Source organism: Hakea prostrata, chromosome 7 (assembly GCF_041222555.1).
Source record: "Hakea prostrata isolate BN-2017 chromosome 7, UWA_Hpros_2, whole genome shotgun sequence".
Lineage (NCBI taxonomy): Eukaryota > Viridiplantae > Streptophyta > Magnoliopsida > Proteales > Proteaceae > Hakea > Hakea prostrata.
The window spans coordinates 26746570-26818658 of NC_142606.1; the positions used below are offsets into that span (position 1 = coordinate 26746570).

Below are 72089 nucleotides of genomic sequence, written 5' to 3' on the forward strand. Positions count from 1 at the left end.
TATCCTATGGCACCGACCAACTCGGACTACGGACTCATCAACCCTATTGATCATCCACATATGGTAAACGGGAAGCTCTCACGTCCTCTCACGGGTTGGTTACCGGTCTTAAGCGCCCGTGAGCCCAAGTCTAACCATATGCAACCCTACCAATAAATGGCCCCCACAATGTGATTCCTGTCCTCTCACGGGTTGGTTACCGGTCTTGAGCGCCCATGAATCCCCATTGCTACCACGGGTCGTTCGGTCTCAATACCCCTCCGATTAGGGTCTCGACATAACAGGACATCCTAGCCAAACACTACTAGACAATCCTAGATATGTCATCCAACAGTTTAGGAAGGTGTCCAGAGGGCATCTCCGGAAACATCCCATAATATTCCCGTAGTAGTCCAAGGACAGAAGTGTCAAAAGGACACCTCTCCTTTCCAAACCATAAGTAAGCATACACATGCATCAATTCATATCATCACATATATGGTAACTTCATATATGGAAAGAAATTAATAATTACAATCACTTGTATATAATTGGTAAGTAAATCATACATGAATCAATTCAATATGAATAAGTAATGCTACTGTAATCAAAGTTATGCAACAGTAGTATATCATTGTAAGAATCTAATTTAGGAATCATATCTATGATATTCAAATATAGAAACTAGATTCATGCTATCTATGTAATTAAGGAAATAACCATCCTTACCTTTTATAACTCGCAAAGGAATCCTAAGAAATCAAGTAAGATCTCGGCAAACTTGAGAAGAAGGTCCTAAACAAGTATATACAACATATTAGGAAAGATCCCTAACAGAAAAGATACCAAAACATCCAACACGGACCAATTCCGGAGTTGCTTTGTACTCATTGGTCGAGTGGATTGGTCGAGTGGTCCAATCGACCAATCGTCGACCAATGCAGACGATGATAGCCTAAAAAAAACAGAGTTTTAAGATATGAAATCCGAATTTGATGGTTCAAAAGGGTACCAATCAAGGGGTAGACTACATCAGTAGTATTCTAACATATAGGGGACCTCAAAACACTAATCCAATCAAGATATCAAGATCCAAATTAGGAAACAAAAAGTTACCATAATTAAATCAACCATGGATCTTGATGAATTTGAAATAGAAAACAAAGACAAGAACAATAGGAGGATAGATCTTTGCTTCAGGTAATGGTATCATGAAAACATACATAGATCTTCATGGAATAAGGCTTAGAAGCATAAATCTAAATAAGGAAATAAAACCTACCATATATGTAACTATCATGCATCATGAAGAACACATAGTATGGTAGAAGAGAACACTAGAGATCTATAGATTATGGATCATGGAAGGAAAACACAGTAATTAACTACTAACATGATCAACATAGAAGATCCAAAGAGATCAGAATTCAAATTAGAAGTTTAACAAAGATTAGATCATGGTTTGATCATGATTCCTTCAAAAGCTTGCAATGATCATGGTTAAGATCATTGTTCTAGCCTCAAATCCTTAGGATGATCATGAGAACATGTTCGGAGATGTTTGCAACAGAGAATGCAGCATCTCTTCTACTGTCTCAACTCAAAAAGGAAAGAAAAACAAAGATGGAGGAGAAGAAGAGAGAGTAGACATACCTTTTGATGCAAAAAGAAGAGTTTCGACGAAGATCCGTCAAGAAAACACCAAGGATGCAAGAGAGATGACTTGCAGAGGTCTTTGGTTCGTTCCAGAGAGTTTGGAGGCAGCAAATACGAAGTGGACTCGAGATTGGACTTAAATAGAGCAAGAACAACCTAATTGCCAAAGACAAGACTCATTGGTCGAGTGGATTGGTCGATCGCCCATCGACCAATCGATCGACCAATGCTGGCGACAAAGAAGACCAAAACAGGGAATTGAAGGTCCAGATCAAATCCAATCCTAAAGGGGTTTTGCACACAAGTCAAGTGACTTACCTAATAGGTAGAAATGCTTTCAAACCAAGATAGAGAGCACTCCAAGTCCATCAACTAATCAGATCTTCATCAGGATTCAGTTTCCATAAATAGAACCTCATCATCAACTTTCATGGATTCAAAGCCAGACACCAAGTCCTCTACTGGGATGGCCCAAAGCTGACTTCATACTTTACTTCGGGTCATCGGACCTACAAATAACAAGGTTTCCGGGTCAAGGTTAGGGCTGGGTTTTACATACCGGAGCGGCACCAGGGACGAGATCAATAGAAAACTCAACATCCCTGTCTGGAGGCACTCCCGATAGATCATCCGGGAAGACATCAACAAAGTCGCAGACAACTCTGACTTCATCGACTCTTTTCTCCACTTTACCCTTGCCTTCAGATGAAGCATCATCCACTAGGGCATAGACTTGCATCGGTCATGGACAAGACACCTTCTTACAAACCCTTCTCTTTTCTCCCTGAAATTCTAAGACCGGACTTCCACAAATATGGAACTGAATCTTCTTTGAGGAACAAAGGAACACAGCTTTGTGGGCTGTTAACCAATCAATTCCCAAAATAACATCGAAGTCCTTCATGTCAAGAATTACAAAATTGGCTTCCAAGTTCTTCTCACCAAACAACACAGGACATTTAGATAACCCCTTATCTAGTTTCACAACAGGACCGTAGAGGTGTACTAATCAATAAACAACTAGACAACTTCTCGAGGATTAGGTTAGTCTTCTTGATGAATGCGAGATGACATGAACGAATGAGATGCACCCGTATCAAATAAGACAAATGCGGAAATAGAAGCAACTAACAATGTACCCGTAATCACTTCATGGCTTGGATCCCGCTCAAGACCGGAAATACTGAAAACTCTACCGGAGGGAGGAGCAGGAGCACTCTTCACCACAAGGGGGCTCTTTGGGCGAGCCGCTTCTCGGACAGCACGAGCGAAATGACCAGCTTGCTTGCAATAGAAGCAAACAGGATTGTTAGATCCAACAGGGGTGGCTGCAACAGAGGGCTTCTGAACAAAAGGCCTTGCACTTGCACTTGCACTTGCACTTGCACTTGCTGGTGGTCGGTTTCCGCCATACTGTCTAAACTGGCCGGGCTGCTGAAAACCCGTGTTCTGACCTACACTCTTAGCCTGAAAGGTAGGAGTGGGGTAGGGTGTAGGTCTCACAAAACGACAGTCATTACGATCGAGATGGATTCAACATCAACGATCGAGATTTGAAGACGGTTCGAAAGTTTGAACTCATAAATAAAAAACAGGCATTCAGAAACCGTCGTTTCAATTTCGTGAGCGATGATGGTTTCGGCTGCAGGGGATGAGTGGCGTCACCCCCACGAAAAGTGAAAATATTCACAATGCTAGAGGAAAAAGCAATACAGCCGCATTAAATGTGATATGACATTTAATAAGTTGAGGATTATGCAAGACCCTAGTTCGACAGATTACCCAATTCAATACCAAGCCCTCGGAATTGCCCGAACGCTTGGTCTAGGGGGCTTGTGATATGGAGAAAATATAATCGAACTAGGTTCAACCTTGGTTCGACCCTTGACCTCGGTCGGGACAAAAGGAATCGACTTGCTTCCGAGCTAGCCGGGTTCAAAAGGTAGCTTGCTGAGGAAGTAAACTAACTCAGTCACAAGCACGCCCTAATCCTTTATGATTGGAATGGACTCATCGTCAAAGAGGCGGGTAGCAACATTTGCGGAAGATGCTTATTGCTAATTATATGGATAACTACCATATAACAATCGTATTATCAAAGGAGTTATCTAATAGCCCAACCTAGTACGGATCTATTCGTTAAGATCTAACGGCTATCCGAAGAAGGCTCAAATACATCCAACGAAGGAGATTCGAAGACACACTATATAAGACATCACCTGCCCATAACGTAGAAGGACACATATAATCTGAATCATATTCTCATTATTCATTCCTTAGCTCTGTGCTCAAGCAGAGCCGTTTGTGATTAAGTTCATTAACTAACTTAGCCTTCGGAGGTGGACTCCCGATCCCAGCGGTCGGGCCACATCTAACGTTCGTTTTTGCAGGTCATACGCAAGAGATCTAAGGGCTGAGCAGATTTTGGACGCATCAATAACAAACTTACAAATATTACAATTAAAACTTACCTTAGTTCAAGAAAGATTATTAGAATATGATTGGGAACTATATAAAGATATTAATGGTAACATACGAAAAAGACAAATAAAACATGAAATAAAATTTAATAAACAAGAAAATGAATATATAAACTCTAGTCCAAATACTATCACATACTAAATAAATAAAGTATTTAAACGAAGTATTAAATAATATAGATGAATATGAAACAGAATTCATAAATGGATCAAGAGTAGATAGTAATCAACATACTGCAACCTCATCACATACTACACCAATGCAAACAGCAAGTTCTACTACTCTATATATTACAGAATAAGGTACCTCTACAATTTTATCTAGACCAAGAACCACACTAGAAGAGGTATACCCAAAACGAGCCTATGAAAGCGAATCAAGCTATAGATACCAATCTAGAGGAATGAGATACCCCACTGATGCACCAATACAATTTCAGGAAACATCATCAAGAAAAACATTAAACCTAATATATCATAATCCTCAAATGTGGAACTCAGTAATATCTGTATGGAAAAACATAGTAGTCAAAGATGTTTATGAAAATCATAGACCAGATGAACTCACTGCCAAAGAACTATTTGCTAGATTAGAAACATACTTAGGAGATTCAACCAAAGTAGTATGGGAAAGATTTAAAGAAGAATTTCCCACTTCATACCAATACATATTAACTCAGGGAAATAATCCATATAATTTTTTAAATATCATAGGACAATTACTTACAGGACAAGATCCTAATTTTGAAAAAAAATGATGAACAAAGAGAAGCATTAAAAGCTTTAGAACAAATGAGCCTATCAGATTACAGATATGTTAAACAATTTTATAAAGATTATATGTATTATGCCTTGAAATCAACTCAATATTTTGATTTTGGCATAAATCAAAAATTGTTTCTTAAACTCCCTGGAGTTTTAGGCCAACAAATACTAGCTCAATGGGAAGATGAATGGGCTAGTTATCCTGAAGAAAAGAAAAATAGACCACGTGTTAGAGGAGTATGACATAAAATTAGTTTCATAATGCATGAATTAAAATAAAAATGTGCAGACCAACTAGCACAGAAACAACTTAAAGGAGAAAATAGTTATAGTGATACAATGTATATACCATAGCAATATAGTAACAATATACTTTTTTTATAGGACACAAAGAACTAAAACTTATAATAAACCTCAAAGACAATATAGCCAATTACCTAGAAGAAAAAACTATACATTAAGAAAATCGGAAGCTAAGAAACCATTCTTAGATAAGAATAAACATGTTCGAAGGTTTAATCAAAGGAAAAAACTATAAAATACAATTAAAATGTTATACATGTGGAGACTTAGGACATTTTAGCAATATTGTCCTAAACTACAAAATACATATATTAGAAACTCATACTTAGTACAATCTACAAATCAAACACCGATAGAAATAGACCAAGATGTTTCAGATACTGAAAGTATTTATAGTATAATAGAACTAGAAAATAATAAAGAAAATATTGAAGAAACTCTAAAAACTCAAACACCATTACGTATAACTCCTCTCTCTCTCTCTATATATATATATATAATATTAAATGTGTATATAAGCATTTTAGGTTGAATTAAGGCAAGATATATTCGCAGATTTTTGCCCATTTCGGCTCTCTCTCCATCAGAAAACCGGAAGAACCCTAAGGTAGCTATTTTTCAACCTGCAAGTAAGACTCATCTCTGTCTCTATGGCCTTGTCTAGAATCAGAAGATGTTGTTAGAAATCTTGATATTCTATTTTATTTCATTTTCTTATCTGAAATTGGAAATTTTTATTTTGAATTTTAATCTCAAGATGAGTTCTTGCTTGGAGATATCTAAGTTTGAAACCCTGAAAATGATTGCTTTTTGTGATGACTGGAATGCTTTTTTATTGAGGAGTCTCCGATGGCATTTAAGCTTGTGTTTTTAACATCTTAACGATTTCTTAGGTTTTGGTATGGTTCATTGTTTCGCTGATGCTTTGGTCTTTAAGTATTTTAGATGCTTTAGTTCTCCTCATTTGTTCCGATTTTAATTTGTGCGTTCTTAACATTTTATTTATATGGTGGGATTTATTTATTTTCTTCTGGTTTTGTGGCTTTCGTGAATTTTTCAGGTTCTGCTGACAAGCAATGTGGTAGATGGGTGAACTGAAATAGAACGACTAACATATTATATATAGTTATAATGGACGACAATAGCGGTTTGAACATTCTTCGGAATTGGGGTTATTATGAACCCTCCTCAATTAAAGGGCATCTTGGACTACAGCTAAAGCCAACCGTAGCAGACAGAGATACTAAATCTATTATTTCTGGGCGTGAGTCTCCTTTCATGGTTAATGTTAATGGGGCTTTCCATCACAGAGACTGTGGGGTTCCAGAAACACCAGTGTCCATGGATTTTGTGAGAGACGATGGTTGGATGAACCAGAGAGAAAAGTACTTGCATCCATTACCTGGGAACCCCAACTTTGCTCTTATATCTGAGGCGTCTGGAGCTTATCCTATTCAAATGCTACAGCCACCTGAGGCACCGAAGGATGAAAGGTTGGCTCATTCGGGAGAGGTAGCTGGTAAGAAAGAGGGATCTTTGAAGAAAGGGGAAGGAGGCCGTACCCAGAACACCCAAAAATGTCCAAAACCAAAGAAGAGTAAAAAAGTCTCCAGTGTGCCCAAGGATGAATTTAATTCTTCTACCCCAAGGCCAAGAGTGAAGACGGGGAAGAACACTGAATTAGTAATAAATGGGGTTGATATGGATATTTCAGGTATCCCAATCCCAGTTTGCTCATGCACCGGAGTTCCTCAACAATGTTACCGATGGGGATGCGGTGGGTGGCAGTCAGCCTGCTGTACAACTAATGTATCTATGTATCCCTTACCAATGAGTACAAAAAGGCGTGGTGCACGGATAGCCGGGCGGAAAATGAGCCAGGGAGCTTTTAAGAAGGTATTGGAAAAGCTTTCTTCTGAAGGTTTTAACCTTTCTAATCCCATTGATTTGAGGACTCACTGGGCAAAACATGGTACAAACAAATTTGTCACTATCAGGTAGATGTACAATGTGGATTCCATAATAGGCCTCAAATTCGGTCTGTTAGTACTGTACATATACTTGTGGCCTGATGCAGAGGCTTCTCGGATAGTTTGTAGTCAGATGAATTTTTCTCAGTCATGTTACGTGTCTTATAGATCCAGACAATCAGGTTTTCTGAATTTGTTGTTTCCTTTTTTTTCACGTCTGTGGCTTAAGAGCTATCAATTTGATTTGGGTGGTAGGATTTAGGAAATGGTGGATGAGATCTGTTTTCTTGGATTCCTATAGGACAGTTTACATAGGCATTACTATTTCCTGATGTTGTTGAAACTTGAAAGAACAAATTTTGGCTGGTAAATTTTTTCTTTTCTGTTGCTCTTGTAGGAACCTCACTAACTCAAAAGTCTTCTTGATATAATTCAAGCAACAATATTTTTCCGTTTCTGTACTTAAACTGGTAGTTGTTTCAACTAAGGCTAAGGGGCTTCTGAGGATATAATGCTATATGGTTAAATTTACTAGTAATTTCATTTAATTTATTTCAAGCATTTTCTGGGACTATGTTTCTGTTTATTTTTCTTTTTGGTTATATTTAGCTATTAATACCTTCTGCCTTCAGAGTTGGTCTTGCTTAATGTTTGCGTCGTGCTACCAAATAGTATGGAACCATTTTCACTAGCTGTTTTGTACTATAAACATGTCTTAAGTCTCACATAGGCTTTCAAGGCTCAAGAACATGCTTAGGTTGGGATGCATTTTAATTTGTTTTTAAGGTTGTCTCAGCATCTAGGTGAACCAAGGGGTTGGTGGGAGTGTGGATGTATAACAACACCAATGAAGTGACCAAGGTGGCCGAAGAGCTAGCTTAGCTGACCAAGTTAGCACTCGTTGTCAAGGTGCTTCGATGCCAAGACCACCTAATAGCCGCCTTTACAACTTGTTTATATTCACCTCTCCCTGATGAAAGTGCAATATCTGAAGAAGACTTTAGGAAGCATTTGTGTGATATACATCTGAGTCATACTTGCTCTTACATTGATTTCCCCCCCTCCCCCCCACATCCCATCTTTAGCTTGGTTAATGATGGATGTAAACTTTTAGGACTCTGACAGTGTAAACTCAGTTTGCTTTCTTCTTTTTGAATTGAATTAGTTTTGGAACTTAAGAACTTAAACTTCAAAATTTTGATTTTTGTGTGTATGGGATTTTCCTGGGTGGGGTTATTTTGTCAAAGAACTAATTATAGGAGAGATTTGCTTTTATGTGTCGTATGAAAGGCTATTGTGGTCAAGAGATCTCTTAGTGTTTGTTATAGAGACTTCTTGGCGTCTGTTTGTAGTGCTGGCTTCTTTTGTTCATCTCCTGGGTATCATTAGCTAAAAGGATGCTTCAACTCTTAAGTCCGATTCTGTTGAGCATTGGCTCTTGAATGTAATCTTCTCGGTTAGTTCTGAAAGTGGTTTAGTTTTTCAGTTCTTAAGTTGGAATTGGCATATTGTATATATATTGCTGGAGTTGTTTTTCCTGATAATTAGTTTGTGATTATGGCACCTGTCAGTCTATGAACCAGAATATCTAATAGCATTTTGCTAAGCCATAATTTTTCTGCTTGTGAGCAGATCCTTCCTAAGTTGTTCGCTTAAGTTTGAAGAGCACGTTCGATGCATATCCAGTACCAGTTTGGACTTACCCCCCCCCCCCCCCCCCAAAGTGTGATATAGGGGTTGGGGCTCTGATGTTACCCAACTCTAGGGTTAGGGTTTCTTGAAATAATGCCCTAGAGTTTAGGGTTAGCTGAGAATCTTCTAGCAACAATCAACAAAATTCTAATGGGTTGATCTCAGGTAACAAGTAATACTGATGTAAAGGTATATATGGGTTGCTAGGGAAAATTTAGGGTTTTACTAAATTCCCATGGGATGATATTGAAAGAAAAAAGATATCCTAGGAGTGATAGAAAGAGGAATGGAATAATTTGGTAAGGTTTAGGGAAGATTGTGGGGATAATTCTTGGATTAAATAATTGCTAAAGAGAGTTTTTGGGTTTTGGGGAATGGATCTTGGGTGAGTATTGAAGATCTTGAGCAATTCTTTCTTTTCTTTCTTTTTCGAGAAAATTTCTATCACTCCCTTATAATTAGATTCTATTTACTAAACTCCCCTACTCAAACCTTCGCATCTGGTTCCCTCCAAAAAACTAACTGTCAGCTCTCCTTCTCCCTTGATATTTTTAAATACCTAGGTTAACTCTCTATTTTTCAACCCATTTGGTTTTTCTCTTTTGAATTGAATCGTCTCAAAATTATTTGGTTCAAAGTTATTACTTGAACCATCGTCAAAGGCCGGGATCAACTCCCCCCCAAAAAAAAAAAAGAAAAGAAAAAGAAATTGAAATCAATCCAACCATTTACAGAACTCTTCTAATCTTCTCATTGCCTAATCTTTTGCCATTCAGGTGTCGTTTGATCTCATTATTTTCAATTCAATTTATTAATTTTTTTCTTGATATGCCTTCAAGTATTCCTCTTTTGTCACCTATGATTGCCTTGGTTGCTATTCCCCCAACCACGTCTCATCTTCCGGGTAGTGCAACTGTTTCTGCTACTTTGGCTACACCAGTAGATGCTCCAATTAGTTTCTCTCTCTCTCTCTCTCTCTCTCTCTCTCTCTTTTATTTTTATTTTTTAAATAATAATTTTTTTCTATGGTATAGATGCTGATGAAACCCCGAATCTAGGGCTAGGGGTAGTTGGTAACTTCCCTTGATTCTTGCTCAGGATTTCCAGCAATTAGGAAGGCTGAACTAGGTGGTTTAGGGCATGTTAAGGCTCTAAAACCCTGCTGTGATTGGTTATTTCAGGTCTGAAATTTCAAATAGAACCCAAATTAGGGTTTGAAAAAGGGTTTGGCTAGGGTTAGGTCAAGCTCCTTGAGGTTTCTGCAGACTCTGAACTTATTCCTAATGTTTCTGGAGCATGGGCAAGGTCTGAATTAGGCTCAGGCTTCAGAAGGGTTTGATGTTGCAGAAATTCTGAAATTTCTGTTTCTCAGTATTTGGTAATTTGGTCAAACAGGGGACTGAATGGGAAAGGGGAATATTCTGCTATGTGCAGAACAAGGGAGGGGCACGGTGTCATGCGAATGGGGGAGAAGGTGAGGGGAAAGGATGCGATGGGCAGTGGGGCTTCAACTTACTTGTGGCTGCTGTGAATTGCATGAGCACTGCTGTGAATGAGTTGAATTAATGCTGCTACTGCTGTTTGAAGGAGAAGAAGAAGACTAAATCTCAGAAACACTGTCACAGACCCAACTGCAGGTCAACCATCTAGGGATCCCATGATTTCTCTCAAGTCTATTCTCAAATCATGATCTTATTCATCAATCAAAAACTGAAAATTACATCCATCGACTAGGCTTATTTATAGCTTTTAAAACCCAAACTGACTCAACTAAGGATTCCCTGACTAATAGGGATCCAATTATCTCAAAACTTGGACTTTGAGAAACAAAGACTTACTAAATAAGGACCTAGTTAACTAATTTCAGAATAAAACAACTCTAAGAGTTAAAGTCCCTTAAGATAATGAGCCTTATCACAACAAACTGATGAACTACTTAAACTGAAACTCTTGAATATCTCAAGATTGACTACTCAAAATAAAAATATAAAATTAGATCCCTGACCCTGGAATTGAGGGGAGTAAAACTAGACCCATATTCAGCCCTAAAAGGGCAGGGAAAATGACCAAAATACCCATGCAGTATTTGGCCAGCTTTAAGAGGCTTCTTTGGGTCTGGTTTTTGGGCCCTTTTTTTTTGGGGGGGGGGGGTTCCAATCCAGGTTTGATCAGATACTCCAGCAATTTTGCCAAGGAAATTGTGCATTGCCCCCCCCCCCCCCCCCCCCACCAAAAAAAAAAAAAAAGGGAATCTGTTAAACCCATGTCAGTAGATTTATCGCCAGAGAGTAGAATTTCCTATGAGCAACCGATCAAGGTCTTATGTAGAGCATGAAATTGGTCTTGCTTTGGCTATTTTGATAGGTTCTGCTGGTGTTGCTCTGGTTATTTGAATTTTGAGTTTTCAAAATGTTTTTTTTCCCATTTTCTGTAGTTCTGTTATTAATTTATCAATAAACACAAGTCATGTCCTCTTGTTCTTCTTTGATGATTCGACGTGATGACATCTCAGAACCCATTGACTGAGAAAAAAAAGAAAAACAAAGAAGGGATGGCAGTGTTTATATGGAAGTCTAATGAAAAAGGTTTTGAAGCATTTCTTCCATGTTTGAATAATAAAATCAAATTGAGGGAGAGATCGGTTAAACAACACATTACAAACAAATTGAGGGAGCCCCCCCCCCCCCACCAAAAAAAAAAAAAAAAAAAAAAAACTACAAGGAGATTAGAAACATATCTGCAAAAAAAAAAAAAAAAGTATAACAAAATCAATTGGGCATTGTTTGTTTGACAAAATTTGGAGTGGGGTGGGAAAAAAGGGGTGGAAAAAAGTAAACTTTTTCATAGAATTCCAAAATATGGTTTGTTTGGTTCAGTACGGTGACACCTTTCTTTTTCCACGCCACCCCCTTTTAAAGTTCCACTAAATTAGTGGGACTTTGTTGGAAAGTGAGGGATATGATAAATGTGGGACCCACCTGTGCACTTTTTCCTCAAAATCATTTTCTTTCTTTTCCTACTTCCCCACCCCACTACATGTAGGTCCCACATGTTTATTTTTCCCACCCCTTTTATCTAGCAAACAAACGATGCTTTGAGGAAAATGTCATATCTTTCAGAATAGGAAAGTGGACGGTAGGGTTGGATTTTAGTCTTTAAGAACACATAGGATAGTTTGGTGGTTCAAGTAACAAGTTTGAACCATGTCATGTGGAGCGGCTCAACTTGAAACAGAGAAATCAAGTGGGTTAGAAAAATAGAGGGGTAATTGGGCATTTAAAAATATCTAGGGTGAAGGAGAGGTGAGAGTTTGGTTTGTGGGGGGGGGGGCATTAGATGCAAAAGTTTGAGTAGTAGAGTTTTAGCAAATAGAGTTTAAGTGTAAGGGAGTGATAGAAATTTGCTCCTCTTTTTTCTTTTCTGTTTTTTGATTGCCGCAAGTCAGAAATAGAGAGAGAGGGAGCCGAGAGGGGAAGAAGGGGAAGGGGGTACCACAAGGTAGAAGGGAGGTGGTGGAGGGGTCTGGGTGTGTCACAGGGGGTAGGGAGGGATATAAGGGGCTGGCATGGGTGGGGAAAGGGAATTAGGGGGCTGCTATGGGAGGGGATGGGGTTTCCTAGGTTGCACAAGAGAGGGAAGGGCTGCGATGGGTGTGGGATGGAAGGGAAGGGGGCTGGGTGGTGTGAACAAGGGTTCACCCCCTGGTCGGCACCCTGGACTGGGCCCCAAGCCCTCAATGTTTGTCTTATATTGTAATGAACCCCTGGAGGAGTGGGTGCCTCAACTCCTCCTTTAGTTGCTACGACCTTGTCAGGCTCTTCTGTCACCTTCTTTGTTGTAAACTGTTGGATTGGTGACGAGGGTTCATCATCTGATTGTGGAGCTTTGGCCTTGGAGTTGGTGGTGGTGTCCTGGTTGATATCTTAACTAGGTCCTTCATATTCAGGATCCACCAAGTGCTGTGTTTTGGTATTGGAGTCCTTTTGAGTTGCTTTGAGGGCTTGCTTCTTCCTGATCTTTGTGGGTAGGTTCAAGGACAAGAGTACAATTTCTGATCTTTGTGCCTGAGTTTACACTTGTTTACCCCCCTCGTGATGGTTAATTCGTTATCATACAACTAGGCTCTCCCTAGAATAATGTCAGACAATCCCATGGGTACTATATCACACCATATCTCCTCTGAGTAAGAATGGTGATTGATGGGAACAAGACACCTATGAATGACTTCTAATTCTTCGTTGTCTACTAGGGAGACTCTATGGGGTTGGGGATGCCTCTCACTTTTAAAATCAGCCCTCTTTACAAATTCTTTAGACATCATATTGGAGCTACTACCACTATCAACCATTACCGATGCCTTGTGTTCACTTGATTGGATTCTAGTGTAGAAGGGGCAACTCCTCCTCTAGTCTTTTTCTTCTTCTTGCTCTGCTGATAGGATATTGCAGATGACATTGAGGGAGGGACTGCGATAGAAGTCTTCGGGGCAACAAATTGAGTCATCCATGGTGCTGCCTACTGCTGGTTCATGTAGCTCTGATACCACTAATGTAACCCAAGACTTACGGTTAGATATTCAAAAGCTTCAGGAATGGCACCAACACCCAACTAGGGTTTGTGGGGGTGTTTCAGCCAGGGTGGAACAGGGTTAAGCTTGCTGGTTTTGCAGATCAGACTGTCTTCTATTGTGGTTCCTTCAATTAGAATAGGATCTAATTGATAGAACTCAATAGAATTCAGATGTCCGGAAAATTCTGAATGGAAGAAGATGAATTGCAGGTTTTTCAGAAGTTTGCAGAATTAAGGGTAGGGATGGGTTCATTAGGTTTATGCAATCCTAGAGGGACTGAAAAGGGGCTGAAAGGGGCTGGGGTTGAGGGTTTCCTAAAGGGGGTAGGATAAGGTATTGCTGGCAAGGGGGAGAGAGAGGGATAAGCTACAGGGTTAGTGTTTGGGTGGGGAATGGCTGGAGATGCAGGGGAACGGTGGGATGATTACTAACTTACTGGTTAGTGGGGATCTTGTTAGAGTTGCAGGTGGAAGCCTGAACAAGATGATGGAATCTCCAAAGTGAAAAACAAGAGCAGTCTTAACCGCAGGGTACTCAAGGGGGATCCTACGACTATATCATGTCTATTCTTCAACTCAATTCAATTCATTCATCAGAACTGAAAAATTACATGAAGGACTAGGCTATTTATAGCCTCTCAAACCAAACTAGACTCAGTTAAGTAAACTTGACCCTTAAATAACCAAAGACTTCAGCAAACTAGGAGTCGGCTAACAATTTTGACCAAGTCAAAACACGCTACTCTTAATAACTTGACAGCTCACAATAACAATCAAATACCACATTTACTCAACTACTGGGACTCCAAAATAGAAATAAAACCAGCATTAGTTTTCTAAAATAAAATTGAACTTGGTCAACTAATTATGGATTGATCCTGGGGTAGGAAAATGACCATTCTACCCCTGGGCAGATTCGGCTCTCCTTGGGTGGCCTCTTGCTCTCCGATGGGCTTGTGCCTTCTTTGGGGGCTGTCTAGGGCTGGTTACATCATTGAGTCTCTTTGTTAGAGTTAGATTCTTTCTTTCTTGATGTAAGGCTATAAGTAAGCCATTCAATCATTGTAAATTCTAGTCTGCATTGAATGAAGAATACTTGTGGGAAATAGGTCGTTGTTCTCTTGGGAGGGCCGCGGTGGATTCTTGATGTTTTAATTCAATTGCAGCAACCATTCTTCAGCATACCAGCTACCTTCTTCATCTACAGCAGCATACCAAGTAAGTACCAGTACTCCCAACCCCTTCCCCCGCCAACCTCCATTGCAGCCCTCCTTTTCCTCCCTCTCGTGCTAGAAAGGAAGTCCCACCCTCTTCAATCACAACCCAAGTTCCCTCTCCCCCAACACTGCCAGCACTTTAGAACCCCTCCCCTACCTCTGTTCTACCTTGTGGCACCCCCTTTCTCCCTCGATTCCCTCTCGGCCCTCTCTCCCTCTTTTCTGGCTTGCGGCAGCCAGAAACAGAAAGAAGAGAGTAAGGAAAGAAAGAAGAAAAAAGAAAAGAAAGAAAGATTGGAAAGTTTGCCCAAGAATTTTCAAAACCCTAACAATATCTAGACCTGTAACTGGATAGTTTAAATCTTCCTCTGAATTTGCATTATTATTCGTTTGAGGGTGTTCAAATCCAGAATGATTCTTACTGGAAAATGTCCAAACGGAATTTGGATTCTGATAGTTGCTTATCGGATCATATAATCCTGATAAAAATATATCCGGTTAAAGTATTAAACAAATTTTCCTCTAAAAAGGGCTGATCATCAGATTCGGAAACCGGTAATTGCTAATTGGAAAATTGGAAATCATAAATTTAAAAAAATGACATTTCAACAATAAATAATTGAATAATTTATTAGATGGGATCATTATTGGATATCCGATGAAGTTTTGGATTCGAATTTGGATACCTTCAGTAAATTTCCGCCACATATTATATTGGATTAGGATAGCGGTTTTACTTATTGGATTCGGATAGTGGTGTATCCAAGCTGAGTCCCAATCTGTTTACAGGTCTAAGGATATCCTTTAAGATCCGTATAACAGCCGTTGTCTTTTACAGACATTCCTAAACCCTTCCTAGACCCAACCGCTGGCTTCCTTTTCTCATCCCATCTTACCTTGAGTAATTTTGGATACCATATTACCAAGTAAACCATCCCACTTTGGGTTTTGATAAAACCCTAATTTTACCCTTTCTAAAATTATCCCAACCCATATAGGTCTTAGTTAATTGAGCTTTCCATGTCAATTTTAGATTGATTCTTTTCATCCCATATTAATCTAAAATAATTCTTACCCTGTCATAATGATCTAAGTATCCCCATGGGTGATTGTTAAAACCCTAAGATCTTTCAAATCTTTTCATAACTTTTTCCCATAGGTTATCTGCTGGTTTGGTTAAAGATTTTGGCCTAACTCTAAATTTAAGGAAATTCATCCAAGAAACACTAACCCTAAAATCGGGTTCGCATTTTTGTGGGTCTTGAACTTATCTGAGCTGCTGTTGATGGAAGAAACTGCTGGATCTTGAAGATAGTTGCTGGATCTGAAGTAAGAAAGATTTGACAATCTGCCATGGCCCTCCCAAGAAAGCCATGACTTGTTTTCCCACTAGAGTCTTGATCTTTAGTCAATCCAGTCTAATTTTACGATGAAGTTTATAGCCTTACATCGAGAAAGAAAGAGTTTGACTCAAACTAGGAAACTCAATTAGGGTTTAGGAATTAACTCAACTAGGGTTTCCTTAATAAGTGAGGGTTTGAAGCCTTGAAGGTAGGTTATGGCATGTGCGTGCTGTGCATTTGCAACCAGATTTGAATGGTTTTGTTTGGAGGGTATGGGTGTAATATGGTCTAAGGGGGATGATGATCCAATGGATCATTGGACTGAGCTGAATATCTCTTCATTAAACCCTGTATGTTCTTTTGGAAGGTAATTGCTGACTTTCAAACAGCAGTTTGTTTGAACCTGAAACTTATGGCTTATTATGGTTTTGGTGGCAAGGTGGATTGAAGGTAGGTTATGATACATGGGTGCTGTGGGTTGAATTTGGGAGAATTCCAGTTTTATATCCTTGCTGTAGTTGGATCTCTACTTGTACTTGAAACCAAGGAAGAAAGTTTGACCGAAACAGGAATTTTTGACCTTGCAAAAGGCCAAAATCTCAATTTTTTGGTCGAAATTTCAGTCGAAACTGGACACTTTTTTCTTCTTCTGGAAATTGGAACTTTAATTTCGGGCCTTATATGGACTCAAAATGATTTGGATTCTTGCATGCTACCTATTTCAAGCATAATAAACACAATGGAACTAGTATTTTGCCAAAAAAAAAGCATTGAAAATTTATCATTTCAAGTATACTAACAAATGACTGGGTCTGACAAGTGCAAATTGTATTGCATACAGACATAAAATCATCAGCATATATGAATTGTTTGGTAAAATGGTTACATATACAACAAGTCAACAAAATAAAATTACTGACTGAATCAAGTGATGGTGTCTCACATATATTAAGTTGAAGCCTATATATCATGTATGCATAAAATAAAAATACATAATTTTAGAAAATAATTATTAAAATCAGAAAAAAAAATGGTAGCAAATAATAAAAAGATGAGTTTAACAAAACATAATCATAGATCATAGTCCTAGGCTAAACATATATTAATTTCAAGACAATACAAGATCATTTAAGGCATGAACAAAACAAAAATAAAAAAGGGGAAGTTTGAAATTGTTGGGTATGGTTCATGCTTCACATTCTATTATTGCTAGAGTTTCCTTTGTAGCTGTTGTGGCTTAGGAGGCGTTTGGAGGCAAAAAATGAGCAAAAGAGATGTTTGGAGGCAAAGGAGTTGTGGAAATTAGGTGAAAATGAGATAGAAATCAACAAAAACTAAGGAAAACAAGTTGGAAATGGTCGAAATTTCAGTCGAAATCTCCGAAATTTCGGCAGTTGATATTTGACACTTCTCAGAAATTATTGGAATTTCATTTTGTTTTTGAAAAATGTAGACATTTCGGTCGAATTTTCTTCTATGCTCGAAACACTAGTAGCTCAATTTCTAGACTTTAAACGAAGCAGGTTTTTTTGGACTTTAAACACCAGAGAAAGGAAGGGTGTGGCTGAGCTTGCAATCATCATTTTTTTATAATCAAATTTGTGTTTCAATAACAGTGTCCCATCATGACCTTATATAAAAGACTAAAAAAAAAAAAAAAAAAAGAAAAAAGAAAAAAGAAAAAAGAAAAAGAAAAAGAAAAAAAGAGAACTCCATCATAAAGGAAAGGACTAATCCAATTCTTAGCCCATCAGGTTATTGAAACCAACTAGGAATTTGATAAACTCACATGCCAGTCACATGCTAAGAACAAGGAAGCTGCAGGTAGGAATGCCCACATTGGTGTTTGTTGATTGAGTTCTACTAGGAGTTCAAGCCTGTAAGGAGTTTTAGTTCGTATGTTTTTCTATTTCTTGTTACCCAAGTAAGGGTATTTATGTAATAATGTTCTTTTCACTTCATTATAATGAAGGGCTTGGGATCACACTGATCAACCATTCTACCAATATTGTGTTTCTCAACATGGCATCAGAGCTTGAGTTCGATTTGGAAGAGAAGAAAAAGAAAAAGGAAGCGAAAATCTCACTGAAAGACCTACCTCCATCATCGCTGCAACTGCTCCATCTCCCAGACCTACAATTGTTCCAGAAGGCATTGCCGAACCCTTGCAACTGCTCCAGAAGGCATTGCCCAGACCTGCAACTGTTCCAGTAATCATTGCCGATACCTTGAGGACTACCCAAACTGTCCCACACCTATTGCAGAAACCTTTGCCCAACCTTGCTATCGTCGTTGACTAAAGAGGGAAAAAAGAAGAAGAGGAAAAAGGACTAGGGCCATCGACCCTACTCTCAATCTTCCACCTTTTCTCTTTCACCTCCAACCTTGCTTACGCCATCGACCTAAGAAAAAAAAAAGGAAGAGGAAAAAAGACTAGGGCATCGAACCTACTTCCACCTTCTTCTCTCTTTCACTCTTCTCCTCTTCTTGAGCTCCATCACCTTTCGAGAGCTGCATCGACCGCCATTGCCTTTCTCCACCACTTTACTTAATCCCAAGGATGATGCACCATTGAACCATATAGTCTATATATGAAGGTTTCAGTTTTTATCTTATAGACCCCTCTTTTAACATGTAATAACCCATCAACCCATCAACTTCTGTTATTTGCATTTTACCCAAAAAAGGGGGAGAAAAAAAGAGAGGGTTATTTCTTAGCCTATGAACCCTTTTGTTTGGGTGGTCCGGCTCTTCCATTCTGTGACGTTTCAGTTGTTTTGAAAGGGTGGCGACTGAAGAACTGCAAACAATTTTTTTGACATGGCAACCACTAATAGTACTGCTCTCACTGGTTTCTAACATTACCCCACTTTTGCCCATCTTTTAGTAAGATTTGATGGAACCAATTATTTGATTTGGTCTTGATCTGCATACCTGACTATTGCCGGAAGAGGACTTGTAAGACACATTATAGGCACCCCTACCAAACCTACCACCATATGTGTTTCTCAGGATAAATGGATCTCGAATGACTCTCCCTTATCATGTCATTCCTTTTGAATTCCATTCATACAAGTATTGTCTGTGGATACATATTACTGGATACTACAACCTATATCTGGAAGGCTACTACAGAAACATATGGAGAGTTAGGGAATGATGCACAGGTTTATGAGCTACGAAAGAAACTTCATGAGACTACCCAAAAAGAACTGATTGTGGCCCAATATTATGTTGAGTTACAATATCTTTGATAGGATTTGGATCATTATAGAGATTATCAACCCACTAATCCGAATGATGTGGCTACTTATAAGAAGCACATTGATAAGATTCAGGTATATGATATTTTGGTTGGTTTAAATGTGGAGTATGAATTAGATCAGGTTTCAAATATTGAGTCGTTATCCCTTTCCTACACTTGTACAGTCTTATGCCCTTGTTTAGTGTGAGAAAGCCCGTCGATTAGCTATGCTTCATGCTCCTAGTGTGGAGAAATCTACCCTATAGTCTGTTAGCACCAAATTTGATTCAACTAAGGAGATTGTCAAGTGTGAGCACTGTCACAAACCATATCATACCAAGAGGTCAACTATTAGAGGCTTCATGGGAAGCCTGTTGATTTGAGCAGATAAGGGCACAATGAAGGGGAATATCGAAGGTTAATCTTTCTGAGCCTGTTCCCCCTAACATCCTCTATAGACATTGGTTTTTCATAGGAGGAGTTAGCTACTCTACAACGTATTTTGTAGTCTTCTACTACTGCTTCCTCCACTACCCATACAAATTCTTACCTTGCTACTTCAGGTAAAACTTTTATAGGCTTCCATATTTTTTCAGTTTCTACTCCTTAGATCATTAATACAGGAGCCACAGATCATATGACATGATCATCTTCTTTTTTCTTACATTATTCTCCGACTTCTGGGAAAGGTAAAATTTGAATTGTTGATGGCTCTTATTTTTTCATTGTTGGAAACGGGACCATTTAACATTCTCCATCACTTTCTTTATCTAAAGTTTTACATGTTCCTTCTTTGTCTGTTAACTTGCTATTTATTAGTAGTCTTACACATAAGTAGAATTGTAAGGTGGACATTTTTTCCTTCTTACTGTGTCTTCTAGGATCTGGTAATGGGAAAGAAATTGGATGTGGTAAACTAGACAATGGACTTTATCTGCTGGAGCTGATTGGAGGATCTACTTCGCCTCTGGTTGTATCATCTCATTAGATCCATTCGGTAATGTCAGATTTTCCTAGTGACATTGTAGGCTAGGTCACCCTCCTCTAGGAACTCTTAATAAAGTATTTCTTGATTTAGTTTTCTCTTGTAATAAGGATGAATTTTTTTTTTTTTTGTGTAACCTACATTTTTGTAAAGCAGACTAGTTCTTCTTATTTACCTTCTCTTCATAATAGAAAATCTACTCCTTTTGTGCTAATTCATACTGATGTATGGGGCCCCGGCGGCGTGTCTTGTTATTGGCCATAAATACTTTATTACTTTTATTGATTGTCACTCGTCCTACATAGATTTATCTTTTAAAGCAAAAAAAATGAGGTTCTCCGTTGTTTTTGTGATTTTCATAATATGCTTAAAACTAAGTTCAATGCCATTGTGAAGATCCTTTGCAGTGATAATGGCACAGAGTATGTTGATGGTGAATTTTAGAGATATCTCTTTAACTCTGACATAATACATCAGACTAGTTGTGTAGAGTAATACACTATACTAGTTTTGTCGATACGGATGCCTAAAATGGGGTTGCCTAAAGGAAGAACCAACATCTATTAGAGATAACTTGTTCTATTATGATTGCTATGAATGTCCCTGACAAATATTGGAGTGATGTGATACTCACTGCCTCTTACCTTATGAATAGGATGTTCAGTAGGATACTTGGTTTTAAGTGTCCTAATGAGATTCTCCAAAGAGACTTTTCCTTTGTTATTCCCCCAAAGGTTTTTGGTTGTGTGTTATGTCAGAATCATAGCCCACTAGAGTAAGCTGGCTCCCCGCGGCCTACGCTGTATATTTCTGGGGTATGCTGCTACTCAGAAGGGGTACAAATGTTATCATCCTTCTTTGAGGAAAGCCATTGTCTATGGATGTCCTTTTTTATGAGTCTTATCCTTACTACACACACCTCTCAAGGGGGAGAGTCCTAGAGGAGAGGTGTTCTTTCCAACTTTAGATCTTCCTGCCACTCAAAGACTCCTACACACCACCACAATATAACTTAGGAGCTCAAGAAGAGTTTGACCGGGGGGAGACTTTGGCCAGTATACCAGAGGACTCTAGTTCTCTCCCATCATTTTCTGACCATTTTCTGAACCATTTGAAGAACTTGGTCAGGAGGAGACCACTTTTGTGAGGCACACCATTGAGGTCTTTCAAAATTATATTGACCAAAATAAGATGCAGACTTATCAAAGAAAGAATTACAATCGGCCAAAGCAGATGAATGAAGGTGACACGTTACCACTTCAGTCACTTGCTTTAGAATCAGATTCTGTTGTTCTTCCTGAGGTACCTTCTTCTGATCTTCCTATTGCTGTTAGAAAAAGAGTTAGATCTTGTACTCAACATTCTATGGCTAAATATGTTTCTTATGATTCTTCATCTTACTTTTACTCTACTTTTATATCCTCTCTATCTTGTGTTTTTGTTCCTAAAAGTTGCCAGGAAACCTTTGCTAATAAGAGATGGAAGGCAGCTATAGTAGAGGAAATGCAGAAAATGAAGAAAAATGATACTTAGGAGCTGGTTACACTTCCTCCAAGAAAAAAATCCGTGGGCTGTAAATGGTGGTTTGTGGTTAAACAAAATATGGATGGATCAGTCAACAGGTTGAAGGCTAGACTAGTTGTAAAGGGGTTGCCCAGTCCTATGTGATTGATAATCAAGAGACTTTTGCCCTAGTTGCAAAATTGAACACTGTTAGAGTTTTGTTATCTGTGGCTATGAACAAAGACTTGAACCTGCACCAACTAGATGTAAAGAATGCCTTCTTACATGGAGAGTTGGAAGAGGAAGTCTATATAGAGATCCCACATGGTTTCTCTGATGACAAGATTGCTGGGAAAGTTTGTTGGTTGAGAAGAGATCAATTTATGGGTTGAAACAACCTCCTAGATGCTGGTTTGGACGCCTCCAGGAGGTAGTAATCTCTATTGGCTACAAACGGAGCAATGTTGATCATACATAGTTTGTTAAGAAGTCAGGTGCCAATATCACACATCTTATTATTTATGTGGACGATATTGTCATCACAGGAAATGATGGTGATGAAACACAATGGTTGCAGGACTCTCTTAGCAAAGAGTTTGAGATTAAGGACCTAGGGAAGTTACCATATTTCCTAGTTTCCTAGTAATTGAGGTGGCTCGAATCAAAGAAGGGATATACCTATCCCAGAGGAAATATGTTGTAGATTTATTATCAAAAGTGGGAATGTGATACCCCTATTGAGGCTGGAGCTAAACTTAAGGAGAAAGAGGGAAAACCAGTGGATAAAGGAAGGTATCAAAGGTTGGTAGGAAAGCTTATTTACTTGCATAGAACAAAATTCCATCGAAACTTGCGAAATTTTCCATTTTGGGAACTTCGAAAAACTAGGGGACCGAAAAAAATCCCAAGTTTCGATCGAAACTGTCGAAATCTTATCGAAACCTGTCGAAACCTTGAAACCTGTCAAAACTTGGTTCAACCCAGCTAGACTAGCTGGTTCATGAGAAAAAAAATCCCCAATTTTGTGGGAAACATCGGAAATTTTATGGAAACTTGGAAAATTTATGGAAACCTGGGAAATTTCGTGGAAACCTAGGACTTTTTCCTGCATGTTTTGTAGCTTTCCCATAATTTTAGATTTTTTTGTTCCTTTCATGTTTCCCCAAATACCCCTTCCATCAGGACTTCCCATCCAAATTGTGTATTCCCTCATATTGGTTATCTTAGGCATGTTGATGACCAGACTTATAAAGGTATAGTTGTCGATTACCTTGATGACCATAGGCATAAAATATCATGGGATGTCTATGTTCATTGGTTAGAGGAGGGGATGTTATAGGCATAATACTACTCGACTTATATGATGGATTCACCGAGGCACTCCTCTTGACATTGAGTTGTACTTTCCTTTTATTGTCAGTTACTTTTATTTGATGTTTTGAAGTTAGAAATTATATATTGAATGTTATGTACTTAAGTAGTTAAGTTTATAGTATACTTCTCAGACAACTCTACATTGATTTTATGTACATTAAATGACATATCTACATTGATTTTTTTAGCAAAATATAGCCAATGTGTTCTTTATACTCTAATTAGCTTAAATGCCGAGTCTCACCCTAAAATACTCCCTAAAACCCTGTCGAAACTTCATGTCGAAACTTGCACAAAAAAGTCCTAAGTTCCCTCGAAATTTCCCAGTTTCCCACCTAGGTTTCCCATTTTCAGCTAGTTGAAACTTGAGTTTCTATCGAATTTTTTTCTATGTTTACTTGTCCCATACTATGCTAGTCATTGCTTATGCCATGCGTGATCCATATTCAACTCATATGAAGGTTGTAATCAGAATATTGCAGTATTTGAAGGGAACTCCTGAAAAATGAATACTTTTGTCACCCTGATCGTGTCGCTAACCAATCAAAAATAAAATCCTATACTAATCTAGCAAGCAAAAAGTACGGGGTCGAACTATGGGGAACTAAATAAGTTACTAAGATTGAAATCAACAAAACTAAATTTAAATTAAATATATTAATTAATGCAAAAACTTTAACTATGAATACATGGAGATCTTTGGGATTTCGAATCCCTAATGCTTTTCACCAGCCGATATAACTCTATACTTCAAAGCAAATTAAGGATGGTATTCCTAGATATGCCCTATCTTTGCAAGAATATCGTCCTTTGCCGAAGCTTGGCACGCTTAGTTCGCTGAGCTATAGAACGTCTTTGGCAAGACTCAAACTCAATCGACTAGGAGATATAAAACAATCAAATTAATGAAATAAGCATGGTTCATCTACATCCCAACGAAAAGGAACTAGCTACTCATTATCACAAAGTTCATAAGACAAATAAAGATGAAACATAGAGAGAGAGAGATGAGAGCCCAGATCTGCGTTCGCCGTCTTCTTCTCTTCTCTGTGGCTGGCTTCTCTTTTATGTATCCTGCACACAATGAATCCCCTCTCTTTACCCGTCAATTAGACCTTTATTCGTTTGAATTTTGGAAAAACTCAAAACTAGAAAGTTGTAGATATTTTCGATATCGTTCCATAGCATCTTGAATCACAGCAATCCGAGCTCATACGAGAGAGATAAGCCCAAAATACTGAAGGTGGGTCTGTTTACCCGATTTTCAGATTTATTACCAATTTTGTTCCTTAGACCTCCGCCTATTTCCAATTTGGCTAAGATCTCACTTTTCATGATTTCTTGGGCAGCAAGATTGAATGCCATGATTTAAAATCCACCAATATCTAATATATTTGCCAACTTTGTTGCACATTATTTCTAATAACCAAAATCCCTTTATTCCTGAAAAATACACAAAATACTCAATTAGCTCTCTTTTAATTAAATAAGTATGGGGAATTAAATCAAATAAATAATGATAAATGCATGCTTGTCACACCCATTGATAGTTTAAAGGTAGAAGCTTACACTGATGTTGACTGGGCTGGGTCTCCTGACAGGAAGTCAATTTTAGGTTACTCTACCTTTGTTGGGGGTAATCTGGTCACTTTGAGGAGTATGGAATAGAATGTAGTAGCTTTATTCAGTACAAAAGCTGAATATAGAGCTATGGTTTGTGGAGTTTGTGAACTACTATGGTTGAAAGGCCGGCTAGAAAATATTGGAATTCAAGTTCCAAATCCCATGATGTTGTAATGTGACAACAAGGCTGCCATTAATATTGCTAATAATCTTGTGCAACATAATCGAACTAAGCACATTGAAATTGATAGATTTTTTGTCGAAGGAAAGTGGAACAAGGGGTAATCTATATGCCTTTTGTGAGACCTGAAAATCAAGTGACATATATTTTCATTAAGGGTTTGAAGGAAGGAGATTTCCTTCCTATTCTAACCAAGTTGGGCATGAATAACATCTATGCGTCAACTCGAGGGGGAGTGTTGGTTGAGTTCTATTAGGAGTTTTAGTTTGTATGTTTTTCTATTTCTTGTCACCAACGTAAGGGTATTTATGTAATAATGTTATTTCCACTTCATTATAAATAAAGGGCTCATGCTGGTCATAAAAGCCGTTCTACCAACATTGTGTTTCTCAACAATGTAGAGAAACAAAGAAGGCCATTTCAGAGAATCTAGGTTTATAAACCATCTATCTCTATGAGATATATGAAGACGAGAGGCTCCATAGGGAAAGGACTCATCATAACACAACTCCACTCAGCTTTGTGGAGCACATGAAAGCTATTTCTTAACTGAGGTAATGATTAGACCGACAAGGAAATACCTGCAAATTCAAACTTGAACTTAAAGGGTGCAATGGCTCTCTGGGCCCACAAGTATTTTATGATTGGAGAGCTGCCATAGATACTACTGTAATTGGTCTGATTTATTTTAAAGATAGAAAACTCAGACTGCTTGAACCAAACTGGTAGGTGCTCAAGGGATTTGTTGAGGATTGTTGTGGATGACCTATATTATGAGGGTCTTCTCCCCACAACATGGATTGAGATGAGAAAATAGTTGACCGACTAATGTCTCAGCCTTGGTAAGGAACTTCCAATGTGTTCATCATAAGGTTGTTATCCTTTCAACCCTGGTTGGAGATTCAGCCAGTGCAAGCCATTGCAGCCTCTCAAACAGTTCAAAACAAGGCTTCCCCATCGAGGCCACTGGCACCCAGCCATCCCTCCATTCTCCTTCTTTTTCGCCTTTAGTTTCTAATAATTGACTCTCTACCCCATATGATCCCATTTGATCTCTTTTTTTCTTGGTAATCAAAAAACCTTACATCTCCATCAGAGATCACTACAGCCACTTATTCCCTCCACTCTCAATAACCTTCGATCCAAATTGCACCCTATTCTTCCCATTCAAAATCCTAGTTATTGATTTTCTTGATTCAAAACCATAAATTCAAGAACTTCAAGATATTAAACTTTAAGCATCGAATTAGGCAAACTTGGGGAGCATCTCCTAGATACTCCTCCTGCTTAGGCTTAGTCCAAGTTTCATCCTAAACAGAGAATCTTACAGCCCAAAAGCCATCTCAAGAATTTACCTGTCAGTCCATTTTTACCTGTTTGAGACCCCTTGAATCCTTAACCTATTTGTTATAGAAAATAAACCTAACTACCCTGTATGAGAATAAAGGGAATTTCTGTTAAGCTTTCACACCCATTACTTTAGCAAGCAATCCCATTATAGCCACATGCCCGCATCTCAAAGACGGCCACAAGCCCCAACTAAAACTACCCTAGCCTTTCCTAACCTACAACTGCATCTTGCCTAGATCTCGGTTGCTGGTCCTTATTCAATTGTGGCTACATCATGATGAGGGCATTATGATATTTGTCCTATACAAAATCTTACTGCCACACATACTTCTAACTGAACCAGGAGACAAACTCTGACTTTAGGTGGGGGACTTACCTATTTAATGAAGCCTTTCCTAAAACAACTTAATGGTAACATAAACCATTGGCCTGTTTTATATGATACACTTGAATAGAAGTGATGCAGGGGAATCCTAGAAACTAGGGGACCCACAAGGGCTTGTTACCAGTCTTTAAGGTTAGGCAACTACTATAGGAAGTTAGTAAATAAGAGAAAGAACCAGCAGGTTATTATTTCCTTTGTTATCTTACATTAAATGCCCTTGTACGGAGAAGTGATTTAATCCAGATGGTAGGAACTAGAAGAGTTAGGGGTAGACCTAAGATAACCTTAAGAGAAGTGGTGAGAAAGGATATGCATAGCTTAGGCCTTGTATCTAGCATGGTCTCAAACAAAAGTATAGAACTGATTGGAAAGCAAGAATCCATGTAGCCGACCCCATTTAATTGGGCCAAGGCTTATTGTTGTTGTTATCTTACATTAGTTATTCCCTATCTAAGTATTTCTTTTTCTGCAGTAGGTATACTTGCATTAACTGCAGGGTTTTTTACGTTATTATATGCTGTATTTTTATGTTCGAAGTAGGATCTTGAATAGGACTGACAACAATTTTTTTTATGGATTCTTGAAAATCTTGCACTCGAATTAGGTTTCGAATGCCATGTTGTCCCTATTTGATTGTTGTTTAGTCATGTTTATTAGTTTAGGGCTGAAATTGATCTTTGCTTTGCTATTATATGATTGTTTAAGTTTGCATGTTCATCAGATCAGCCCACGAAAAAAGAAGAAGCTGGCTATGGCTAATGCTCCTTGTTGAACTATTGGGCTTTGACAATTTGGTAGCCGTAGAGCTCATGGTCAACCCACATGGGTGCTGCTATGGGCTAATCCCTACACCAGCATCGCTAGTAGACTTGAAACTATTGCTTAAGATTGATGTCCTCGTCAACTCTCCCCGACTTGGAAGAATTCACCTCTGGTGAATAAGGCTTTGGTGTGCTCAACCATGTCTGGGTCAAGTGGCCGTAGCTCCTCCATGGTGATCCAAATAATGTTTGTCTTTGGGTGATCGCATCACTTGACTAAAACTCTTTGTAACTTCCCTCTTGTGTAGTTGTAACTCTCTCATCAAGGATCTTATCAATTGCTTAAACTCTTTTGTGAGGCTTCGGCATCACGCACTAATGTGGTGGGGGAGTCAAGGGGTTTGAGCAACATGGTTGTCGAGAATGAAGGAAGGCTATCAAGGTCATTTGGGTAGAAAGATGTTGTAGTAGGAGTGCCTCCACATTGAAAATTTTACTGATTCCCATTTTAGCTGGCAGATCAAGGACATCAAAATTAGCTCTTATTCTCTTCAGAACCTTGAATGGGCCTGCACTACAAGCATGTAGTTTGATCGCTTTCCCTTTAGTAAGGTGCTGTAGTCTGATCCTAACCATCCCATGTCTCCTTGGAACTCCTGCAGTCGTTGATGCACATCAGCTTTGGACTTATATTGATCATTACTTAGTGGTACCCGCTATCTTACACTTGTATATAAATCAAATTTGTGCTATGCAAAAGACTTGGCTGATGGGGAAGTCTTTGAGTTGGACAAAACAAGAATAAGGTCTATGGGAGCTGTGGGCTGGTAGCCTTAAGAAACCTTAAAAGTTGATAGACTAGATGATGTTAACACAAGGACCCCTAGTCAAAAGCTCAAGTGGGCCCCCCAGGATGTCTCCAAGAAGCCACCCTAAGTTGGCCGAACTTCTCTAAAGGGACATTTTGGCATTTTAGCCCTTAATTTATTCCTGAAATTAATTTTAGGATTGTCCAGAATATTTGTTGAGTCAGGTTTGGTTTTGCTTAAGAGTCCAATTTAATTTAAAGTTGGTTGCTTTAGTTTTAAGTTATCTAATTAGCATGTGCTTAAAAAGATAAAAGAGTGTTATAGAGATTCCAATCTAAGGGTTGTAATCTTGTAGTAATTTGATTCCTCTTTTAAATGTTTGCATAGGAGTCAAGTTGAATATATACTATCAGTAAGGAGAACCCAGTTTAAGTCGGAGTCTTTCTTTTAGGCTATAAATAGCCTCTTCATGTACTGTTATTTTCAGCTTGGATGAATTAATGAATTGATTGTTTGAGGATCTGGGTCTCCTGTGTGGGTAGGTCTTGTTTTAGTGAAATTGTTCTAGTTCTTCATCTTCTTCAGCATTCCAGCAGTTTCAAGTCTTCATCAACAGCCCTTAAGCCATCACTAGCCTTCAAGTGAGTAAGAGAAGCACCCCACCCCATTTCTAGCCCTCCCTCTCTTGCCCGCAGCGTCTCCCACCCCTCCCCTTTCTTGCACACCACAGAAACACTAACCCCCCTTTCTGCTGTGCCTTCACAGCACATTCCGCAACCCCCATGACTATCATAAGGCCTTCCCCTATCCCCCACGATTCCCCAGCCCCATCCCGCATCTCCCCTGACCCCCGCAAGCTCCCCTCCCCCTTCTGCTCACTTGCAGCCTCCATAGAAGACCTCCACTTGCAGAACCTACACCCCAGCCCCATTAAGCCCTCTTTCCCATCCCTTTTGGTCACCCTTAGTACGAGGTTGCAGTCCTGACATTAGTTCCCCCAAAACAGCCCAATTTTCTGGATTTACAAATTCCTGCACTTCATCTTCTTCAAGTAAATTTGTATAATTTTGAGAAATTTCAGAGAAACCCTAAACACCTATGCCTCAGCCCCTCCTCCTCTGAAACAGCTTCTGAATTGCAGATCAGTAGTATTCTCAAGTCTGAACTGCTGGACAGCAAGCCTAGCCCATCTCCCTACCTAACTGAAACCCTAGTTTGCCCTAGAATTTTGAAATCCAATCGAATTCACATCTGACATTCATAATCAGCAGGCTCAGGTTGCTGTTAGAAACCCTAAAAACCTTCTATATTTGCTGGAATTTCCTAGGTAAACCCTAGGTTTGAGGAAATTACTAGAATACCCCTAACTCTAGACTTGGTTTACATCACTAGTGGTTCGTGTGTTGGAACTGTTATAGGCATACTTGGCTTGGGTGAGGGCACGGTCCCAATTGGTAAGGTACTTTCCTAAAAGGCAATGTAACAGATTCCTACGCTCCTATTTATAACCTTAGTCTGTTCGTCTGTTTTGGGGTGTAATGCAGAAGAGAAACGGAGTTTGGTACACCCATAATCCTCCATAGAGTCTGCCAAAAGTGACTGGTAAACTTAGCATCTCTATTGGATACTATGGTCCGAGGTAATCCATGGACTTGACAACCTTATGAAATAAGAGCTTAGTAAAGATTGACTTATTGTAGGTCTTGGAACAAGGAATCAAGTGGGCCATCTTTGAGAAGCAATCTACTAACACAAATACAAAGTTATGTCCTCTTAAAGTCCTATGAATGCCAAGCTCAAATCCCATACTAAGTCTTGCCATGAGGCATGTGGCATATGCAAGGCAGTGTACAAAGGTGTATCCTTGCAGAAATTCAACCCACTTGGCATGCCTCTAATTTAGCTTTTTTGGGCACACATGTATTTCAAGGCTTGGTGATTCTGAGAATAACATGGATTTTTACGCTAAGAGATAATGGTGCCAATAGCGCAAGGCCTAGATAACTGTGTAGAATTCTTTGTCATATATGGAATAGCATTGCCTAGCTTTTTTAAGCTTCTCACTAAAGTAAGCTATAGCTTTTTTAAGCTTCTCACTAAAGTAAGCTATAGGATGTCCTTCTTGACTTTGGACACCACCTATTCTAATGCTAGACGCATCACAATTGACTTTTACGACCTTGGAGAAATCTGGAAGGTGTAGGGTTGGAGCCTCCGTCACCAACCTTTTTATATCTTTAAAGGCTTTTCCAGTATCTTTCCACTGAAACTCCTTTTTCATGCAATCCATGGTAGGAGACATAATAGTATTAAACTGGTAGATGAACTTCCTCTGGAAGGTGGTTAAACCATGGAAGCTTTGCACCTCATGGATGTTAGTTGTTTCGGGGCCAGTAAAAAATGGCTCTAACTTTCTCAAGATCAAGAGATACTCCTTGTGCCGACACAAATATATTCTAAGAAAATGACATGATTACTCATGAATTGTATTTCTTGAGATTGACATTAAACTTTTCTCGTTGAAGCACAAGAAAAATTTGATGCAAGTAATCTAAGTGGGACGAAGGGTTTATACTGTAGATGAGGATGTCATCAAAGTAAACCACCAAAAACCTGCCATTGAATGGTTGTAGCGCTTGATTCATTACCTCACAAAAGTGCCAGGTGTGTTGGTTAAGCCAAAAGGCACAACTAACCATTCACAGAGGCCATCCTTCGTTTTGAAGGCCGTTCCCATTGATTTAATAAGTCTAAGCCTAATCTGGTGTTACCTACTATTGAGATCAATTTTAGAAAAGATCAATGAACCAGCCACCATATCTATCATGTCTTCTAGCTTAGGTATGGAAAACCTATATTTAATGGTGATCTTCTTGATGGCTCGGCTGTCTACACGCATAAGCCAAGTGTCCTCCTTGAGTGGGAAGAGTAGGGTAGGCACTGCACAAGGGCTAAGACTCTTCCTAATAAATCCTTTTGATGCTACATCTACTTGTCACTTCAACTTTAGCATGGTAAGTTTGGCAATGAGTGTGGGACTAAGTCAGTCGCATGCTGGACATCACACATAGGCAGTAACTCGTCAGGTGGTCCCTCGGGAAACAATTGCCTAGATTCGTTTAACAAGGGCTGCACCTCTCTAGGGACCTCAGCAAGTTTATCAGATGTGTTTAGATTACTCTAGGAGGCAGCTAGAGCATAAACAAGTTGATGTAAAACCCAATTTTAGGGTTAGGGTTTCGTTGGTGATTCCCTAAAATTAAGGGTTTCCCCAGGATAATCTTCTTTGAACCAGAAAAGTAATCAGATTCTAGGTGGGATAAATAATATTGTTAAATCAAGCTGGGGATCTAAATGTGGAGGGTTTAGGTTAGATATGGGTTTAACAAAAACTTAGATGGGATGGAGTAGGAATATGTTTTAAGGCTTAACAAATTCTTTATGAGCTGTGCTTGTGTGTTATTCGTAAGGTTGGTAGAAAAGAAGGATGAAATAAATTTCATTTCCTTTTTTTTTTGGGGGTGGGGTGGGGGGGGGGGGGGGGGGGGTTGTTCAATATGGGCTGGATCTTGGAGAAGGGTCCTTTCTATTTCTTCGTTGCCGCCTTCTTCTTTTCTTTTCTTTTCTTCTTACTTTCCTTTTGTTTTCTGTCTTCTGTTTCTGGTTTGCTGCAAGGAAGAAGAGAAAGAGACAGAGAGCGTTTATTTTTTTTTGGGGGGGGGGGGGGGTGTGGTTTGTAGGGTAGGGAAGGGGTTAGGGTGTCATGGGGGCTTGGGGACCTGCTGCCAAAGTGCGGCAGCAAGGGGGAGGGGAATTATGACTGCGCAGAACAGGCGAGGGCAGGGGGGAGCTTGCAGGTGTTAGGAGACGTGAGGGAGGGGCTGGGGGATGCTGCGATTGAAGGGGAATGGGTGGGGGAGGCCAGCGATGGGAGGGGAGAGAGGGGGGAAGGGGCTGGGGTTGTTTGCTTGCTTGGGAAACTTCTTGCAAACTTGCTGGAATTTTTGGAAGAAGACAGAGTTACTGGAAGAAGAGTGCTAGGCAGAGAGTGTTGCTGATCTGGCCCCCTCAACAGGAACCATCCTCAACTCAAATACTTTTGTTCAAAGAATCAAACTTAACTTTTACAAAGAAAGAATAGGCTACTTATAGCCTAATAAAAGACTCTAAAGCTAAGTGGATTTCCTTACAACGTGTGGTGCACGTTGTGACCGGATATCTAAGGTAAGTCCAGTAATGAATCTTGAAAGCATCTACTTAGCATCCTCTCGAGTAAGGCTTCTAATCTTGAGTTCGTTGAATTTGGCCATGTTCTCAGGCACAACTAGCTTCCTTTAGGGGTGTTCATGTCATTTAACAAATTCATAGGTGACTATCAATTTATGTTATTTGATGTATCTTATAACTTGAGTTTCATTTATATTAATTAATGCTTCTATAATTTATATTTTATATCATTGCATGTTCATTAGCATTTCAGTTTCAAACTTAGGGTCGAGTTGGAACTCATGCATATGGTTGTTTTCTCACAAATCTAAGGCTACCAGTGTATTTAGAATGCCTAAAATAGGCTAAATACCAAGTTCGAGCCCAACTTGTACCCTTAAAACCCCTTGAGATGGGCCCATGAGCACTCGAGTTGAGCCCTGAGATTTACAATATCTCACCCAAGATCTCGGCAACACAAGCGAGATCTTGGTTTTTCTCAAGGGCAAGCTTGCTCTTGAGAGCCAGATCTCCAACCTTGGGTAGCTAGCTCTTCTTGGGTTGCTTGGATGCCCTTGAAGGTCTCTCCATATTGTGGGAGAAGCTGAGTCAATTGGTCAGGGACAATTAGGCATTCGAAGACCAGTCATGTTGGAATACTCTTTTCCACTTTGGGTGACCTGAAGGCAGCTAACCTAAAATCCAGAAATACTAACAACCTAAACCTAAGCTCTGATAGCAAGCTTGATGGATGGGGAACCCTAGAAACTAGTGTACCTCCAAGGGCTGGTTACAAGTCCTTAGGGCAGACAACTTTTAATGGAAGTTAATAAATAAATTGGGGAACTGCAGCAACTAATAATCTGATGACCATGAGAATTCAGTCATAGCAAAGTAAAGATTAATTTCAGCCTTAAGCTAACATTACTAAACAAGAATTAGTTAGGGAAAAGTGGGGATGGCGATCATGGCATTGTAGTGCTACTTCGAGTGAAAGATTGTTAAGAATACCCCCCCCCCAAAAAAAAAAAAAAAAAAATCTGCTGTTCTAGTCAAAGATCATATTGCTAACATAAAAATAAGACAAATAATAATGTAAAAAGCCTACAATTAACAGAGTGTCCTTACTGCAGAAAAGGGAAAACTGGGATAGAGAATAACTAATGGAAGATAACAAAGGAAATAATACCTGCTAGTTCTTGATGAGGCTGCAAATACAGAAATATGGGTATGGTTATGCCGCAAAAACAAGAGAAACAAGAAATAGAGGATATTCAAGAATACGGGAAAGACAACATCTGACAGTGTCGAACAGGGAAGGAGAAAGATAGGAAGAGAAAAAACTATAAGAAACAAAAGAAAGACTGCAGTTGGGATGGGACATTAGACTGCAGTAGAGAAAGAAGAGAGAAGAGAAGAAAGAAGAGAAAAAAATATTGGCAGAAGGATGCTTTAAGGAAGTGCAGTTTATGAGAGAAGAATGACGAGAAAAAAAGAAGGCAGAAGAAGAGTTGGACTGAGGAGTAGAAGGGGAAAGGGGCTTAAGAATCAAACAAGAGAAGAGAGGAAAGAGAGAGAGAGAGAGAGAGAGAGAGAGAGAGAGAGAGAGAGAGAGAGAGAGAGAGAGAGAGAGAGAGAGAGAGAGGAACAGGATTTCCCCCCTCTCTAGATAGCAGAGGCAAAAGCGGCTGACTGAGAGAAAAGTCCTCGCTCCTGCTATAAACACCAGAGTGAGCGTGCAGTCTGAAAAGAAACTTCCTTTTGTACTTGCGGAAATTGCAGGCAAAGCGCCGTCAATGCAATGCTGTAAATCTGAAGGTATAGAAGCAGAAGAAAAAGAAACCGATTTGAGAGATAGAATTCCAGTTCGTAAGGCCTGCATCTTCTACGCTTCATTCGTCATCTCTACCGATCTGAGAGATGGTTCACAAGAATCAAAACTAGTGTGAGCCTGCCAAAGACTTGGAGAAGAATAGAGGCTGAAGACCTCAATACCTCAGGCCTATGAGTTTTGAAATTTTTTTATTCATTCAATCATTTCGATGCTTCCAATACAATGCCTTTAAATTTAAAAAAATTTCATCCTAACCATGCTATGAAAAATCGCCGAAACTTGGCGATATTTCGGTGTCGCCAAGTAGCGACATGAAATAGGGGACCGAAATCGAAATTTGCCAAATTGGCGATATATTGCCAAACAATCGAAAAATCGACCATTGGGTGATATATCGCCAAAATATCAACTTTTTGCTTAGCCAATTTATCGGCGAAATATCGCCTTTAAAAGCAAAGATTCGACGACATTTTGCCCAGTTTTCATTGTTAGAACTTCTCTCTCCTATTTTCACTTGACGTTTGTTGTTTTTGGTTCGATCTTGGACATTTGGGGGTGGATATTGCTTGATTCTTGTTGGCAATCATGTTCTCTGGGTCGATCAAGCGGCATGTCACAAAAATCTTCATGTTCGGCGTGCCACTGTTTTTTAAGCTGATTTTTTTTTTTACAAAATGCATGCTATAATGTTGTTGGATGAGTATGAAATTAAAGTATGTTAAATATCGTGGGCTGATCTACAAACTCGCGTGACGGAATTTCCCCCCACTAAGTATGATGATTGAAAATTGGAACTCCATAGGCCGATCTACGGACTCACAGAGTCTAAATTTTTCCCACCCAATAAATAATTATTTTATTTTAAAAAATTATTAAAATAGTTGTAAAAATATAAATAATTATGAAAAAAATAGGTAAAAAGGCTTTTGAAAATTATAGAATAGCTATGTATGTGTTTTTCAAGTGCTGCCCATGTGGTTTCTTCGCCGGTTTTGGTATCGGCATTCTATTTTCTTGCTGAAAAATTTTAAAAATTCATTATATGAAAAAAATAAAAATACATGGGCAAGGGAAAAATTGCTAGTTAGGTACATCATACATGATTGTTTTTTTGTTTAGAGAGAAAACTAATTTGGTTGTTTAGTGACTTATGCAAATAGATGCAATAGTTATCATGTCTTATAGTGGGAGAGGGGAGTTGGTTCATAGGACGGACAACAGGGCGAAGGACAACCACATCCATAGGGAGAGCCACCAAGAGTCGCAGTAGGACGGAGGGTTGACCCAATATGGCAGTACTGTGTGGCTATTGATGGAAACAAGAATAAAACAAAATATTATTTCTGTAGGAAGATGTTAACTCAGGTAGCTTAACAGGTTAGGCTCACATAACCGGGAGTTTGAAGGATGTGTTCACATGCATAGAGGCCCATTTAGATGTAGTGAAGGCAATCAGGGAGATAGAGAAAGCAAATGGGAAGAAGAAAGAGGAGAAGAGGAGCGTGGACTGTGCACCAGTTGATGCAGTGCAGTGATCGTCATCATGCATCGAGTTGATTTAGATTTTGATTGGGATGTTGGTTTTGTTGATGTGGGGAGAGATCAGGAGGAGAGGGACTTGAGGCGGGACATGGCAGAGAGGAGAGATATGCAATATCAGGACTCAGGAGTAGACATGGCTAGAGTTAGAGCTACAGGATCTTGTCCCTCTAGGGCTATAGGGGCTGGAGCATTTGGATCTGGGGGAGGGGTGGTATATATGGCATGTTTAAGAGTCAGAGAGCTACTCTTCTAGTAGATCCAACACTATGTGATTATCCACACAAGAAAGAGTTGATCCTAGAGTAGGATGCTGAAGTTTTCAGGAGGGAGGGGGCTAGCAGCCTAAGATGAAAGGTGTATGGAAAGGTATGGGTAAAAAGGTTAAGAGGGCAATGTTAAAGTGGATCCTTTACAACTCAATTCCAGCAAACACAACCCAGGGTCCATACTACAAGCACATCATTGATACTACTGCATATGCAAGTTTTGGATATGAGCACCTTCTTAAAGGAGGAGAAGGATGAGCTGCAATACGACATTGACAGTATGAGACCCTTTTGGGATATGGATGCACCATTATGTCTGATGGATGGACCGCTTGATGAAAAACTCCATCATCCACTTCATGGTGTATTGTGATAGGAGGGCAGTTTTCTTGAGATTTGTGGATGCTACTAGTTATGTGAAAGACCACATGTATTTACTTGGTCTCACACAAGATGTGTCAATGAGGTTAGGAAGAATAATAATTGTGCAGATTGTCACTAACAATGTCTCCAACTTTAAAAAGGCGGGTGAGGTGTTGATGAATTCACTAGCTATCATCTTTTTTGACACCCTGTGCAACTTATTGTATCAATCTCATGTTCAAGGACATTGGGAAGATCAACATTGTTCAGACTACAGTGGATAGATAAATAGTTAACAATTTTTTTTTTACAATCATAACACTGCTTTGGACATGATGAGGCAATCATGCAGAGGTGAGTTGGTGCGACTTGCTCCGACGAGATTCGTGATGAATTTCGTTGTCTTTAAGCAGTATGTAGGAGAAGAAGTCGGTCTTAAGATCTATGTTTGCATCCCAGGAGTGGTTTGAGTGGGTTGGATCCAAGTAAAATAACTATCTGCTATTTTATCTTACAAAATAGGGTAATTTTCATCTGAACCTCTTGAGGTTTGGTCTAAGTCATTTTGTTCCAATTTTTTTTCCTTTTGCATTTGCCTTCCCTGTAATTTTCAAAGATAATCAATAAGGACAGCCATTTAGTTAGTTGATTGGAATCGTTACTTTAGTAATTTTCATGATGAAAATACCCGCACCCCTGTTAATTTTTTCTTCCTGAAACCTTTTCCTTCTTCGATGAAGGGAAGGAACTTGACTCTGATGGTGACCTCCCTAGTTTCTCATGATAATCTCTTTCTCCTACTAATGCTTCAACTCGGCTCCAGAAATAGAAAGTAATAATTTTACCTTAAAGCACGTTTGAAGAATTCCCACGTACGCTTGACATGATAAACTGAGCTTTTTCAATTATCTGAGAAGAAAATTAAGCTGATCAGAACCATTCACTATGAAGGAAGAACTAAACCCTTCACAAAACCCACCAAATTACATTCTACATGCATCTAGGACTTCCTCCTTGTGATTCCGCCATCTTGTTTTTATTTTACCTCTAGAAGATGTTTAATCACAGATATCGCTAGCGAGGTAGGTGGTTATTGTGCTAATGGTGGCGGGGTATTGATAGTGAGTAATATTGGGGGTGGGTTCAAGGACTAGATGAGAGGAATTAGTGCACGTTTGTGGAAACTGTAAGGATTGAATTGCTAATGGGTTGTGGAGCTAAGGTATTAGTGTACGACAATGGAATTGGTACCATTTGTGGTGGAAGAATTTGCAATCAGGAAAAATAAGCCAACGAAACAAAGTAATTTCAAAAGTGCAAGATGCAATTAGAAATAGTAAAAAACTTAATTTTAGATTAAAAAACGAGGGCAATGCCAACGAATTCATGCCAATAAATGAATCTGATAACATGCTCAAAACAATTTTCTACAAGATCATCATTGCACAAGGTTTGTCAATTGGGAAATTGTCAAGCTGCTCTACCACTTTTCAGAATAAATGGGAGCTTATTGCCATCTAAAATGAGAAGCACCAGCTAATCATTTAACAAGAAGGGCTTCTTCAAGAAAGCTTCAAGCCATCGGGGATGAGAAGTTGCTTCAGCAACAGAAGAGGAGCTGAGAGAGGGCAAAGAGAAGAGAACCTAATAGAGAGCAAAGGTTAATTGGGTTGTGAGAAAGATGGAGCAACGGATTTGAGTTAACGAGAGAAAGATGCGTTGGTTGAACTCTTTTGATCAAGCTTTGTCTCTATTGCCATGTTCACAAAAAGCTCTTTTGATAGAGCTTTGTGTTTTGCAGCTCCAAAACTCTTCTCATGGAATATAGAAAAGAAAATTATTACTTTCTATTGCTAAGGCTGAGGTGAAGCATTAGTAGGAGAGAGATTGTCGTGAAAATGATGGAGGTCACCTTCAGAGGCCAGAAGGTAAAGGTTTGAGGAAGAAGAAATTAACAAGGGTGGGGGTATTGTTGTCATAAAATTTACTCAAGTAATGGTTTCTGTTAACCAACTAACTTGGTGTCCCTGTTTGATCATTTTTGGAAACCATAGTGGAGGTAGATATGTTGGGACTAAAAATGACTTGGGCCAAACCTCAGGGGGTCCATATGGAAATTACCCTACAAAATATTATACTATGACTATCTGCTATTTACTAACTTAACTAACTTAATGTATTTGTGATAATTTAGTACCCCGAGCGGGTGCTAAGTACAAGGCACCATCTCATCTACTGAGTTTTGGAGAAATGTGGGGGTTGTGTTGTAGACCTTAGAGCCCATCAAAAAGTTCTTGTGTATGGTGGACTCCTTGAGGGGGCCTATAATGCCCCACCTGTGTGCAACCCTTGAGCCAATAAAGGTTGCTATAAAGAGTGCAAACCCCAGAGGGCACCGGGCTTTCTTAAGGATTGATGGTAGATGATGGAGCGATCATCTTATGCATCCGCTGCATAGGGCCGGTAAGTAATTATTGTGGTTGTTGCTTGTTGGCTTGTTAGTAATTTATTCAATCCTAACTCTAACCGTGAGTTTGTGAATTGTGTAGCGTATTATCGCAACCCTAAATATCAGTATAGCATAGTTGTTAAGGCGACAAGGCCATACGAGGTGATAAAGGACAACAAAAACCAAGGCGACACCAAACAAGGCATTGAGGCGTCGCTTAGGCGGCAAGACGACACTAGGTCGCCTTGACCCAAAAAAGAGCTAGGGACGTGTAAGTGACGCCTTGACAACTATACAATATAGTGAACATTTGGGGTTGGACAGACCTGCTCGATGCCATGTTGTAAGTGATTTCAAAGTTGGAGCAGAACCCACAACTTCAGTCATTTTGCCACACCGTGGTGAGATAGAGCAGGGATTTTGGACTTGAAACTTGTATTTGATTTTTGAAAGAATTTAGCTAACCATTAATACAAATGATTTTAAATAAAGGTGTTTAAGGACACATTTGGGTCTTTTAGTTTGGATGCTACTATTAAGGGATGAGAAAATGCTAATCTAGGTTATTACATTTTACAGATAAGTAGATTATATACTAATATTAAGTTAATGCTTTTGTGATAATGCAACTGAGTAGTAAGTTCTCTATAGTAAAAGTGCATCGAACCTCAAGAGACGGGTGATTAGGATCCTCTTCCGGACTTGCTCCGCCTCTTGGTGCGAGAGGAACTGAAGGACATTTAGTATGATCCATTCCAAGAGGAGGAACAAGTTGTGGAGCTGGTGCCTAAACAATTTAGTGTTTTGCCATTACAACATGTGGTTGAAGATCCAACAGGCCAGGGAAAAGGTTGAGTAGTCGGCAGGACATCGGCGTCGACAGTATTTTTGAGGTGGGTGCAGAGGAGTAGGATCACCTCACTCAATGGTTAATGGACAAAGTGAGCTGGTGTTGGACCAGTCTAGAGGAGGCCTAACCCAGAGGTTGCACGAACTGCGGGGCTTAATGTGGGTGATTTTATATAATTTTGAGATAGGTAGGCACATACACGAGACAATTGCTACTGTGGATGAGGATTGGATGATGGCACCTGGCACGCGCAACGACGATCCAGATGACACTCAATCCTAGTCCCAGTCTGACTTGGAGGGATTTTGTTGACAGTGTTAGTGAGAATGATGGCGGTGGTCATGGTGGTGGAGGGCTTCAGGAGCGTTTACCTATGCCATTATTAAAGATACAACAACCCCTAATGAGATACATCGGGGAGTCTCATTTCACAGATGCTTCCCAGGATTAGGGTTATGGGGGTGAGTATCAGCGTGGTCGTACTATGACCTATAGTCAGAAGGGTAGAGGCCTTGGGAAGAAGCTCAAAGGTGGTTATGAAGGGTAGAGGCCTTGGATGAAGCACAAAGGTGGTTATGATGATGATACCATGATGCACAGATCGTATGATTTTTTCGTAAATCCTTCAGGACCAGATCGGTGTTCCTCCCACTAATGGACATTATGGTACAAGTATGGGTATCTCATCTAGTGGCTCGAGCTAGGGGCACAATGATGGATATTATGAGCATGGTTTCTAGGGGCTAGACTCGGTTGTAGAGTCCATTCTGATGGCAAATAGACCCACCATATACACACTCACAGGCATCAGTAGCACCACCACAACCACTTAACACCTTCCTTGGCCTTATTCTCACTTCCCTTATATTGAAGTTCTTTTGGAGGTGGAAGATGATTGTTATAGAGATGCAGTTCAGGACTATCTGAACAACCATCAATATGGAATAAAGTGGCTCCAATATGTAGATTGGTTGGGGGAGAGGATGATGTACACTATGAGTACGACGGAGAGTTAGGAGGAGATGGATTCATCTAGGCACAATACTTGGTATTGAGATTTGAGATGATGGGATGACTACAATGTACTTGCCTACACTTGTATACTTGTGTTGTATCTGTACACTATTGTAGACTTTAGTACTTCACATCTTTCTTGAAAGTCAATGAATATATCTGTGTTATCTTGCATCATTTGCATATTTATTTGTTTAAATTTAAATTCATGTTAGAGTCTTATAGACTTCTAGTTTTCTGATACCACCTTAGGTTAGCTTTTAGGCCACAATAACACTCCTAGTGTGTTTATTGGCCTCAAATTAGGCTAGACAACAAAAATCAAGCCAAAATGACCTCAAATAGCCCTCGAAATTTGGGGGCGAAATCCCACCGAAACCTTCCCAAATGTTGCCAAAATTTCAGGGTGTCGGTGGTTTCACCACTTGGTGAAACGAAACCCCCAGTGTTAGTGAAATTCGTACATTAATCCTAGCGTGACAATCAGAATTCCCAAGGTAACTCAAATAGCTCGCTACCCATATGGCAATGTCTAATACTTGAGCCACAAAATTGGAAACCTCCAGAGTATAGTTTAGTAAATTAACCCACAAAATTGCCTACGGACAATACTCCTAGTCGATCCATAGGACTCTAGCAATCCAGTAGTGTTTGAACTTGTCATTGAGCCACATAGGTGCTGCCGTAGGCTGATCTTTATGCTGGCATCACCGGTAGTGTCCTCATCAAGAAGAGACCTATTTGCCCCTCTTTATAACAAGTGAAACAAAATACTGAATTAACTAAATGAATTACTGGGCGGCTTGTTAGCTATTGGGCAGTACTTGGACTAATTCTTGCGGATGTAGATCTTAGGGATCTGCATTAAAGGTCACCGGTTCTAGTTGTTTGGAACACTAGATCTTGATGTGTCCTTCGAACAATCTTCTAAGAAGATCTGCCATAGAAGTTATGGCTTGAGAAGCTTGTACTTGGTAAAGGAGTTCCCCATCGCCTCTTTATTTGTTTGGTTCGCTGTTGACACCTTACGCTATCATTATGGTACCCAATTTACTTTCCATTAGTTTCATCTATAAAACAGCAGGGAATTCTTCTCCAACCCAACCCTCTTCCCCAAAAAAAGGGGGGGGGGGGGGGGGGGGGGGTGCACAAAAAAAAAGAGGAAAAAGAAGCACAACCCAATTTGATTTCTATGATAGACCTCTCCTTTTATTGAAGGACCAGCCTTAAGCTACCCAATTTGATTTCCATTAGTCTATAAAACAGCAGGGAATTCTTCTCCTACCCAACCCTATCCCCCCAAAAGAAAAGAGGAGGGGGGAGGGGGCAAAAGGAAAAAGAAGCACAACCCAATTTGATTTCTATGACAAACCTTTCCTTTTATTGAAGGACCAGCCTCCATTAAGGCTCTAAAAACTCCATATCTGCAATTGTTGTTTATTGTTGTGCAAGGATTGCTAAGTAATACCAAGGAAAGCTTAACCACCCAACATAGACTTGTGGTCTTGGATATGTGCCTAACTCCAAAAACTCATAAAATGTGCAAGGTTAACTATCCTAGGATAAGATGGTGAAACTTTGAAGGAGAGTGCTTGAAATTCTTCGCTAATGAAGTAGTCAAACAAGGAAAGTGGTATTTTGAGGTGGATACTAATGCGATGTGGATGAGATGGCTACGTGTATCAGGAAGGTGGCTGGAAATGTCATAGGTGGATCAAAAGGAAAGCTCCATTCTTATAGAAAGTCTTGGTGGTGGGATAGTAAGGTTTAAACAACCATTTTCAATAAGAAGGCTAGTTTTAAGAGATGGCAAAGGACTAAGGATGTTGAAGATCTTCAAATGTATACGTTTGCTAGAAATGAAGTTGAGAAAATTGTTGGAAAAGCAAGGTAGAAGAAGTATGACAAGTTATTTGATAAGTTGGGCACGGAGGAAGGGAAAAATTTATCTATAAGATAGCTAAAATATGGGATAGGAAGAGTAAAGATCTTGACCGTGTTAGATGCGTGAAAAGTGAAGATGGTAAAATATTAGGTGTGACGAGGACAAAATATGAAATGATGGGAAAGTTCTCTAGTCTACGAAACGAGCATACTTAAAGCAACTATAATTTGGATGATTACGTCATTCACCAAGGCACCAATTTTTGAACATATATACGGAGAATTTTGATGTCTGAAGTAAAAAAAAAAAAAAAAAAAAAAAAAAACACTAAGAAGGATGAAAATAGGCAAGACATAAGGTCTTGGTGAAATCCCAGTAGAAGTATGGAAGAGCTTGAGAACCTATGGGCTAGCTTAGTTGACTAAGTTGTTTAATAAGATGAGAACAGGGAAAATGCTACATGAATGGAGGAAAAGCATCGTCGTTCCCATTTACAAAATAAAAGAGAGATTCAAAATTGTAATAATTATGGAGGTTTTAAACTGATGAGCCATATTATGAAATTTTTTTTTTGGGGGGGGGAGTAATTGAATCCCGTTTGAGATGCTTAACCACATTTACAGAGAACTAACTTGCGTTTATGTCGGGAAGATCTACAATGGAGGCTATTTTCCTAATTAGGAGACTTATGGAAAGGTATAGAAAACGTAGGAAAGACCTTTGTATAGTATTTATTAACCTAGAAAGAGCTTGTGATAGAGTTCCTAGAGCGTTAATTTGGCAGATAATTGATAAAAGAAGTGTTGCAAGTAAATATGTGGACATAGTTAAGGATATGTATGATAGTGACTAGTGTCAGAATAGTGGGGGGACAGTAATGAATTCTCAATTACAATTGATTTGCATCAAGGATCAACTTTAAGCTCATATTTATTTGCACTTATAATGGATGAATTAACCAAGGACATTCAAGATGAGTTCCTTGGTGCATGCTTTTGTTGATGATATTGTGTTGATAGATGAGACTCATGTAAAGATTAATACCAAGTTATAATCATGGAGAGCAACTATCAAGAGGTTTAAACTAAGTATATTTAGTTTGTAACTTTGGTCATGATTGGGCAGATGATGAGTTGGTGAAACTTGATGATAAGGAGATCGTCAGAGTGATTGTTTTGGGTACCTTGGTTCAATCATAAATAAAAGAGGTGATATAGAGGACGATGTTTCCCAAAGAACTAAAATAGGGTGGATGAAGTTGAGAGGTGTGTCCAGGGTCTTGTGATCGATGTATTCCTTTAAAGCTTAAAAGAAAATTCTATAGGACAATCGTTCAACTTGCTATGATGCATGATGTTGAGAGTTTGGCTGTTAAAAAGAATCATATTGATAAACTCAATGTATTAGATTTGAGAATGCTAAGATGGATGAGTGGCAAAACTAGGAAGGAATAAGATAATGAATAATTATATTATATGAGAAAGTCATTTGAGGTGGCACGACCATGTTCAACGGAGGCATGTAAAATGCCCATGTACGGAGAAGTAATAGAATCCATATTGAAGGAACTACAAGAGCTAGGGGCAGACCTAAGAAAACCTCAGGAGAAGTGGTGAGAAAGGATATGTATAGGTTTGGCCTTGTATCTAGCATAGCCTCAAACAAAGCTGATTGGAAAGGCAAGAATACATGTAGCCGACCCCATTTAGTTGGGACAAGGCTCGTGGTGTTTGTATTATTAGAAAGGTCTTCTTCTCCATGGCACCTTCTTTTGATCAAAAGCCCTAAATGCCACATTAAACCTGTTTGATTGATACTTCTTAAATATTCTCAACTGCCTCAATGGTTGGGGAAATCACAGTCACCCATTACAACTGATCCAGACTAGATCAAGTCCCTTTACCGGGCCCCTCATCAATGTCGTCTGGTTACACCCCCATTTAACATATCCTCCCTTTTGACACCTAAAACCCTAAATGGTGTTGGCTTGATGTAAGATCTTGGCATCAGCCATTGATCAAATTGAGACTACGTTGGGGTGGTACCAAAGCATAGAGGGATCAGCCCTGAGAGGGTTGATAGATGGGTGCCAGAGAATGGATGACATGACTGCATTACAATTAGATAAAGCTGGATTCAAAGATATGCCTGCTCCAATAAGGCTGCAATTCAAACTATAGGTGTGTGATAGTGTACAGCACCCTGCAGGCCATTTTACTAATCTTACAAGGAGACAGCCTAGTCCTCAGAGAGTAACAAGTTAAAAGAGGTTGATGGCACCCGGCATTTATAGTTACAAGAGCAATTCAATAAATTGGGTCTGATTTTGCCAACAAAAATAGTGGTTCCTCACCTTCAACTCAAGCTCTCAATGTCCGATAAAGTGCTTTCCCCCTTATCCTGCAGAATCAGTTCGGAACCCATGATCCAAAGTTACATTGCTCCACTCCAGCTCCTTCACAGCTCATTGAAAGGTTCTGTCTTCCAGGTATCTGGCAGTCAGCACTCTCATCCTTTTCTCTCAACTCCTTCAATTTCTTTTTTGATTCCCCAGCCACTGTTTGATCTCTTCTTGAACCTGAATCCAAAAAACCCCATATCTCTGAAACCCTCCATTAAATGTTTCCCGAATTTCATACGTAGAAGCCCTATGTACGTAGCATATTCATTTCAAACTTCACTCGATTCTGGACAAACACCAAACATCTTAGTTCTCGATTTGAAAATGATAAACTACTGATTTCAGTAGTCTACATTTGTGGGGTCAGGCCTTCTGTTGGGTAGTTAGACCAGCTGATGTAACCTAGATTCTAGGGTTTAGGAACTCTGATATCAAACCCTAAAATGGGTTCACCCCAGGATCCTGTCGTGGTGAGCCAGCAATCGAATAACCGACGGTAGTAGTTTGTGGATTGTGTGGAATGGGAATGGGAATGGGAACAATTAGGGTTTTAACAATACCCAAGATGGCTTGGGATTGTGGAGGATTAGGGAAACTCTTGCTTTGATTTCTCTCTTTTCTTTTCAGAAATTCTCCACTTGTGTTTCTTGGCTGCCTGAGTTAAAAAAGGGGAAAAGGAGGAAAGAGAAGGGGGAGGGGTTGGGAAGGGCAACTGATGGGGAAGGGATGCTAGAATTTAGGTTGGAGGGGTAGGGAAGGCTTGCAGGTGAGAGAGATGAACTGGAAGGGGCTGGGATTCTTGCGGAGGGAAGGGGTAGGGGTGGGTGCTGTCAGCTAGTGAGGAGAAAAGGAGGGCTGGAATGGGGAGGGGAGGAGAGGGCTGTACTAGATTGATGAAGAAGGCTGCTGTTTGTGTTGAATGACTGTTGCAGTCTGCGAAACAATTGAATAAGATAGCTCTCAAATTCTGCCTTGGCCCTCTCAAGAAGACCATGACCTGGATTTCCTCCAAACTCAGTGATTTTAGGGTTAGGGTTCCTAGGAAGGTTTCCTTAAAATTAAGGGTTTACCCATAATCTTCCAGCATATAAGTAAAAATATTTTGGGTTGTTCTGGTCTATGAGTTTCTAAGGAAGTTGTGGAAGTTCTTAGGAGTGATATGGGTTGGTGGGAAGCTCTTAGGGGTGATATGAGTTGTTCTGGTCTAGATGGGAAATGGGAGGGACGGATAAGGAGACAAAATTGGGATCCTATGGGTTGATAGAGGAAGTTAGGTTTTTAACAAAATCTCCATGGGCTGGTTTGAGATTTCCCTAATTACCATTGAGCTTGAAAGGAAGGGTTTTAGGATGGATCTTGGGCAGTCTTTTGGATCTTTCTATTCTTTCTTATTTTCTTTTCTTTCGTGTCTTTTGTTGTCCTTTTCTTTTCTTTCTTTTTTCTTGTTTCATATCTGCCGCAAGTTAGAAAAGGGGGTGGGGAGGGGTGCGATGTAGAAAAGGGAGGGAATGGGGGAGTCGTAGGGTAGGGTAGGGGCTGAGGAGTGTCACAGGGGGTAGGGGAGGGGTTTTAGGGGCTCTTGGGGTTGGGGAGGGTGCTATCAAGGATGCAACAGCAAGGGGGAGGGGTTTCTGGGTTTGCACAAGGAGGGGAAGAGAGCAGGGTTTTGTGCGATGGGTTTGGAGGGTGTGGGAAAGGCCTGGAGTTGGGGAACTTACTTGGGGAGCTGCTGTGACTGTCGATGGATGCTGAATTTGAAGAACACTCAACTTTTGCTCAACCGGGGCCTCCTCAGCAAGGCCATGGTCCTTAACTCAAAATTCCATTCGTATTCAATATTCAGACTTGAAGATTACAATGAAAGCCTAGGCTACTGATAGCCTACGCTAAAAGGACTCGTCATCTACTTGGGGATCCTTTATAATTTGGGGTCTCTCTTACATTTAATGTCAGCTGCGCAATTTGAGACTAAGACTTGGACTAAACAATAACAGAATCTTCTTGAAAATGGATTCCCTAGACACTAAGACAAAAACATTTCCCTTTCTTGAAATAAAAGATTTACAAGAGTCCTTTAAAGGAAGACTCCTAAGGACTCAAGAACTCAATTCATAAACCAAATGAGACTTACTAAACTAAACAAGACTGAAAATTAAGAATAAAATCCTGAATTTAATTCCAGCAGATATTAGGGCTTAAATTGACTAAACTACCCCCTAGGAGGGTTCTGCCAGCCCTAGGTGCGCCACTTTGGAGTGGCCTTGGGTCCCACTCCAGGGTTTCGGCCAGGGGGTGAACCCTTGGTCACATCACTCAGATTTTTATCAATTCAACTTGCCAATTACATAGCTGGAGGGCTTTATTTATAGCCTAAAATAAGACATAGAAAAGGACTCTTTAAGTTAGAAGACCAACTATAACTCTCGACTTTGGAATCCCTTTCATTTCTTCAATCATTGATAAAAACTAATAAATAACTCAAGTTTCATTCAAAGGCATCATGAGAACTTAATTACATCCCTCTTTGGTCTTATCAATAAGGCCAATGAGCTCTCTGTTTTTTGACAGACTCCACACCAAGGAACCGGATTGCAATAATTGGCATATCTAACAAACTCAACTACTACTCAACTACTTTGACATGGAAAAACTCTTATGACAAACTCTTGGGGACCCTAATCCAAATTCTAAGAGTAGATATGGAGTCCTAAAAATAAGGAGATTAAAGTGGACCCAAATTGTGGGATCCCAACCTAACTAGGAATCTCACCTAAATGAGGACTCACAAACATGTTGCAAAATAGTATTCAGAAAAATAAAATTCGATTAGATCTAAGGTCCAGACAACACATTAGACTCAATGGGACTTAGATCTATGACACCTGAAATTTGTCAAAATGACAAAAATAACTGGACAGCATCCAACAAGCCATTGGTGCACCAATTGGGCTTGGTTCTAGGGTCCATCTTTGAGAGAAGGAGGCGGGGGGGGGGGGGTTGAGCCTTGTCACATCATGAACAGTCACCTGCACTAAATAAGGATCAGTTACTACATCTAAACAAGGAGACTGAGTAGCTAACTAAATGGAAATATGTTGAATTGATTACTGTAGGCTATCTTTTGGTTGTGAGCTTCTAATTTTTACATTTTTCTTTTGTCTTGATATTAAGTATAGTTGTCAAGCTGTTGCCTAGGTGTCCTAGCCATTCTTTGGATCAAGGCTTCCTTGTCACCTTGCTTGGTGTCGCCTTGTTTTTCATTGCCCTCTATCGCCTTGCCTCGCCTTGTCACCTTGCAACTACTGCTAAATTTCAGGTATATTTGGCAGATGATAGGTTTGTAGCATCTCCATCTTTTGGGCTCGTGAACCTTGATGGCTAAGACCTGCCTAGTTGCATATATGCTACCATGGCCAATATTTGCATAACCTAAGCAATTTGCCATTGACTTGACAACTATGGGGGTGACCTTTATCGAGAAAAGAATAAGGATATTTTAGTCGGTTTGCTGCAAATATGACCCCTTATGCCTAACTAGATAAATCATTTAAAGGAAATTTGTTCTTTTATTATGTTGGTAGGTTATAGTTATAGTTTGGGAGACTTCATTTGATTCAAAGAATAACTGGCATTGGATGAAAGAACAAAGAACATGCGACACTTCTGTTTCTTGCTGCTAGAAAGTGGGTATTTTGCAATGATACATCTGTTTGAACAAGGCTAGGCAGTGGTTACAGTAGCTATGCTTAAAGATTACCTATTAAATGATTTCATTGGTGTGGATGAAACTATAGAAGATTGGAATAGGTAAATCAATGAGAGGAGAATTGGAGATGTGAAGCATGGATGGATGTGGTTGAATTGCTGAGTAATAAATGGTTAGATCATGTTTGTTCCCTCAGAGGGAATGTTGTATGGATGTGAAAATGTTGAATCTGATTATGGTTTTTGATTATGATTCTGAAGGTGACCAATCTTTCAACTGATGTGGGGTAGTCAGTACTGAAAAATCTTAAGCTAAATGATGTGTAGAAGAATTGATGGTTCTTTAGTTACTTACAGCATCAATGAAGCATGAATGCAATTCTATATTTTTCTAATGTCTTAGATTGACATATTGAAGAGAGGCAATAACCCATTCTGCGCTGAGGGTACTGGGAAGGCCAGTTTACCAATCAAAGGTGGAACTTGTGAACGTTCATAGCTGTTTTTGGGATTCCATATTTAGTAGAAGGAGGTTCGGGAGGTGGTATTCTGGTTGATTGTCAGATCACATTGTGACTTAGAGGTAGCCAAGTTATGTATAATTTTTTATTTTCTCGTATGAGTGCAGGCATCTTTGTGTTTACTAGAAGGGGTGGAGGTACATGGTTTTAGCTTTGATTCTGTAGTTGTTTGGTTGGACATTTGCGGAGATAAATATTTTTCTTTGTTATTCTATTGATGGCTCTGGATTGTTAGTGAGATAACACTGATGTAAAATTGCAAGCATTTGATTGCTATACACCGTGGATAGTAGCATTTTTGATGGGCTGGTGTAGTTAGTATATGGTTTCATTTGTATGGTTAAATATGCTTTAGTGGCATATTTATACCTAGCCTTTGCTATTCATTGTGTGGACAATAAAAAATGACACTTACAAAGAATGGTCAAATTAGAGCCTATTTGGGAGTAGCTTTTGATGGATGGTGGGTGAAAGTTATTTGTGGTGGCATGGCCATGTTCAATAGAAGCTATTGGACCGATATGGAGTGATTTGAGCCAAAAGAACTAAGGCTGGTACTAAAATAACTCCGGAGGTGGTGAGGAATGATGTGCTCGCATAGTTTAATGTCCAGATTGAAGTTGAATGGACTCAACTAGAGCGTCAGGAACTAAGCATCCATGTAGCCAACCCCATTGAGTGCATGGTGCCTTGGTAATTCTACGCACTGGAGAGGGTAAAAATTAAAGCTGATGCGAAGTTGTCTGGATGACAGCTGTAATTCAGTTCAAATTTGGCCGAATTGTAGTGTAAAGAGCGAAATGAGCATACTAGTAGTGCATGAGGGACCTGTCAGTATGGGGACTGGGTGTGGCAACACCCCCATTAATTACCTGCTACTAACGTCAGTGCATTTGACTCGTCTTCAATTGTACTGTTCTGCTCTATTCCTACATTTCCGTTGTGGTGGAATCAATTAGGCATGCTACCTGAAATACCAAATGATTTGTTAGGCAAGGACTGCCTAGTGTAGTCTGATGCTGTGGGTTGGGTTAAGCACTCTTACAGCCCTGATGTTAGTTTATTTTCACCCTGGATTTCTGACATGATATCCCTATACATTTGTAGTTCTGCCACTTAAGTATTAGAGTGCAGCTTCTTCATTCTCTTTGCATTAATGGAACCTAATTCCTGAATCCCTTTCTTGATTGCCTGGGTATGACGTGAAAACTTCGTCCATTACTTCACTTATACGAGTTGTTTTGATGATTCAAAAGATTGTCTGACGAAAATTTGTCCAGAGTGTTTTCCCAATAAGTAACGTATGACTTAAAAAAAATCTCAGTTATCTCATCCTACCATCGTAGTATATATGTTGTAAATCATCCTAGAGGCTCTTTGATGGCCAATTTGTACTGGGATTAACCGTGCAAATTCCAGCAAATCTGACGAGTTTGATTATGCCTGCAAGATTTTCATATTTTCATTTCTGATGATGGCCTATTGCCGGGAATTTTGGAACCTGATCGAGTTCATATATTTGGCTATATTGTTTGCGTTTTTGATGGCATATATTCTATTAGTGTGGTGTGGTGAATCTTCACATATTTGAGCGAATGTACATACATGTTAAGCAGTCGGGATGGAATCCACTGTTGGATAAGCTGTTTATCAGAATTGTTCCATCTCAATTGCATTGGGTTACGGTTGATAGTTTTTCCGGACTCTTGTACGTTATATTTGCAAATGGGATCGGCAGTGGTAATCATAATTTGAAGTAATGGTTTAAATTGGGGAACTTCCATGTAGTAGATTGTTAGCGTGCCAATGCTGATCTATGTTTCAATCCTTATCTTATAAATCGTTAACTCTATATCCCATGCATGGATACTCTTGACTCTGGCTTTTAGGCTACAATTTTGAGTCCAAACGCTGTTCGGTTTGTGGGTGGGTTCACTGGGGCCAAACTTTCATCCTGAGTGTGGCCGTGGTAAAATAGTAATAATGAACTTATCTCCATTAAAGAGATCTAGGCCCTGATTCTAGAGGCTCGAGACTGGGTCGATACACTAACGTAAAATCAGTATAAAATTATTGAGCTATAGTGGTGATTTATTCAGCTCTTTTGAATGTGTGATGAATGTAAACAAAGAGCTCTCGTGTTCATTGCATAATCCTCTTGCATTTAGGATGTTCAATGGAGGTGCTTGCTTATGTTTAAATTTTTATTTATTTATTTATTTTTTGATGAATCCAAAGGATTTCATTAGAAACTGTTGAAAGCCAGTATACATATTGTAGTTATTTACATCTGCTGGTCAGTCTCTAGACTATTTTTACAAACACAAAACTGATAGGGACGAAAGTATGATACTACATGGAATTTGGATATTAAAGTTGATGAGAGATCGTCTTACAGCTGCAAGAGTGCCGGTACCACAAAGATTGGCCAGGAAGAGTGTTAAGCGTTGGGTGGCAGATCTGTGATGGAATTGCAATTTTCTCACAGCTGCTGAGGAGATCTTCAATCCACCTGCCTTGCATACCCTGAGCCTGCCAGGATCCCTTCTAAAACAATCGGTTGGGGGTTGTATTTAGAGTGCGAGATCCAATATTAGATGGTTTGTGAAGTGTTAGCTGGATGTAACCGATCGATGTAAAACTGTACCTGGTTGCATGCTTTCCAAATCTAATAAAAGAGCTAGCACGGAGGAAGTCCAACACAAATATGGAATTTCCACCCGAGGTCTAGCACTCCATTCCAGACATACCTCAAGGATTGACGAGCCAATTGCAAGTTCTCCTTGAATCTCCAAAGGTCCTACATGCCAATATGTATTTCAAAAATTCACACCCAAAAAATAAAGGCAGTTAGCGTCAAAGTCCGCTTTCTATTCTAACCATGAACCCATCTGAGTTTACTGTATTTTTCCTTCTCAACAGAGTGCTTATGTGTTTTTGGTTGATGCTTACATGAAATTATTTAATGGTCCTTTAATATATGATATCATTTAGTTACACCTTATTCGCATTGTCTCGTGTTGCATGTTCAAAACCAAAATTTTTTTCTTCTACAAAGAAGTATAAAATATACAACTAATATACAAAAGAAAGTTGGCATCTTTGATGAATTTTAGTGAGTTGTCTTTGCTTATTCTCCTCCCCCTTCCCGACACCTATAAAGATGGGTCATAATAAAGTATTAGAAAATTTTTAAATGATAATACACTTGTTAAATATTTACTAAGTCATTTTTTCAGATGGTGAAGGTTTTGACAGGCTTGTTCCCATATTGCCATATTCCAAAGCAAAACAATTAAGGAAAACAAAGGGATACTTGGGGTTTTTCTTGTTTTTGACATTTAAATTAAATTAAATTAAATTTAGTTATAATGGGTTTAACTGGCTGGTTTGGTTGGTTTCAGGCTAAATGCTTTGGGCTAGCAGGCCACACAGGTTGGCCCGGACTGGTTGGAACCGTTTGGGCTGAGGTTGTTTAGCCTAAACACAGCCCATTAAGCTTCGACTCGGGCCGGTTTGGGCTATAATGGGCCAGTTCGGTCTAGTTTAACGGTTCGGGTTAGGTTTTGACACTCTTATCTCTAAGTGTTTTAATGGGAAGGTGATGTACAAGCACCTGCGAAAAGAACATTCATACTTTGGATCTAAGTGAATTATTTGTAAAAATAATGCCATCATTTTAGATAACTCCACCAATATTATGATGAGGAGAAAGCTGTATAGCAATCATCTTGGTGGAGAATTTGTCGCCCTGATGGAAAGAACAAAGTCAGTCGTCTTCATCACCAGATAACCTTGCAAGACATAATCTCAAGGATGGAGAGTTGATAGGAATTATGAAAGTAAAGGGACATCCCATCTTCCTTGGAAAAGAGTTTGGGATACTGTTTGCAAAATAAAATAACTGCAAGCGCACAATATCGTGTAGCTAACGGGTCGATTTCAGGGAGATATGCCACTTAAAATTTAACTTCTTAATGATAATGCGAGAGTGCAATGATTCAAAGATTTTAATTTATTAATTAAACTAAACGAGCGATCCTAATCCATACATCTAATGCAAACGAATTGAAACAAAAAATAAAGCAAATATAACCAACGCATAAATAAAGGACAGGAAAAAAATGCGAACAATAAAAATAAAAATAAAAATAAAAGGAAAATGATCCGAGTGTCAGCTTCGGATCGAGTGTCAGCTTCGGATCGAGGGAAGGGAAGTATAATTATAATGACTTTGACTGTGGACCCTTTGCGTAGCTTACAGTCCACCGATCGGGGGAAAGGATATTAAAGAGAAAAAAAAGAAAAGAAAAGTGCAGAAAATAAATAACAAAACAATAAACAAAGCAATAAAAGCAAAATTGAAACCTTAACCAAAGAGAGGCATGATTGTAGGCATCTTTGATCAAGGACCCTGTGGGAAGGGAGAACAATAAATAAATGTTGAAATTAAATCATAAATTAAAAATATGGAGGGATAGATAGAAGCGGGAATGGAGGGGGGAGAGAAGATTATTGAAGAATGTTACTTACTTGCATCTTTGAATCTCAAAAAAAAAAAAAAAAAAAAAAAAAAACTTGAACAAACAATTCAAATCTCAACCAACCCTACAAACAATTCAAATCTCAACCAACCCTAACAACCAGATCTAGAATAATCTAGATCTACAATTGCTAGACCCAGAGAGAAAACGAATTCTCAAACTTGAAACTTGAGCTTGAGCTTGAAATTGCATTGATAGAAATAAATGAGATACACTTGCATCAAATAAATTACACAACTTCAATCTTCCTTGCAAAACATTAAAACCTAAACATTCAATCTAGAATTAGAACCCACAAATTAATCAAAGAACTAGAGCAAGCTAAAGAGAATAGAAAGTGCAAGACTAAAATAAACTAAAGAGAATATAAAGTGTAAACTAGACCTAAGAGGGGAGTTAATATTTATAGAAGATGGAGAATGAAATACAAATAAGGGAAAAAATAATAATAAAAAGAGTAAAATAAAAGAAAAACAAATAAAGAAAGAGCAAAATTCGTTAGAGAGAGAGAGAGAGAGAGAGAGAGAGAGAGAGAGAGAGAGAGAGAGAGAGAATTAAATAAAATAAAAAAACCTTGATTTCACGAGGAGAAAAAGTGGAAGAAAGAAAGAAAAAGTGGAAGAAGGAAAGAAGGAAGAAAAATCCATATTTTTAGAAAAACGATTTTGGCTTAATTAAGGAAAAAGAATAAAATAAAATAGTGAAAAGAATAGAAAGTGGGAAGAGAGAGAAAACTAATTAGAGAAATAAATAAAATCTAAAAAAAAATGAAATCTTCTAGAAAAATAGAAAATCCTAATCTTTGACTACTTGTGGGCCCCATACATTCTTTCATTTACAATAAAGAAAAATAAAATAAAAATCCTAATCCATTTTTTTAAGATATTTTGGAGTTGGTCCATAATTGCATCTCTAGTCCATCATGCTCCAAATGAGGCCCATTTCTGCACTTAAGACTTTGAACGAACCTCTTGATGTGTAAAATTGCATGTTTCATATCCAAAACTCCAATTCGCTCAAGTCCTAAAAATTCATAAAATCTGCAAAAACAACATAAAACCCAAGGTAGCTCTACTCTAAGTGTGTAAAATGCATGCTTTATGCCCTAAGATTTCACACATAAATGTGTTCATTAGATACCCATCTAATTGTATTAGGTTGGTAAATCTCAGGTTGGAGGCATCAGCCTTTAAAAGAGGGAATCCAAGGGTCTACTTGAAAGTTAGTGTTTCACCATCCCCAATTTGTCTAGTGACATATGGCTTAATGAGAGGTAGAATTGATGTCACATCCCTCCAATCGATACCCTACTTGAATACCCGGAGGTGTGATCCATAGCCATGAAAATCAAGTCTTAGACAATCATTCAACCATTCCACACAATAGTACAATCATGAGCAATAATCAATTAATGTATTAATATAATTATAGAGTTAAATCAAAAGTAAGGATCTCAGAACCAATATCATTGTGTGGAAGTGATGTCAAATAATCAAAGTAACTGAGTGCGGAAGTAAAAAAAACCTAACATATACAATTGAGAAGAATTAGGAAGATCAAAACTATTCTAAGTGTTACATTAGGTAAGTGTTTTTAAGCAAAATATAATTTCTAAACTCAAAAATCATCGTATCAAGTATAGGGTACACCAACCCATGAGTTGAGCTAATCCTGGTATGTGCAGCCAGGACATGAACATTCTTCACCTTGAATGTCATGGTCGTTAACACCTTGTACATCGTATGGATCACTCGCATTTGTCTCGTATTCATGGATCTTGGTATCATATGTACATGTAGCAAAGTCTAAAACAATAATTTCCCTGAAAAGTGAGCCCAAAAGGACTTAGCGAGTAGTTTACAAACAAATAACAATTATAGTCAAATTCAAGAATATAGCATGATGCAATATGATATGAGACAATATGCAAAAATACAACTAACTCTAATAGATGCTAGTCTCTAATGGTAGACATGTATTAAACCAGCCTCCTCTAGGAAGGTATTGTCACTTTGATCCCTCACGGGTTGGTTACCGGTCTTGAGGTCCCAAGTATTGACCCTCTCGGACTCTCACCATGGCTGGGGTTTAGGTCATCTCTCTCTCACCACCATTTGTATGAGTACTTGTGAAATCCCACCTAATCCTAATCTTGCTGCTGTGCCAAATGCATACCTAATATATACATTGTTCGATTTATTCTCTGTCGTATGAGTTGCCTAGTTTCATTTGGTAGAAGTTTACCCTGAAGCTGATCTATTCTCTCTACAAATTCTTCTTGTGTCTTCTATTCCCTTTGATAGGAGGGTGATCTTAAGTCATTCCCATGACTGATCCTTCTATCCCTGCTGTTCTAGAGTGGACCTCCATACACTCTATAACCTTGTGTTTTCCCCACATGATGATTTCGAAGAGAAATCAAATGTGATCTTCATGATTTGATATTCCTTCTAATTGTTTCAAGACTTCAAGCTTTTCATCTCCTGTTCTTCAATCAAAGGTTTGTAATCTCTCTTGTGTTGTATTGATCTACTCTTGCTATGTCTTATTCTTCCTGATTGAGATTTAGAAGACGATGCTGCATCCTTGCAACCATCTCTTCTACAAATCTCCTTTCATTCTTAAGGTTTTATGACCTTCGCCATGATCCTTGTGAAGTCTTCATGAAGCCATGATCATACCTTCGATTTGATTTCAAAACATGTTAGATTTACTCCTTTGTTTTTATTACAAAAGACTTATTGTTATTTATTTTTCGTAGATTTTGGGAGAAGAAAGTCAAGGTAAAAGCGATGTATCTCCATCTCTTTTGAAAGCCTAGTACTCTCTCAATTTCGAGGACAAAATTATTTTAAGGGGGGAAGAATGTGAAATCCAGCCCAAACCTAACCAAGACACCCTAATTGCTTTGAGATAAAGAAAGACTTGTTTGATGTTAGACCTTAATATTAGACCTTAATTTCAGTGTTTTATCTTTGAAAGCCTTAGTGTTTTATATGTGAAGGAAGAAGTCCTTGTGGGCCCTCTTTATGGAAGACATGATGTTTGACTCGAAACCTATGGACATTGACGATGATACCCCTTACTTGGGTACATTGTCAATGTTTAGTGAAAACCTGCGCACCGAAGAGGGGTGAATTAGTTGAAGTACCAAATGAACTCCCATGCTCAATCTGAAGATATTTCCCGAAACTAGACTTCTTGATGGACTTGTAGGAGAAAACCCCACTCAATTTGACCCCGTATAGCCCTCCGAATCCCTTTTCGAAGTTGCTGAACTATTTCTGGATTTTCTGCCGAAACCTGTTTTGATCGATCCTCTTTGGTCGATGCTAGCCTCATGTTTTGAACCCTATTACACTCATTTAGACCACTGAGAACGAGAGTGGAGCTTCCCAAGGCACTCTCTTGGTACTTGTGAAGGATTCTTGCTCCCAATCATTGCAATCATTGTCTCTTGACTCCATTATCATCTTCTAAGGTATGATTCTCTCTCTTGCTCTCTATTCTACTCACTTCCCTTCTTCTCTTTTCTGATGAGACCATGGCCAAGGTGCTGCAACCTTGCAAACACCTTGCCATGAATGTCTCTTACCATTTATACGTGCTTTTCCTTCATTCTTGCTATGCCTCACTTGAATCTTGATCCTTGCATATGCATTACCATGATTCCTTGCTTAGCAACTTGACTTCTTATACTAGACTGAGATGTGGAATATGATTAGTCTAATTTCTGGCTTGCAAATGATTGTAATCTTGTTCCTAACCTATTCCCCAACTTATTCTCTATCTTCCCTTTCAATTACATCAATTTCTCATGAATGCTAGGATTCTTGTCTTTAGAACATAGGACCTCAATTTGGGGGTTTTCATTTGGACCATTGGATTGTGATAATACTTGCTAGGTAGTGTTATTACATTATTATTAATCATCCCTCCAAGTTTCGGATCGATCCGAGCCTCGGAAGACCGATTTCGGACCAAATCACCAAAATCCAACTTGCTGCCCGATACCACTTTTGGTCGATCCCATCAACCAAAGTGCATCAACCAAACTTGCTGCTGACAGCAACCTTGATCCATTTTGACTCGTTCGACCTCCGATCTTCCCGATTTCTTCTCTAATCTCTTATTTAGGGTCTTAACACTGTTATTGGATCATTCTTTTGTGACTCTTGGATCATCATCAACTCAACATAAGGTAAGGACGATTATTACCATAATTACATGGATTATGTGAATTATGCCTTTATGTTGGAAACTTGATAGATTCACATTAATTGTTGTATTTCTAACATCATATGACTGCTGTATATACTTCAAGACAGTATTACCATGTTATATATCACTTTGGTTATCATGATTATGTATTCTTGTTAATTACATATGTGATTGATCATTGCTATATTATATCTCGTTTCATATGATGAAATATCATTTATGTATGATGTGATGGAAATGAGAATGTGATTGAATAGGTATGACTTGGGATTGGGGAATGTCCTATTGACATCTCCGTCCTTGGACATCGGAGGGAATAGTATGGGATGTTCTCCAAAGATGCCCATTGACGCTTTCCCGGATCATTGGATGACATACATAGGACTTGTCTAGTGGTGTTTCGCTAGGATGTCCCTGTCGTATCAGACCCGAATCGGAAGGGCATTGAGACCAAACGACCCATGGTAGGGTATGGTTTGATGGGCGCTCAAGACCGGTAACCAACCCGTGAGAGGACATAAACCATACTACGGATACCCAAAAGGGGCCATTTATTGGTAGGGTTGCAAATAGCTAGACTTGGGCTCACGGGCGCTCAAGACTGGTAACCAACCCGTGAGAGGACGTGAGAGCTTCCCGTCTATTATTTGTGGATGACCAATAGGATTGATGAGTTCGTAATCCGGGATTACGCTGACTCTAGTGTGAAGGATACCAGAAAGGATCGCCCAGGGTGAGGAATGGACATATCTGGATCTGAGTTGATATGACTGAGTAGAAGACTTGCATTGGGCTAGGCTTTGCCGTGACATGCGCCAATACTTAGACCAAATGGTGATGTGAGAGAGAGGTGACCAAATCCCCTACCATGGTTTGAGAGGACTTTACCCAACTACCACGGCAGTCCCAAGATACGAAATTGGTTGAGGGGGAGTGACTGATGACCCAAAGAAGTATGGTGCTATGACTTAAAGCATGTCTACCATAGAGACTAGCATACATAGAGTTAGAATCATAATTGCATCATGTGTTTCATATCATATTGCATCATGCTATGCTTTGTATCATGTATCAATGTTATTGTGGAATAACTTGCCTTGCTGAGTTCTTTTGAACTCACTCCTTTTTGCAACATTTTTGTTAGACTCTACTGCAGGTACTACTACTGTTGACTATGATGGTCAACACTATGAAGACTAAGTTGATGACTCTTAAACTACTGATATGGTGACTACATTGGTGAAGACTAGTAGTCCGAGATTACTACTTATCTGGAGCAGTTCAGCCTTTGCACTTGTGTGCTAGTAGTGTTGGGATATCGTCCCATTTTCTTTTTAACCTTTTTATTTGATTAGTCGAGACCGTAGTTTAGTTTGTTCCCTTGTCATTTTGGGAACCGGTTGTAACCCTTAATTTTAGTCGATCTACCTTCCGCTATTATTATAGGATGGGTTTCCTCCCTCCTTTTCACACTTGACTGTTTATCCTATTTGAATCATTTCCGCACTCTGATGTTATTTGTGAAACCTTCTGAGATCCTCTCTTGACTTTTATTTAAATTATTTGAATACAAAGAATTGTTCTTGCTTTTGATTATATTATTGTGCTAAGTGACTATGATCATTCCTAAACTTGATCGGCGGGACCATGATTCACTCCCTGGGTAATCCAGATAGGATACCCCCTTAGTGGATTTAGGGCGGGATGTGACAGTACTGGCGTGTGTCAGGGTTATACCTACCCCAGAGCAAGTCATTTATTGAGTCACATCAACCTATGGTCAGATACTTTTCCTCGTGTCTCTCACAATTGGTTCGCTATCCTTTCCCACTAGAGTGTTCTTATCCTATGGCACCAACCAGCTCAGACTATAGACTCTTAACCCTATTGGTCATCCACATATAATAGACGGGAAGCTCTCATGTCCTCTCACGAGTTGTCTACCGGTCTTGAGATCCTATGAACCCAAGTCTATTATTATGTGACCTACCAATGAATGGTCACCACAATGTGGTTGTGTCCTCTCATGGGTTGACTGTCGGTCTTGAGCGCCCACACACCTCATTGCTGCTATGAGTCACTCGACATCAATACCCATGCTGATAGGGAGTGATATGACGGGGTTTCTAATCGAACACATCTAGACTTCCTAGTCATGATTTCTAGTGATCATGAAAAGCGTCAAGGGGCATCATAGGATTGTGTTCCATACCACCTCCACTGATGTCCCAAGACAAAAACACCCGAATGGTATTCTCCAATTCACAATCATTACCTAACATTTGCATTACAATATAATTCCAATCACATAAACATATCACAATTCATTGCAAATTCAAAACAGTCACATATAGATCATATATGAATAACATGATTACTAAACAAGAATGTAACTAGGGTTATGTGTAAGTGAACGTCCTCACAATGTTATTGATTTGAAACCGTTGAAGAATAGGTCAAAGGATGAGTTCAAACTAGTCTAAGAGTCCTAAAAACATGATGATTCAAAGTTAGAAACAACCCTAGAGGTTTAGAGTTGAAAAGAGAACAAAATCCAGCCACTAATTTGCCAACACCTGGCTTGGTTGCTTGGGGCTGCCAGGGTAGGCAACCAAGGTTTCTGTGTATGGACAGAAAGTGCTTAGATTGGTAGAAAACTTCCCGTTTGGGTTCCAAACAACTTCGAAATTAACTAGAAAAATTCTGAAATCATAGTAGGACATTATCTAGCATGGTTTAAGGATCAATTATAGCAAAAAGAATGAAAACCTAATGAATCCTATATTAGGTTTTCACCGAAATCATACTGTAAGATTCATGGAAGAACTAAAGTGAATGGGGATTCACTCTGGAGTAAAGAGGATAGAAGATAAAGGTTTGAAATTATGATAGATCATGATCTCACGTGGTTTAGAGATCAAACCAAACAAAAGTATGCAAACCTAATATATTTTATACTAGGTTTTCTTCGAAATCTTACCGTGAAGTTCATGGAAGAGTTAGAGTGGTTGTAGATTCACTCTAGAACAAAGGGGATAGTAGAGATAGGTCATCACAAAGTATAGACCTTGCAGAAGGTCTGTACAGTAGGTAGAAACAAGCAAAAGAGAAGAACTAGAATAAAGAAGATGATTACTAACCTTTTAAAAGAGAATCGACGAATGAAAACCTTGATGGATACTTCCACACCTACCTTCATTGTCACATCCACCCAGCCGGTACCCTATCTGGCATACCCTAGTGTGTGATCCATAACCCCGAAGAACAAGTATCGAGGAAATCATCCTCCCACATATGCAATAACATAATAATGAACATAATATAATCAATGTATAATGATATAGACAAGAGATCCAATTAAGGAAAGAAATGACAGTGTAATCAGAGTGCGGAAATGATACCAATTGTAGATATAATAAAAAAGGAGTAGAGTGAGGCGGAATCTCACTCCACAGTTACAGCGGAATGTAGCTCATAAATTAAAGTGAAAATACAACTGTTCTCAAAGGAAAGTAAGGAAATGATAATCAAACTAAACTAAATGTTTTCAACTTTATAGAGAACGTCTTCATAAACATATACTTCATTAACCACGCACAAACGTTCCCCCTCTATAGAAGAGCTAATCATGGTACGTAACATGATCACACGAGGAATCATCAACGTGATCTTTATAGTTGCCAGCACCTTGCGTATAGTATGCTTCTTTAGCTTGTGCTTCCTTATATTGCCCTTCATAATATTTAGTACTTGTAGAGTAATCTAACAAAATATATTGCACAAAAAGGAGTGAGTTTAAAAGAACTCAGCAAGGCAAGTTAATCCACAACAACATAAATAACATGATTGCAGAACATAACATGATGCACGTTATGTTCTCCAATGTGATATGAAACAAACAATGAATGTATGAATTTAACTCTATGTATGTTGGTCTCTATTGGCAGACATGCTTTAAGTCATAGCACCATACTTCTTTGGGAAGGTCTCAATCACACAACGTCGTTTGGTAGTGGGTCCGGCATCCCTGGGACAATCCATGGCTGGGGTATAAGTCACCGCTCTCTCACATCACCATTGGTCTTAAGTATTGGTGCATGTCAAGGTAAAACCTAGCCAAATGCAAGTCATCTAATTATCATATCAACTCAGATCCAGATACGTCCATTCCTCGCCCTTGGTGATCCTTTTCGGTATCCTTCACACTAGAGTTAGCATAGTCCCTGACTACGGACTCATCAACCCTATTGGTCACCCACAAATAACAGACGGGAAGCTCTCATGTCCCCTCACGGATTGGTTACCGGTCTTGTGCGCCTATAAGCCCAAGTCTACTATTTGCAACCCTACCGATAAATGGTCTCTCATGAGTAACCACAATGTGATTCATGTCCTCTCACGGATTGGTTACCGGTCTTGAGCGCCCATAAATCCCCATTGCTACCACGGTCGTTCGGTCTCAATACCCTTCCGAATTGGGTCTGATATAACATGGGTATTTCTAGCCAAACACTGCTAGACAAGCCCTAGGTATGACAATCAATAATTCGGGAAAGTGTCAAAGGGCACCATTGGAAACATCCCATACTATTCCCACTGATGTCCAAGGATAGAAATGTCGAAATGACACTTCCCAATCCCAAATCAAACCTAATCAATTACATTCTCAAATCAATCACAACATATACAACTGATATCTCATCATATAGAAAGATACACATAAACATGATCAATCGCATATGTAATTGATAAGAATAAGTATTCATAATCAAAAGAATACAAGAACATGATACTAATGTAGTCAAAGTACTTGCATCAGTAATAGAATAATAAGAAAATATATTTATGGTAGTAAATCTAAGAGAATCCAAAATAGAAACTAAGATTCACGCAATCTATGTAATTATGGAAATAATTTTCCATACCTTAAATAGCTTTGATGAATATCCAAAGATCAAAGAGAGAGGTTCCAAACTTAGCAAATAAACCCTAAATAATCATAGATACATCATTAGGAAAGAGGCCTAAAAGATCGAAGATCAAACGAATCAAATCGAGCGAAAAACAGAGCTACTGTCTTGCTTGGTCGATTGGGTGGTAGCTTGGTTCTGTCGACCAAGCAATCGACCACCTGAGACAGTACGAAGTAAAAATGTGAGTTTTGATCAGAAACTCAATGAAACTTGGAGGAAACCTCTAGAACAGTAATCTAACACTTAAGTAGTATAGATTAGCCACTAACAATGATCAAAAACACTACTTACTAATTTGGAATCATGACTTTATAATTTGATAAAATCCCTAGTTTTCGATGAAAATATGCTATGAATCCAAAGGAAAACTAAAGATGATCAGATCTCATTCTAGTAGATGATAAGCAAGAGATCATACATGAAAACATCATGCAAAACAGATCTATCATGCTTAAGAAATCGAATCTAGAGAGTGATCATAGTTTCATGAAGATTTTACAAGGATCATGGCGAAGATCAATGTAAATGTCATAAAACCTTAATAATGGAAGGAGATTATAAAAGAGATGGTTGCAAGGATGCAGCATCTTCTTCATAGTCTCAATCATAAAGAAGAAACACAGTAGGAGTAGATCAATACAACATTAGAGTGATTACTAACCTTTGATTGAAGAATCGGAGATGAGAAGCTTGAGATCTTGAAAAGTTCTTCAAAATCACCAAGGAGAGGCTTTGAGAGAGTCTTCCCACGTTCTCTGAGGGTTTTAGAAACAAAGGAGGCTATGAAACTCGTACTCATATTAAATAGAGCATCAAAAGACCTAATAGAAGATTCTGCCAGATTTTAACTCTGTTGGTCGATTGACCCAATCGACCACCCAGTCAACCAAGCAAGTCAACAAGGCCAAAAATAGGGAAATGAAGGCCCAACTCAAGTCCAAACCTAATGAGCTTCTCCCAACACAACATATGACTTACCTAGTATAGAGAAATGCCTTCGAATCATGTCTAACTATACTTCAAGTCCATCAACTAGACTCATCTTCAACCAGGTGTAGTTTCCTTTCTAGTTCTGAACAGCTTTCAAGTATGGAACTCCATCATCAACTTCCATGGGTTCTGGGTCAAACACCATGTCTTCCACTGAGATGGCCCATAGTTGGCTTCTTCCTTTACTTCGGGTCTTCGGACCTACAAACAACAGAGTTTTCGGGTCAGGGTTAGGGTTAGGATAGGGCTGGATTTCACATTCACCTTGGAGAGGGTTCTCTTGAGAGTCTTTAATGTTCCCTAACGGCTTTAGAACATAATGACACGCTTTATAATGAAAAATAATTAAATAGTTGAAAATATCAATTTCCCCAAAATACCCTTTTTGACTAAGATTGGTTGGTCGCCCCAGGCAGGCCGCTGCCAGAGCCTGATACTTTTGATCTAAGTGGGGTATTGATTTGCTGAAAGCCCTAGCTTCTTCTTTGGTTATTTTCTTAGTTATAGAAGAGTCTTACCTGGTTTTCTGGGACCTTCTACTTGTGATATTACTGTACTCTTGATCCATCTACCAAGTTCGACAATATTTGAGTTAGTTCTTCTTCCATAATCTGACAGAACTCCAACTTAGCATCATCTCCATATATTTCCATTGGTTTAGAGGTTAATCCAATGGTTTCAATTCGGATGGCCCACAATTGCCTTCTTCCCGCACTCCGGGTCTTCGGATCTGCAATATGGATTTTTGGGTTAGGGTTTTAAGGGATTTCACAGTCGAAGCTAGACAATTCGATATTCAGGAGCCTCTTTTTTGCCATATTTTGGGGATAGAGGGCGAGTTATTAGGGTGCTTTTTAAAACCTTCGCCCACATAGAATTAGGTTTGGATGTTAGCTGCTAACACTGTTTAAAGAGTGCTTGGTTATCTATCTTAGATTGTCTGAACCCAAGCCCCCCTTCAGGTTTAGAAGTGAAAGGTAAAGGTTTCCAAATGCAAGTAAATTCTTTTGGATTATTGGAGGTTCCAAACCAAAAGCTGTGCAACCCAGCCCTAACCTTGACCCGAAAACCCTGTTGTTTGTAGGTCCGACAACCCGAAGTAAGCAAGAAGTCAACTATGGGTCATCTCATTGGAAGACTTGGTGTTTGGCTTAGAATCCATGAGTGTTGATGACAGTGTTCCATTTATGGAAACAACACCCTGATGAAGAAGAAATTAGTTGATAGACTTGGAGTACTCTCTGACTTGGTTCGAAGGCATTTCTACCTACTAGGTAAGTCACTTGGTGTGTGTGCAAAACCCCTTTATGTTTGGATTTGATCTGAGCCTTCATTTCCCTGTTTTGGACTTGCTGTCCTAATTGGTCGACTCATTGGTCGACTGGGCCAGTCGACCAATCAATCGACCAATGAGATATGATTTGCTGATTAGGTCTTTGCTTGCTCTATTTAAGTCCAATCTTGAGTCTACTTTGTATTTTCTGCCTCCAAACTCTTTGGAACAAACCAGAGCCCTCTGCAATTCATCTCCTCTGCATCCTTGGTGATTCTCTTGACGGATCTTCGTCAAATCTCTTGCATTTGCACAAAAAGGTATGTGATCATCCTCTTCTATGTTTCATCTTTGATTCTCCATTACTTTTCTTTCCTTTTCTGATTGAGGACAATAGAGATGATGTTGTATCCCTATTGCAACTATCACTTTACTCATTCCCTCTCTTTTTCTAAGGATCTAAAGCTTGGTGGATGATCTTCATCAAGATCATCACTCACTTTTGAAGGAAAACATGTATCTATTCTCTTTCCTTATTTAGATTGATGTTCTTCAGTCTTAGATCTATTTTTCTAGAAGATTTATGCATGCTTTTCATGAATCCTTTATCACATTAGTAATTCATCATCCTATTGTTTCTTGTCGATGATTTTGATATGAATTCTTCAAAAACCATGATTTATCTAATTATGGTAACTTTTTGTTTCCTAATTTGTAACTTGAAGACTTGATATTATTAGGGTTTTGAAGTCCTCTATATACTAGCATACTACCCTTGTAGTTTCCCTCTTGTTTGGTACCCTTTTGAACCACCAAATTCGGTTTTGTATTCAAAAATCTCTGATTTTGAAGGCCACTGTCTCTGTTGGTCGACTGAGGCAGTAGACCAATCAATCGACCAATGAGGACAACAACCTTATATTTGGTCTGTTTGGATGATTTGATTTCCTTCCTTTTAGGTATCTTTCCTAATATGTTATATATACTTGTTTAAGACTTTCTTTCCAAATTTAGACAAGCTCTTACTTGATTCCCCCAAGATCCTTTGCGAGTTATATAAGGTAATGATGGTTATTTCCTTAATTACATAGATTGCATGTTCTAGTTTCTATATTTGAATCTTTAGTTTATTTCCTAAATTAGATTCTTACAATGATATACTACTGATGCAACTACCTTGATTACAGTAGCATTACTTGTTTATGCTAAATTGATTCCTGTATGATTTACTTACCAGTTATATACAAGTTGGATGTTGTTATTGATTTCTTTCCATATAAGAAGTTATCATATATGTGATGTGATGGATTTATGTTTGTGAATGATTAAGTATGGTTTGGAAAGGGGAGGTGTCCTTTTGACACTTCTGTCCTTGGACAATATTATGGGATGTTTCCGGAGATGCCCTTTGGACACCTTCCTAAACTGTTGGATGACATATTTAGGGCATTCTAGTAGTGTTTGGCTAGGATGTCTTGTTATGTCAGACCCTAATCGGAGGGGTATTGAGACCGAATGACCCGTGGTAGCAATGGGGATTCATGGGCGCTCAAGACCGGTAACCAACCCGTGAGAGGACAGAAATCACATTGTGAGGGCCATTTGTTGGTAGGGTTGCATATGGATAGACTTGGGCTCACGGGCGCTCAAGACCGGTAACCACCCTCGAGGGGACGTGAGAGCTTCCCGTTTACCCTATGTGGATAACCAATAGGGTTGATGAGTCCGTAGTCAGGGACTATGAGGACTCTAGTGTGAAGGATACCGGAAAGGATCGCCAGGGGCGAGGAATGGACGTATCTGGATCTGACTTGATGTAACTAAGTAGGAGACTTGCATTTGGCTAGGCTTTGGCCCTGACATGCGCCAGTATTTAGACCAATGGTGATGTGAGAGAGCGGTGACCTATACCCCCATCCATGGAATGTCCTGAGGGATGCCAAACCCACTACCAAAAGGCGTTGTTTGATGAGACCTTCCTAAAGAAGTACGGTGCTATGACTTAAAGCATGTCTGCCAATAGAGACCAGCATACATAGAGTTAAAATCATAATGCATCATGTGTTTCATATCATATAGCATCTTACGTTGCTTTGAATTCCTGCTATTTATGTTGTTATGGATTAACTACCTTACTGAGTTTCATTGAAACTCACTCCTTTTTATACAATATCTTTTGTTAGATTACTCCACAGGTATTGATGACTATGAAGGTCAATATGAGGAAGCGCAAACTAAAGAGGGGTACTTCACGCAAGGTGTTGGCAACCATGAAGATTATATTGAGGATTCCTCGAGTGGTCTTACTTGTTACCAAGATTAGCCCTCCTGTGGAGTGGGAGCGTCTGAGCGTCATTGATGAAGTCTATGTTTATGAAGACACTCTCTATAAAGTAGAATAGACTTTGGCTTAGTTTGTTATATCTTTCTTTCTTGTCTTAGAACCAGTTGTAATGTTCTTTTGACTTTCGAACTACTTTCCGCTGTTTGTAGAGTGAGATTCCGCCTCACTTTACTTATTGATTTAGACATTTTGATTGTCTTTCATACTCTGATGATATGTGATTTATTCTTTCCTTACTTGGATCTTTTTTTATCTTTTGCACATTGATTATTTACGTTCATGATTATGTATTGTCTATGTGGGAGGTTGATTACCTCGATACTTGATCTTCGGGGCTGTGGATCACACACTCGGGTATGCCAGGTAGGGTACCGGCTGGGTGGATGTGACAAAAGCGACTCATAATCATATCAAGCTTTTGTCCCTTATCAATTTTAGGGAAAGCTAAAGAGCCCATATGAAAAGTGGGGAGGGACGCTAACACTTATTTGACAAGGATGTGTTTACCTACAAAGGAGAGCGCATGAGACTTCCATGTGGCCAAGCGTGAGGCCACTTTGTCCGCCACAAACTATAAATGTTTTGCTCGGGAATGGGAGTGGAATAAGTATGTCCCTAGATATTTCCTAGAGACTTCCAATCTTTGGAACTCCAATTATCTAAGAAAGAGAAGCATGGGGTTGAGACATTAGTACATTGGCACTAAAAAACAACCACTTTTAGAGAAGTTAATACGTTGTCCTGTGAGGGCTGAGAATAAATCATGGTACCGCCTTAATAGATTGAATATCATATTCAGAGGCCCGATAGAACAGAAGAGCATCATCGACAAAAAATAAATCAGTAATTTCATGGGAAAAGTTCCTAATTTTAATTCCCTTTAATGCAGTAGAATCACTAAATGCAAAAATAATATGGGATAGAACCTCCATAATACATAGGAAGAGACAAGGGCTAAGGGGGTTGTTAGTCCCCAAAAACTAGCAATTATAATAAATTTGGTTCTATAAGAACCAAACCAAAAAAGATTGGGCTAAGTTAGTGCCAACCTAGGACGAAAAAGGGATTTGTCCAAGGCAGGCCAATATTCAATCAGGTAATGGTGGTTATTTTCATAATATGGGTTTGAATTTTAAATTTTCTAGTTTCCAAAACTATGGGATATTATCCCAGAGGTAGTTGTAGGCAGTTTTAGGAGGTGGTTGTTCCCCTTCCTCTATAAACAGTAGTGTAAACTCATTTGTGAGGACATCTTAACACATCACATGACAATTTACACTAATCAATTTTCTTTGTTATTGTAGAGTAGGTTTTGTTGCTCTTCTTATGTAGCTTTAGCGTAGTGATGGTATAGGTTCGCCAAGAACGTACCTCACGAGTTTGAGTTGCCTTCTCTCAAAAGGCATCAAAGTCTTTGATATGCCAAGGTAGATAGTACCCACAACAGTTAGAGAATTCTTCATTCCCTTGGGTTAGTTGTAGACTCTGGGACACTAGTGCAAATCCAAGAAGAAATTGCACCAACATATTTTTGGCATGCCTTGTTCATATAAGTGACTTGATCCACCTTCAACAAGCACCTGATGAGCTTGTTGATAGATTCATCGCATGCTTCAAGGCATTAAGGTGCAGATGCACTCTGGTACTACTAGAGAGTGAGTTTTTGGCAATTGCCCTTGACAATTTGACGTTTAGATCTAATTAAGAGGTTTGTTGGCAAGAGGTTTATGGATTTGGGGCAGTTGTTGTCCCAAGTTATGAATTATGAGGATCTAATTATGAGAGAATGAACAAAAGAAGGCCTCGTCCATAAGTACTTACTACCGTAGTTAGAGACCCAACGATTTGTTAAGGTCTTAAGTTCAAAACCCTTTATATTACGCTGATTGTCATGACAGAGAAGTCAGTCTGGCTTGCATCATGAGTGAAGCTCCTTTCACTTGCAAGTACTTGACTCCCCTTGTGGACAATGAAAATGATGCTGAACCAACTAAGGTTGTGGAATAACGTTATTCTTTTGACACTTCCAAGATAGAGTTGATCTTTGATTACCTGTTGAAGGAGGGGCATATTAAGTTAAGCGAAGGGCATAAGATTCCCTCAACCTCTAATTTAAAGAGGAAATGATACTACAAGTGGCATAATTTGTGTATGTGTACTACTAACCAGTGTTCTGTATTGTGGAATGCTTTGCAGAAAGCGATTAAGGACAAAAAGCTGAATTCCCTAAGAAGGGAAAGGGAGTTATGCTAAATGGTGAGGATTTGTTCTTAGAAGTGAACATGTTGAGCGCCAACTTCAAAAGAAGTTTAAGATCTCAGAACTAGAATAGGGTGATGTCTTTGAGGCCAGTAGATCAAGATGAAGGAAAACAAAGTGATAGAGACCATAGGGAAGTTAGAAAAGAAGATTTGTAGAATGCTGGTCTTATGACGGATGAAAGCCAGTCGGGAAAGAGTTGCGACATCTGTGAGAGAAGGTTCTCCACAAAGAACAGGTTTCAATGGGGAGTTTGCTCAAATAGAGAACACGTCTTAAACAAGGAGCTTTTGCTTCTATTGTTTAAAGTCTGTACCTAACAAAGGACAAAGAATGCATAGGACATGACAGACAATGCGAGGGGTAAGGACCAAAGACCCTAGGACTAGAGGCAACCTAGTATTGGGACAAAGTCCAAAGAGGTAATCTTGGAAGAGTAACTCTTGTCTTGAAGACCAGTCAGGGGGACGATGGAGTTCCCTTACCAAGTTAATAGGCCCTCAATTTTGAATAGTGGACGAATTGAGATCCTAGAAAGAGACCGAAAGTGGTGCTTGGTGAAGCCTAAAGATGTACATAATGAGGGTTGGCATCGGCTGCATTATGAAAAATTTCCCTATGATGGGGAAAGGATGACAAAAGCTAAGAAGTGAAGGATGTGTAACAAGAAGTCTTCGCATTTTTAGGCTGAACAAGAGGCAGAACGGTCTCAGCCTATTGTGGATAGTGAAGGCGAAAGTCCATAACTTATGCTGAAGTGGCGAGGTCACCCCCAAGAGTGACCATTCAAAATCTCCAAAAATCAAGATGCCAAATGGTGATTTTGGGTAACAAACTTGAGGCTTTTGACTCCAAATCTAATAGTAGTCAGCCTCAACATAGCCTCAAAGCTAAGGTAGGACATAGCAAGGATGATGGATAGCTTAAGGAGAAGGTGCCACCACCCAACTTATAGAAGCAGAATGATGTTCTCAGTACCACTTACAATGACGCATTCAAGGACAGAGAGTCCAGAGTTGAGGGTGTGGACTTAGGCTCTAAGAAAAATAAGGATGAGCCAGAGTTGCCTAAGGGTTCGCAAAGTCTAAGATTGCCTAATACTGAGTACAATAGTAGCTTCTATAAGTTCCCATAGGAAGTCTTGGGACCAAAGGAGAATCCTACAGTTAACATGGTGTATGTCTTGCCCCCAAGCTTTCAGTCACAGTTTGATTGGGAGGCAGAAATCAATGATGTGGATGAAGAATTCCAAGAACCAACGATTTTGGGACATTTGCCCTTGAAGTAACCAGTAAAAGAAAGGGAAGTATGATGTATGAATGAGTATGACAATCTTCTTCGTAATGAATGCAAGTGTCCTGTTAGGGAGAGGTTGGATTTATGCAAACAACCCATCCATCTTTCACCAAACTCTGTTTGTGTGGAAGGCTGATAGAGAAATTGAGGAAATGAAGACGAGTTATGTGGATACATATTTTTATGATGAGGACATGGGACAAATTCAGTTTTGAGATTTGAATCCCCTTGGACAACGAACAACAATGATGGTTGATGCAATTGTGCTAGTTGGTAGCATGTGTGTTCCTTTAACTAGATTTTCAAATATCGATGTGTCCATTGAAGAATCACAAGAGGTTGAATTATGAGTATGGACCAAGCAAGGGAAGCTCTGGAGAGTATTCTCAGAACACTCCATTTCTTGCTTAGAGAAGAAGTTGACTGAAACAACCATCCTACAAGTGGGACATGCAAGCTGGGATCCAAATGAAGGATTTGCCAGCAACATCCCCTAAGATGGAGTACAGCTTGGCCGAGGTCCAGGATACGTTGATTGAGGTGAATTTTCAGGATGTAAGAACACCAAAGACCTCTGTATATTAGCAGGCTACTGAAGGGCACATACAAAGATAAACTCGTAACCGTCTTGAAGCAAAATAAATATTGTTTTGCCTGTGATTACTCGGAGATGCCCGATCTAAGCAGGACTAGAGTGGAACATTACCTACCCATTAAAGAAGGGCTCTAGCCCTACAAGCAGTTGTTGCGACGCATGTCCACTAACATCATCCTGAAAGTCAAGGATGAAATAAAACATTTGTTAGATGCTGGCTTTATCCAGACTTCGCGATATTCGGAATGGTTGTCTAATATCATGCTAGTCATAAAGAAGAACGAGAAGTTGAGGATGTGCATTGATTTTAAGGACTTGAACAAGACGAACCCCAAAAATGAATATCCAATGCCCATCACGGACATGCTT

The 72089-nt window shown here is 39.2% G+C and overlaps 1 protein-coding gene across 3 annotated transcripts; it reads left to right on the top strand.

Annotated features, from left to right (window-relative positions):
* Positions 1 to 5710: 5710 nt before the first annotated feature.
* LOC149010832 (protein BASIC PENTACYSTEINE1-like) lies at positions 5711 to 31653 on the top strand. 3 transcript variants are annotated; one of them, XM_089163932.1, is made up of 3 exons: positions 5711 to 5790; positions 6244 to 7079; positions 27341 to 31653. In XM_089163932.1, the coding sequence occupies exons 2-3, from the start codon at positions 6315 to 6317 to the stop codon at positions 27389 to 27391; spliced, it is 816 nt and encodes a 271-aa protein (XP_089020058.1). In that variant the 5' UTR covers positions 5711 to 5790; positions 6244 to 6314; the 3' UTR covers positions 27392 to 31653. The 3 variants fall into 3 exon arrangements, with proteins under 3 accessions (XP_089020058.1, XP_089020056.1, XP_089020057.1); XM_089163930.1 differs by lacking the exon at positions 27341 to 31653 and having other exon boundaries at positions 6244 to 8853; XM_089163931.1 differs by lacking the exon at positions 27341 to 31653 and having other exon boundaries at positions 5717 to 5812; positions 6244 to 8853.
* Positions 31654 to 72089: the final 40436 nt, after the last annotated feature.

Coding starts and splice junctions, on each gene's coding strand:
- LOC149010832 (XM_089163930.1), top strand. CDS start 6,315: ATGGACGACAATAGCGGTTTGAACATTCTTCGGAATTGGGGTTATTAT.